This window comes from Numida meleagris, chromosome 8 (genome assembly GCF_002078875.1).
Source record: "Numida meleagris isolate 19003 breed g44 Domestic line chromosome 8, NumMel1.0, whole genome shotgun sequence".
NCBI classification, from domain to species: Eukaryota; Metazoa; Chordata; class Aves; order Galliformes; family Numididae; genus Numida; species Numida meleagris.
Genome location: NC_034416.1, coordinates 18049510 through 18121598, shown reverse-complemented (window position 1 = coordinate 18121598; position 72089 = coordinate 18049510). Strand labels below are relative to the sequence as shown.

Below are 72089 nucleotides of genomic sequence, written 5' to 3'. Positions count from 1 at the left end.
CGAGAAATAAGTGGTTATTCGACCAGCATTGCTGTATGTGCATATAAACATGTCCCCACACACTTTTATAAAACACACTTGTGTGCTGTTTGTACAGGAGTTCCCCTTGAGGGATGCTTGCTTTAAATATGCAGGATTCAAAAGTGTGTTTCCTGAAGGGCAAGGTAGCAGCGAGTCTTCCGCTCTGAGTCGCAGCTGGATGCTGCACACATGGCTCAGTGTGCTGGGGGAGAGAGTGGAGAATGTTTCAAAAATAAATAAATTGCACTTGTCCAAAAGGAGATGTGAGCATAGAGTGCAATTGCAGGAATATTATATCATTCTCTGACTTCCACACTTGAAGGAGAATCAAATTAACCATTACATTACATCACGATGTACACGCTTATGAATTGGAGTGCTTCAGAATCCGCTGTTACACAATTAGTGTAACTACTGTGGTCCCCCCTAACACTGCTGCTACCTCTGAAATACAGGCACGTGCAGGCATGTTCCAACACAGTCTGATGGTCTGCAGTGAAAGAGGACAGCTGCTGAGGAGGCAGGATGACTGTTTGGGTGGCTCGGAGATGAGTAAGTTAAAGAGGAGTCTGTGATTCAAAACATTATTCTGAGATAACAGCTGAAAGTGCAGACCTGCTGTGATGATGTATTTACTAAAGAAACTGAGCAGATAATGCCCAGTATTGTCAGGGTATGTGTATGCACATAAATGTTTCCTGCTACAGAGTCCCAACTTTTGCACGATGCTAATATGTCACAACTTTGCAATGCACTGAGCGCTCTTTAGCTGCGAGCTCGTTTTAGGTCTTCCTTGCTAGCATTTGGGAACTTAAAGGGATGGGCAATTTGTGGCAGGGTGAGGGGGACGGCTGGGCAAACTAAACAAGCTAGGTCAATCCCCTTTGATGGGCCCCCTTTTAAAAGGTTATGCAAAAGAACTGTTTTGTTTGAGTGAATTGCCTGCTACTTTGTGAAAATCATATAGAAATAAGTCCCAGATCAATACTCTCGAGGCTGCGAAAGGAAAAAAAAAAAGCAACATAAAAGATAGATCAGAAGCTATATTTTAGCAAAAATGTCTCTTAAGTGCTGTTGTCTGACACTATGAACTCCAATCAATGTGTCAGTATTTTGGAATTTGAAAGGAAATAGGGATCAGACCTGACAATCCAGAGCTGAAATTTGATGCTCTGGTCTTTTTGATAAACTGACAGGCAGTGAAAATTGCACACGTCTGCAGGGAATCTGGAGAAAAGAGAGACAGTTTTGTAGAAAGTCTGCTTGCGCTTCACAAAGGCATGCATTTTATCAAAATGGATTGCTTTTGCAGCGTGTGGCAGGTTGCCTTCCTCTTTGAATGGAAGCTTTTGCAGCTTGTAAACTGGTGGGCTACACGCACCTCTACAATACGCTATGACTGCTCTTGGCACAAAGCTCCATTGCTCTCCCATTCTTGCAAGTGAAGCAAACTTGATAAAAACAAATGATCAAAAAGGAATTAGAAACTTTAGCCCCAAAGCTCGCCCCCCCTCCCCCCCCCAGAATGTATGTTCAAATTCAACAAAATGGATTTTGAAAACTGTTCTTGCCAATAGTTTAAAACAACTGAAAAGAACCCTTCAAGCTTCATCTTCCTCAGCATCAAATCCACTGCAGTTATGTAATGCATTCTACTTGAGACGCTCAAACCATGCTGCTCCTTTTTAGTCTTGAAATACCTTGTTCCTGCAGACGAACGCTGTTAAAGCTGTGCTGCAGAGCCCGGGGCCGGGCACAGCAGGGACCCCTATCCCAGCATGGCATTCCGGGCATCACACACAGTTTACCACTTTTAAAATACTGGAACCCAGTCCTGAATCCTGCATGGCGTGCTTTGTGTGAGGGAACAAAGGAGTTGTCCTGTGGGACAGGCTTGCCCATCCACCGAGTCCCGTGTGCGCTCTGAGAGCAGCTGAGGCTTCCAAGCACTTCGCCCACTCGGTAGTGGTTTATTATGGTTAATTAATTTCTGGGATTTATCTCTGGTTTATTTTACTCCTCCAAAAACAAGGATTAAAATCCCTTTTGAAATTGGCTTTTTTTTCTTTTTTCTCCTCAAAACTTTAACTATTATAACTCGACTTTGTTTTCACACGCATAAGAGATTCTGAGGATGCAAGCAGCATGCAGTGGAAGTGCAGCCTCTGCACTGATAGAATCTGTGAGCTTTGCACACCTCTTTTCAGCGTGTTTCAAGTTTTCTAAGATTCCTATCTCTGTTGATTTTACAGCCTTTACGCAGGCCACAAAATTATAGCCTGAAAATGGTACTGTGTCATTTTAGCTTTGGTCTACAGTCATATAAGAGAGTAAACAGCATTACTTTCTTCATTACATGAGCAGTCCTAAATGCTTTTTTATGTAAGGAAAGTTCTCTGAGTTTAATCCTTTGTTTCCCTGTGCTCCTGGAGACACTGGTAATATCAAAGAGAACCGTCAGCTGAAAGCGTCCATAAAACGTAAAGAGATGGTGACACACACTAGAAAGTTTGGTTTCGTGGTTTTATTGCCTGGCTCTGTAATGAGAGTGCTGTGTCCCAGAGCTGGTTGTATGGCAGCGGGGACAGACAGCAGAGAGGCTGCAGAGGGGATCCAAGGAAAGGGTATAGAGAAACACGGAGAGCAGGGGGTCCTCGAAGGGCTCCGGGCTGTCTCATCCACCCAGACCTGGGTCAGTCTGAAGCTGAAGTCATTATGTTTGTGATTCGTGTATCTCAAAATACGAAAATCTCTTCATCACTGGGAAAATGCCTTAACCTGTCTCTGCACCTTTGGTAGAAGAGGGAAAAATAACTGCCTCCCCTTTAATGAAGTTGCTGTACTGTGTGACACTGGGGGAGAGCATCCAGTCCCATGCTGCTGCTGCTTCACCATCCATTACCCTGGCTGTTCGAAGCAGCAGCTGTAGATAAAGTGAGTCTGACCATCCCGGCTTCTAGAAATTCATGTCTACCTTAATGTCCGTGGATCCCCCACATAAATCAAGTGCGGTTGCGTCTGAAATAATTTTCTGCCAAGGCTAATACAGCTGTTTCATTCTTATGTTGTACTGGGCAGTAAGAGGGTTATGATTGCTCATGCAGCTGGGAACCTTGTGCTTGCAGGGTTCACACTGCCTCCAGCACTGCAGAGCATAATCTAAGCAGCATGTTATGTTCTATACAGACCACTTATGTGGAAGAATCAATAATGGAAAAGGAAGCATTGTGTATCAAACAGGGAGGAGTGCCATTTGGCTTCTTTGGCGCTATTGCATTGCATACTGATGTTTCATTGGAGCTAAAATACACCTACACGTATTGCAAGGAAGGGAAGATCACTACTGCTATTACTACTTAACCAGAGGAGTGAAAGTTTGTTTGGCTAAGCGTCTCTGCCTCTTAATGTACAATTTCACCTTGGGGAATGGCTGCCTGTTATCGAGTTATCTAGGTAAAAATATAACCCAGAATATATTAAACATGGTAGGCCCTATTCAAACAGGCAGCACGTGTAAATTTTTAGCTCTTTAGTGTAGGATGAAGGATTAGCCACTTTCAATTTTCTTTTTACAGACAGATGTTAAAAAGGGGAGATGCTATTATACGGCTATTGATTTTTCCAACGTGTTTGTAGTTCTACCCAACCTGCGACGGTTCTAATTGGTTTGTTTGGTTTTGTTTTAATCCTTAATGACAATGCATACACAGCTGAATATTTATTTTTAAAAAAATAACTTCCATGCCTGTTTGTTGCACCCATCTTTTGGAGAAGGTTTCACCCAGAGTATATGCGTGTTCTGATCGCCATGCTAACATGCTTTTGCTTCAGTTTTTGGCCAATTTGACAAGTGAAAAATAGATGTCTGCCATGTGACAAGCTGCTGAATATAAATTCTGTTAGCATTTGCTCCTGAGAGAGAGAGAAAGAGAAGAAGTGAGGGCTGGGGAGGGAGTGAAGGGGGAGTTCGAGGAGGCAGGAGGAGAAGAAAGAAGAAACCTGCAAGCCAAAAAGAGAGTGCCAACCACGGCAGCTGGCAGCAGGCGCTAGTTAGCCAGTCAGCACTTCCAGCTGTAGATGCCATATAACCCTGCAGACATACACTACAATTTCAAATTAATAAGTAAGTAAAAGCAGCGAAGAGGCATATTTGTGATGCCGTATTCCAATATGTAGTCACAGCCTGAGACTGGCTGCACAATCATACTGGTACTTTGCAGAAGAACATAATAAGAAATTTTAAATCTAAAATTCCCTGCTAACTTCCTGGGGACTGAGCAGTCACATCAGCACGGTCTGCAGCACGCTGTATTTTCTGCAGCAAAGGCTGCTTTGTTAGTCACGTAACTGAGAGAGGCGATGTTTATTTAATTCCTAAATCACCCACTGTTCATATTTCTGATGAGTGTTTGCCTTCTGCCATCAGTGTTTGCTGGGGAAGCAGTTAGCTGTCCTTTACACAGCATCGGGAGGGATCTCTCATTCTCTCCCTTTCTTCTGGCAGGAGATGTTTTGCATCTATGGAGAACTGATCTTGTGAGTGTTTGAGAACCTTTATCCCAAGCAGAGGAAGTCCTGGTTCTGGCTGGCAGGAGACAGAGGGCACACAGATGTACTCCAGGCCTCCACCAGCCTGAAAGCTTCCTTCTTTCAAAACTGAGCATTTTAATCTGCTATCAATGTATTTTTTCAAAATTAACCAAGGTTCCAATAAAACTGGGACTATGTAGTTAAATATATCTTTGTTAAAATACTGCACAAACATTAAAAACCATTTATTTGATAGCAGACAAACAGAAAAGATCTTTTGACTGCGTCCATCCAAAGAAGCTTGTTAAAGGTCAGTCCCCTGTCAGAATGCAACGTAACAGCACAGAGGGTGAGGATCATTTCTGAGCTGAGCTTCAACACTGTCTCTGTGATTGCCAGCATCTGTTGTGGTTTCCAGACTTGTCCAATGAGATTTGCTAATACAGTTGTGTGTTTCATGCCATGCTACTGAATGCAAATATATGGAGCATGTTACATCCAATATAGCTCACCCTCAGGGAAAGTCTTATTGCCACACTTCCCCTTATACAGCCCAAGATGTATTGTCAAGATAACAGGGACATAGATGAAGTCGAAATGAAGTTGAATCAGACCTCAGATACTGTGTTTGCATCAGTGAATATGGACCCAAACTCCAAAACAGTTGGATTTCACAAAATTCTGCTCTATTCAGGTCAGAACTGAGATTAGGACCTTAAAGTAACGGAGGGATGTTCAGCACTGATTTAGAGAGGATGTTCTCCCTGTTTATTCACTTTCTGAATTTCTGACCCTTCTTGGGTGGAAGCGTTCTGTCTACAGTGTGCTTTCAAATAGTCTGCATCCCTGAAGATCAAAAAGATCAAAACAGTGATAGGTAGCATTTGGAATAAGAAAGCAGAAGGTTAAAAAAACAGCAACAACATGGTTTTCTGGCATTGTTTCTGCTAAGGAGTGATGCAGGCAAGAAAAGTTTCTGGAGGACTACATTCTAGCTTTGTGACTCATTCCTTTTACTCTCATGGATTTGAGCTAACCTAGTTAACAGCATCATTCTCAAGATGGTGAAATGAAAATGGAAGTATTTTATTTCATTTGTAACCAGTGATGATTCCTAAGAATTCACATTCTAGATAAGAATGTGTTCCGCTGTGAATTTCTCTAAGGAAAAATCAGTCATTGAGTATCATCCTCTGACCACCCAAATTCATTTAACATCTTCTTAGATACTATTGTGATAGGTGCGATAGAAGACAGAGGGAGAAGCTCTCTCTACTCTTACATTCACTTTGGTACTGTTCTAGCTTTTTGCTATTTTCTTAATCAAGACACATTCTAATGAGCTAAAAGTAGAAATTAACAGGAACCAGATATTTGTATAAAACCAAGACCCCTCTGTGGATAAATCCTGGGTTTTACCATTATCAGAACGCCTAACCAAGGGCTATCTATAGAGATCATCATGCGTGTAGTGACCATACCATATTTTCATATCATAGTTTTGGCATAAAATATACATCTCATGTAATGTGTTAACATGTTCTGGTAGTAATTGAGGTACTGTCACATTCTCTAACAGAGCTGGACTGAGTTGTTTATGGGACAGAAATAACCTCTTACCATGCCGACATTTTCAGAAAAGCTTATGCGTGTATAAAATGTGTTACTAAGAGTAACATTTTGTCAGTTCATGATGATTCTGTAAGGACTGGACAACATACCTGCCACCAAGCTAGCTGCTGCTGCTGCTGCTTCTAGAGCACCGTGCAGCCCAGTCCTCCGTGAGCTGTGCCCCGGCCCTGAATGCAAGCAGAGCGCCTGGGACGTGACCTTCTCACCGGTGCTCTTATCCTTTGTATCCACCTCACTGGCCTCCTGTCGAAGGCTTTCTAAATAAATCTTCGCTTGAATACTTAGCAGATGACTTTCTTTGAGAGCCTTTGTGCAGCTGCCCCAGAGTGCTGGTAACCCGGGAGCTGTGGGCGCTGCAGCACGGGGACAGCCTGCTCGGCAAGGGATGGGTGAGCTGGTGAAACGAAGGCTCCTTGCCCCTTCCCTCCAGATGATTTACCGACAAAAGAGCAGAGCAAAATCCTATTTATAGTCAATAGCTGCAATTCTAACACTCCTAAATCTGAATTAAAACAGCAGGGGGTGAAAATGACTGGGCTAAATGCAGGTGAGCCAGGCCTCTGGAGAACTGTGGTGAGGGAAAGGCGAGCCAATCAATACGTGCCATGGGATAGCACAGTGCCTGAAATGGTGCAAGAATGGCAGCAGCTGAAGCTTCTATCGATGCAGCAAGAAACGCTTTTTGCTCTGCTGATGCTCGGTGTTCAATTTCAGAAAATGCAGAAAGTTATTTTTCGTTATTAAAAGTCCTCTGGAAGGTGCCTGTGTATTGGGTACACGTGTTCACAGTGTTGGAGCAGTCATTTGTGCTACAGCGGCTCGTCCATGTACACGTGCAGGAAGGGCAGGGGGCTGTTTAACAATTGTGCTTTCCTTATGAAGGAAATGGGGAAACAACGATCTAATCCGTTCGGTCTTCACAGTGAAATTTACTCTAGAACATAAAAAGCATTTTAGCCTATTTAAATAATGGCTGTGATTATAGCACTCTAATATGGTGCGTTCTCTACTCCATAACATGTTATGAATAGCACGCTGGGTGTTTTTTTAGTATATGTAAATTACATAGAAGCACAAAGGATGCATCTCTGAACTGTTTTTGTTGAGCTGATTACAGGTCTCACTGCCATAGGAGGAGGCTGAAAGAGCTCTGTGGAGAGGCATTGATTGATTAATAAAGAGTGCGGCAGCAACAGACATAACATTGCAGTTATAGATTTTCCATACTTTATCTTCAGGGCTTGTAAAGATACAGTGGTGATCAGATGATGAGGTTTTCTTTCACCTTGCAGTAGCAGGCAACAAATCACAGCGTTCTGCAATGCCACAAAGCGGCTTTCTGCAGAACACCAAGTAAAAGGAAACTCCTCCACAATCACGACTTTGCAGTCAGACATTGTCCTTTTCCTTCCAGTCTCCTTTAGTGAGGGATGCTTCCAGCAATCATTTAAAGTAATGTCCCAAATTTAGAAACAAAGTGGGAACTGTACATTCAAACACTTAGGGATTCTATTTTTATTAAATTGAAAATGTGAGTGGAAAGTCACATGTGGAGCATGCGTGCGTTTTATTCCTGCTGATAGATAGAGAAGATTTGCTGAAAAAACCTGCACTGAGATTCCAAATTAACCAGTACGGCTGCCTGGAGCTAAAATCAGTTCGTTTGGATGAGGTGACGGCTCTGCACCTGCTTAACAGAGAAGCTGCAGCAGCCCCGGCGGCGTGCGGCCGCTGTGCTGTGCGGGTGCTTCTGCGTGGAGCTCCGCTCCTGGCTGGGAGAGCGCCCTGTCCCGGCTGCAGGGCACCAACAGCTTGGGCACTGCAGGAGGGAATGCAGGTTCCTATTCATCAGCTGTTGTTCTGCTGTGCACCCATAACAAATACATAGAAACAGGGAAAGAAGTGCCCCGGCAGACCGAGCCACAGCCTGTGCCGCAGCGCTGCTCTCAGGTGCTGCTGGGGGTTCTTGGAGCTGAGAAATCTGTGCTCACCTGAGGGGGACCAAAGCGTCCTGAGATTTACTTTAATGAGAGTTTGAGATTAAGTTGTTTTGCACCTGCTGTGAAATTTGCCAGTCTTTCTGTGGTTTTACACCCATTTTTAATACCATTTTCTCTTCCACTTGGCGATGGGAAAGACCTGCACATACGGGAAGTGGAGTTTACTCAAATTCACGAAGACTTAAAACAAATGGAAGAACTGCGTACAAGATCTTATTAGTAAGAGTTGCTCGAGGTTTTTCAGGCAGCAATCTGTTGTTCAGATTGACAACAGGCCTTACATGTTTGCATTATTTTTGTTCTAATTCAAAACAACACCCTTTTTTCCCACTTGCAATACAAATCAAGAAGCAGAGCAGTGTGCATGGAGTTCTTCACTAAAGCAGTCTTTTTCGTGTTTGTAGGTACATAATTTTTAGAGATTATTTTAGGAAAAAATGAATTTTACAAAAGAAACTGCTTCTATGGCAAGAATCTCCTGGAGGATAATTCCTTTCAAGCTGCAATTTAAATTACCTGCAGTACTCCTCCGTTCCTAAAACCCCAGTGACACTTTACTCTGAAATATTTAACACTTGGAATAATTTTTTTAGTTCTAGACATGATTTTGCTTTAGTTTTGGGTGGTCTGGATGCATATGTACCTTTACTTACATCTGTGAAAGTAATGCAAACACATATACACGTGTACATGGGCTTACGTCCCTCAGCCCTTTTTTCAGGATAGATGCTGCAATAGGAAGGCACGAGGTGACATCCCCCTGCTCTGCGTTCCTCTGAGGTGTGAGCAGAGTGCTGAGGAACAGCCGCCGGAGCTTGGCACAGTGCTTACAGCAGCCTTACGTTCAGCACTGCTCCTGGTCTCTGTGACAGTTGTCACTGAGGAACGCCTCGCAGTCAGAACATCATTGCTAATGATAGTTTCCACTTTCAGCATGTGTTGCAGAAACCCCTTTTGTTCCTCTGACAGCCCACACAGTGACGCGGCACTCCATGATCCCAGTGTTGATGTGAATTTTCATTAGAACTTCTACGATCATAGAATCACCGAGGCTGGAAGAGACCTCCAACATCACCCGGTCCAACCGTCCACCTACCACCAAGATTTCCCACTAATCCATATCTCTCAGTACAACATCTAAGTGTTTCTTAGACATCTCCAGGGATGATGACTCCACCACTCCCTGGGCAGCCCGTTCCAGCTCCTGACCACTCTTTCTGAGAATATATTTTTCCTGATATCCAACCTGAACCTCCACTGGCACAACCTGAGGCCATTCCCTCTCATCCCGCTAGTCTTAAAATGGGTCCAGTTCTTCTGTTATTGCGAAGTGGGATTGCTGTGCTGAAGCAAGTGGAAATGCCACGGCTATAGCATGAGAGAATTTTAGCATGAGGGATTTTCAACGGTTGCTTGCGGTATTCATTCTGAGCCGGATACATGCCAACAAGGCCTGCCCTGCTCCGTGCGGGCAGCCAGGTGAGGGGCGGCAGCCCCAGCTCCATGCTGCTCAGATACCTGCACCAGCACGCAGGTGTGGGGCTGTTCCGTGGAGAGAAACCAGCTGGATTTAGGAGTCTCATAGGCATCAGGAGCATCAAAGTCATACGGTTATAAATAAATAAACAACGCCGTGTAATTAGCTATCTTTGTGATATAAAAAATGTAAGCACATGTAGGCACAACGCATTCCAGATTTTGCATTGAATTCGTCAGCAATGTATTTCAAATATCAGCAGAGAAAATCCTTCTCTATTGACCCAACAAGAAAACGTGTGAATTCTAAGATCCATTGCTTGCCAATACATCCTCATTCTTTTTAGACATTTAGAACTTTTTAATTGCTTTCATCTAATGATCTTAAAGAGATTTCCAAATGCCGATTAATACGTACTGCAGTGTTCCTGGGATCTGCTGGGATCACGCTCTTCCACAGACAGCAACTCTTGTGAAGTGCACGGGAGCGCTTCAAAACCAAAAATGGGAAAAGAAGAATTCTAGTGAAGAATGCAAGTGAATTTATTAACCACATTGTTACTGCCAGGAATATGGTCGGAATAAACACTGACAGCTTTCCCGTGCCGCAGCAGCGCTGTTAGTGCCATCCCGAGGCACTGCTGTAGGAGCGAGTTTGAGAGGAGGAGACCTGCACTGCATCGCAGCGCTGTGCTGGGCAGGACACGAAGACAGCTCTCCATGGCAAACACTGCACAGCACGGCTTTGCCCAGTCTCTGTGGCAATGGGCACTTAGCATGGAAAGCAAATAAAATAGGAACTGTTTTGCAAGTAGATCCCCTTGCATTGCCTATGTGCTTTGGTATATTAGCAGAGTTCCAAAGGGGATGGAGAAGAATGCTGAGCACCTGATACAGAAGACGGACCACAGACAATGATTTCCCTGTGCAAATTTTAATGAGGGTTAGCATAAAGCAACACAATTCAGCAGCCAGTGGGGATTTTGCTTTTCACTGCGTCTATACGGTTTTGAGTCCCTGTGTCTTTAATGATTTACATCTCTGAAAGACTTTTTAGAACTGCACATGCAGACATTTTTCTACTGGAGCACCACCAGAAAGTCTGTGTAAGCACAATGCTCAGGGGAAGACATGTCTTGAAAATATTATCCTGTATAAAAAAAAAAAAAAAAGGAAAAAAAAAAAAAAAAAGCACAGGGCTTCTGCCCTTTTCCAAAATCATGGAACTTTGTTAATACCAGGCTGTGCAGACTGATTTATATTTATTTATTTAGAGAGTGAGTGGGTCGGTGTAAAGGCAGCCTAGAAGCAGAGCAGAAGACTGTATGGCTAAAACCCTAGAGAACAAACAGATGATGTTTCTTCTCTCTTTCCCATTCATACCTTCTCAGTCCACTCCATGTGGTGCTTTATCGTTAGCCCTGAAACTCCTCTTTTAGATAGGGTTATTTTGTTTTGTTCCAATAACGACAAAAACATTTTGACTCAAGAAGGTTACATTATGTGTTGCCGTGAGATTTGTGCTTCTCCCCCACCCCTTCCCTGTTAGCTAAAGCTGCTTTGTAATACATTAAATGATACAACACAAAAGATCTAATAGAATCTGAAATAGCTTGAGTTCTTAGAAACATGTAAAACAGCACAGAACGAATATTGCTAAAGCTCTGCCTGATTTCCATATTCCTTCCACGTTGTATCTGTGTATAGCAGGCTTCCAGGAACGTTCATGACCTTACAGCTGTCCCTTTTGTTTACAGTCCAGTGCTCTGTCCTTGAGATATGTTGCACACAGACATGAAGACAAAATCATGGCTTTAGGCCTCCGTCTTCCTCCTCTGGAAAAAATAAATAAAGCCTATGTAGCAGACATTTGCCAGTCAGTACTGCTGCAGTTACATAGGGGCAATTAAAGCCGGGTGAAACAATCATAGATAGCAATAAAAGAAATGAAGTTCAAAAGGAAATGTAGCAACTTCCAGGACAGAGCCTCTTAACGCTATTTTTCTCATTATCTAAACCATTTATTCTTCTCGTCGAAAAAAAAATAAAAATGGGGAGATGCACTTCTGTGCAACTTGACTTGGTATTTTCAAAGGTCCTTTTGTTTTTGGCAGAGACACTGCCCTGCTCACACAAGCAGCAGGCTGCTCGCGTGGTGCCAGAGCTGCCAAACCACCCTCGTGTATTAGGACACCAATTCACAGCGTGATGGTGAGGTTAGGCTTATTTTTGCTACCAGGCAAATTTTCGTCCTCTTTGAGTAAACGTCTTTTTCTGCTGATATTCGTCTTTCTGGCAGGTGCTCAAAACTTCCTTGTTCAAATGCATTTGCAGATGGTGCAGTCATGGGTTCTGTGTGGGGTCTGAGTAGACAGTGCACAGCCTGGGACAAAATTATAATCACTAATTATTTCAGAATGAAGGGCATATGTGAAATTTCAGAATCAAACATCTCGATACCAGCCATGCTGTGCACAAGCATTACCTATGACTCTATTCATGAAGTTGTTTGGGGCTGAATTTGGCAGAGCCTGCATCCAGACAGCCACGGATTTGGCTACGAGCTCCATGCGTGGAAAGCGCACAGAGAACACATACAGTGCTGTGCAGGTAGGGAGCTGAGCAGGTATGGAGCTGTGCAGGTATGGAGCTGTGCAGGTATAGAGCTGTGCAGGCAGACTGAGTGCTGCAGTGGCTCCTTGATGTTCATTTCCAAAATTGATGTTTTCTTGGTTTTCTTTCTGTGCTGGAAAATTTATCAATTTTGTCAAGCAAATCGTATGGATGCCTGATGATTACATATTACAAAGTAATTGTGCAACTTGTAGTGTAAAACCAATTAATTTAGATCACAGTTCGAACATTCTAGAACTTCCTGACAATCTGGGCTTGCTCAGATCCGTGCTTTGCTGTGGGATTTGAACTTCACGAAAGATCTGTAACCAGAGGAGTGTGGAGGTGCTCAAGTTAATCAGTTCATCTTGGCAACACCAAGCAGCTCTTTGGCAGTGCTGCTAATAGCCCACGTCTGGGCAGTTGTTTGGTGCGTACGTACCCACGCAGCACTACTGGTAAGGACTGTTTCACAGCTCTGGTAACATTCCTGAAGTTCAACATTTACGAGGTTGTAACTGGATCTGCAGACACGCTGACTGCATGCCTCTGAACCGCCCCGACATCCCTGGGCAGGCTACAGTCACCAGCCTGCCGTGCTCCTGGCACAGCTGTCCTATCTGACACCATTATTACAGCCGGGCCTTTCACCACCCCTTCCCTTCACTTCTAGGACTGGTATTAGCCTGGCAGGGCACTTTGTGAGGTTAGATATCTCTTTTTCCTGTCCTTCAGCTGGTGGACTTGTTTCAGCTGTACAGTCACAACCATAAACAACAAAAGCAACACATTTTGCAGAGGGGTTTTAAGCACAGCCCATGTTTGGTTTAGCATGAGAAGTGGATGTGCTTACAGGTGCTCGTATGCTCAGGTGTCTGTCCTGCCATGGCAGCCAGGTCCCTCTCCTCATCTCCTCCCCAGCCCTCTCTGCCCACCATGCCATGCCCCTCCGGCCTGCTCAGCCCATGGTTTCCAGCTTCTGGAGGTTTACAGATTAAAAACTACTTTTCTCCTCTTAGGAAGCTTGGCCTTCACAGTGTTTCTTTTGATCTCTTCTCAGCTTCAGATAGAGTTCATAAACTGAATGCTATCAGATTTCCCAAATTATGTGAAACCTTCCCATTCTTTACCAGGTAGGTGTGTAAGACATGTAAATCAGGAGTAGAAGTACAGTCCTATTCCAAAACAACTTCAGTGACCTAAGAAAGCATTTGGTTACAAACCCACAAGCAAAACTGCAAGGAGGACAGAATTCAAAGGGTAAATGACTTGTAGATGAGCTGTATCATGTTATCTAATTTTTGTTACCTGAGAGTTTTTTATACTCAAAGAGAATTAAAGAATCAGCGTCTGGTGAGGTTCTTTTAGGGAGATTATTCTGTTTTATCAAATCCTTTGGTTAACAGTTTTATCTCTATTTTTAGTTATTCATTTTCCTCCTAATATAAGCAATTGGCTTGTTCTTTCTGCTTACCTCACTTGTGTAGGGGCAGAGCATTTACTTTGGTGCACCAAACTGAAAGTAATAGTAAAAAGGCACATGAAATGTAAAGGAAGGCATGAGGGCAAGTTCTGGAAATAGGCAGGCACTGGGGATGAGCGTCACAGGAGCCTGCAGAGATTTAGTGCAGCACTTCATGCGGATGGAGCGCGTTCTGGCGCTTCGTGTTCTAGCAGCTGGGACAGAGCTGCTGAAACTAAGAAAACCATTCTTGGGCAGAAGGCTAACTCTGAAGCATCCAGAGCATTCTTGCTTTCTGATGGCTCTACCGGACTGTGGTGTAAGGGACTAGAAAGATCCAAACTCATAAGTGTCAGGGAAAAGTTCTTGAGCAAGTGTTCTGCTTCTGGACAGCAAACCATGGGGTGTCTCAGAGCTGGATGCTGCTGCCCCAGCCATCAGCCAGTGCTTGATGAGAACTTTGTGCCTCTGAAAAGTACTTTGAAAAGCACCGATATATGGAAGTACACTCTGAAATATAGGAAGTTTCTGGTTTCTCTGGAGTGCTGGTTATTAGCAGTTAAGCAGTCACGCTGTAAATGAGCGTAGGTGTTCATTATGGACATCCCAAGGTACGAGGACCAATTACATCCTATTTGGTGATTCCAGTAATCTGCTACAAGAAGTGCAAAGAGATATTAGGTCCATCCTATAAATTGTTTTTGTAAAATACGTATCTATGCTCACAAGAAGTACAAAGGACAGTCCTTTTCCTGCTGGTCAGAGTGCCTTTTATTCTCATTACAAAATTATTAGTAGTGCAGGACATTCAGTCCTGCAAAAGAGCGTGCCTCTCATGAAACAGACTTCTGGTAAGTTCTTGTAGAGTTGTCATTATTTTAAGGCAGAACACTGCTCACTGTCTTCACATACAGCTAGATGACAAACGGACAATGAAAGGCACCCACAAGGGATGCTGCTCTGCAGGGCTCATATAAGTATTGTCACTTTAACTTTTTATTCCCCCAGAGTAGTTCGAATAAGCTAAAAATGTTGCTTGTCCCTGTATTCAGCACATCAGCAAGTAACTGGAAAAGCCCAGTGAATTTTAAAACTCAAATTACCCATATACCTGTGTATAATGTTGCTGTCAAATGAGAAAACAGAAACTCGGAAACAGCAGCATTTCTGTGGCCAGCATTTCAGATGCTTAGAATGCTGGAAGGGTAAGAAAAAGTAATGAAAGCCCTTGCCATAAGCTGGAAAATAGATTTAGCACTTATAACATGACAAAGGTAAACAAATAAGATCAAACAAGAGCTGAGCAGACTTGCGTGTAACCGAATGCCACATGAAGTGCCACTGCTGGAAGGGTTTTGTGAGGGGGAAATGAAAGGGAGCAGTGACACAGCCCAAGCAGAGCACTTTCTGAGGACACTGGAGATTGCACTCGTTTTGGCAGCTGGGCTGGTGTTTTCCACCACTGAAAATGAGCTGGGAGAATGCATTGTGTGCATCTCTTGCACCTTTGGTGACAGAGTCTGCAGCTTCTAGATTAAACATGTTCTCGGCAAGCAGCTGACATCCAGCCCTTCGTGCGCTGTGATGCACTGGGGTGGGAATATCTGAGAGCTGATCTGCCTGTATTTTTATGTGCAGTGTCTCCGGGTAGGCATTCTTACTTTCCAATTGCTTATTTAGTGGAATTAATTTTGCTTTTTCTCTTATTTTACATTTCTGTTTGTGTCCTGGGGTTCTTCTGTGTGACAAACTCACCATGTGATGCAATCGGCAGTAGCAGAATAGTATCATCATCCCATACTCCGTGAGAAGTAAGCATAAGGGGAGGTTACTTTACAGTCTACAGAGTACAACCACATATTGCAAAGTTGCTAACGTGCTGTAATATTACATCCTGCCTTTGCTGTATAATAACTTCCCCATGCAAAAAAGCCCTCATTCAGCTTCTTTTTATATGTAGAGACTACTTACCTGACAGGGAAAAGCAGTAAGAAGCTCTGGACATGCAAATACTTCAGAAGGAAGAGAGAGGTGCAGGAACTATCTACTTTCCACATTCATTTTTCTATAACCCACCTTTTTGCCATCCCCAAGCATACCCCCTGCCAGCCACCATGGTCACAGCGCAGCCATTCAAGCCTGGCTTTCTTGCTTGTTTGAGCCCAGGAGGCCGGTAACACTTGTGTTTTCAGAATTATCCTTAAAAGCAATATAAGATATTCTTTTACATTTTTATTCCTTTAAGTGGGAAAGTGGATGGCAGCAAAGTCTAAGGCTGACCAGGTCCACCTGCAAGACAAAACTGGGAAAATGTCAGGAAGTTCTTTGAGCTTCTCTCTGTTTTCTAACCAATAATCTAGGGAAGAACGAGTAGGATATCTATAACGTTTTCAGGATGTATCTTAATTCTCTTATAACCTACTATGTTTAGAGGTGATAAGCCAAAATACCTGCAAGATGTACTAAAAAATGAGTTGCAAGGACTGCTTTTTATCACTCTCTAAATAGCAAGGTACAGACTATCTGTGCAGGTCATCACAGTGTCTGTACATTGGTCAGTTTGTTATTGGTCATAGCTAAAAATATTTTTCCAGGCCTTATTTGTAACACTGAATTCAGGAGAAAGGGTTGTTGATCAGGTTTAAATATTATCACAGCAAAAAGCAGTCAAAACAAAACCTACTGAGAACTGCCTTCCAAGAAGCACAGTAGGTAAAACTGGTGACACAAATCCCTCCGCTGGTGCCTCTGTGCTAGATTTGCAGCTTCTTAGAATATATTCACTTGTACTCTGCTCAGCAGCACAGTCCTGTGTCCTGACAGTTGAGTAATGTTCTGCTCACGTCTTCCCTTGTAAAATGAAAAAAGTAGATAATTTAATATAGATGTGACAAGTACAAGATAGATTTCTGCCCAGCACAGTTCACTGCTTAAAGCATCAGACTGAAAACCTTCTTTACAGAGAGCTAGATCCTTAAGGTCTCCCCCCATCACCCGCCCCCTTCAAAAGTTAAACACAATGCAAAGAAAAAATTAAATTAAAATTTAATTTATTCTTTGATAATTTAAGCAGGGAATATCTTTTCTATCTATTGCTCCAGAAAATGAAACAACGTCTTTTGTTTCTGCAGAAACTCTCCCCTGAACCAAGGAAGCATTTTACTGCTACTTCTTGTGGCCGTTGTGGTTGGAGACCAAAGTAAGCTGATTGCATTTTTTGGCAAAGCACATCGATTTCTGTCAATCCAAATGATGTTTCTGGGTACGGCAGGGTATGCAGTCTGATTCCACTGTCTTCTTAAAAGAAACACTCTGAGCAACTCTCAGTCCTACCAGTGCACCAGTGGTGGGTGACATGCAGAATGCTGAGCGTTACTGCTCCACCCTGTCACCCAGACAGCTCGGAGGGAGGCACAGCTGGCAGGGGGGTCTGCGAGTCTGTGGGAGATGACCTGGTGTTGAGGTAAGCAGAGTTAAAGAAGGGACATGGTAGCACTGTGGAAGCTGCATCCTTTGTAGCGGCAACAAGAGATCGACTCTGGAGAGGGAGAGGTTAGCACAGGATTCAGCTCCTCCAAATCCCGAAGGATTTCCAAAATTTTTGATAGTATCGTGGATTTCCTGGAATTGCCAGAATTCAAAACCTTTAGGACAGTGTTTTGGAAGCATTTGAAAGCATTATTTTGAAAGCATAGCCTATATATACATATATTTTTTACTGAGTTAACAGCGGAATTTTCATTGACTGCAGTGGGTTAGCCTACTGTCAAACATTAAAAATCTCACATTTTCTATCTCTGGGCATGGAGCAGAATGTATCTTTCAACCTGAAGCTTTAAATACACAATTATCTATGTTGAAAGGAGTAACTTTTTCCGAGCAGTTGATGTAGTATATATACACTGTATACATAAACTTATATTTACCAGAATCCTCTAGGATGCTCAAATCTCCCAACACAGGGGAGGGGATACAAACAAAAAGGTTGAGTGAAACTGACCTTTCTTAATGTTTTCACCAATATCCTGCTTACAAATGACTCTCAAATGCACCAGATAAAGAGAGTCCTAATATCTTTAAATGAAAAAAGAATATTTTAATCTCAGAACACTTTAACAACGTTACTAAAAAATTCATAGCTATTGACTGTTCGCCCAAACTTGTAGTGCTGTACTATCGACTCTGTGCTCAGCCCTTCACAGATGGTAACTCCCATTCACTTTGATGGGAGATTTGCCTGGGGTAGGCCTCCAGAACTGATGCCTAGGTTGTTAATTAAATGTATAGTCAACTGGCCAAAAAGTAGACGGTTGAGTCATAAGGATAGCTCTTTCTGGCTTACCTAAGAATTCTTCGCAGTATATAATTAAACCACAAAAACTGACATCAAAGTAACGATAAGGGTCTAATGTAATTCACTTAACTGAGGAAATTCAGGCCAACATTCCTTCCTTTGATCCCCAACTGGGACAAGCTAGCACACAAGGCATGGGTCTGGATACTCCCTTTCTCAAGCACTGGTGGAGGTGAAGGAGTTAAAGCTGATGGAACTGGCTAGATTGGATGAACTGGTTGGGAGGTAATAATTTTTGTTGTACATGCCTTCAGAATCCCTCTGCAATTATAAAGTGGGAGGAGGGATCTTTAGGTAAAAGGAGGGTTTTCTAGGATGTGAAGGAGTAAGCTCAGAGATGGCATACCTCCATAACTTACTGATCTCCAGAAAATACCACTCAAAACTCCATGAATTTCTGTATCAACTCCATGTTTTTTGTGTGCATGCTCTAAGCTGGGAGGAAGTCAGAGGCAGTGACGGGATGATAACGAGTGTAAAACTACTTGGAGAGCTGTCCTCTTTGAGAGCATGAAGGCATTGGAAAAGGTATCTAGGAAAAGTCTTTGTATGCCATTTCTCTTGAAGATATAGTTCCTACCTTCAGAGGTGCTGAAGGTAGGAACTTACTTTACATAACATTGTCTTAAATAAACTGGAAAAACAGGATCTAGAAAAAGCTGCTACGGAGTGTTAGCAAAATAAGTTGGAAAACCTAACCGAAAGAACAGTTACCAGTGGTTTACTGTAAATATGGAAGGATATACCAAACATGGTTCCACAAGGATCTGTCCTGAACCTGATACTTTAACAGTATTTCCATTAGCGATTTCAATGACAGAATAAATAGTGTGTTCATTAAATTTGAAAGCTTTGGAGGCTCCAGCTATGGAGGAGAACATGATTAGAATTCCAAGGAATCTTGACGAATTAGAGAAAGAGTATGAAAAAAAAACCAGGAAGTAATTAAAGACAAGTCCAGTTTCTGCACTTAGACAAGAAGAATCATTTATAGCATAAAATATGTGAGAAACACCTGACTAATTTACAGTCATGTGGAAAAGGAACCCAGGGTTGTAGTTGATTACAGTTTGAACATGAATGGGCGATGCTGTGCTGTGGTAAAAAAGGGGGAAATGTCATGCTGAGATGTACAGACAGGAGCATAGCCTGCAAAATGCATGAAGCGTGCTTCATTTTTACAGCACTGGAATTGCCTCAGCTAAGTTCATTTTTGAGTCTCCACTTCACAAAAGACCAGAACAGAGCAGTATACTGACATATAAGAAAAGATTACAAGGTTCGGGGTTGTTTAGACTAGAATACAAAAAAACTGAAAAGAAACATGATAGCTGTCTTCCAATACATAAAAATCTGATGCAAATCCCCAGGGCGTAATCTTGTGGACAGGACAGACCATAAATGATTAAAGTGCAGCAAAAAAGTTTGAGTAGACTTTAGGCACGAGCCTTCTTGGACAATACAGACAGCCACAGATTACTGCAGAACCTTTCCATTTTCCCTTTAAGTTGAGGTTAGAAAAATGCCCATCAGGAATTAGAAGGGTCTCGTCACCATGTCTGGGGATGTAGGGATGAGACTTCTTGAAGTTCCTTCCTGTCATGTTTTGTAATATTCTCTGATCTGTTAATAGAGAAATTGAGAGGCTTTGGGAATCTCGCCAGTAGCCTCATTCCCCTTCTCATCCTGGGGCTGACTTTGACTATTAGCTTCCAGTCATGCATTCAGAGTTTCCCAAGGCCCCAACCATCTCCTTGAGATGTAGGAACCTCCACTCTTCATTTGTTGAATTGTCTGGGTTATCTAGGAGCACGGTGACTTCTTTCCTGGATGTCATATTACACAACTACACTGATTACCTCCTTTGCACCTTGCCTAGGGATTACACGAGTATCTTAGCAGTTGGCTGTGTTTTGCTTCCCTGACTAGTTCCTTCTGTGGGCATCCCAGATAATAATTTCCTGGGGTCCTGGGAAGCTGCATGGTCAAGGAGAGGTAGTCCCAAGGTGACATTTTAGTCCTCTCATTCTAATAAAAACAAATACAAATATATACATACACACACAGCATATATAGACAAGGTAGAATTTTTTCTTAATCTAATCTTACTTAAATGTTCTTCCAAGACTATGGGTTTCCGAGGTCTAAAATCTGTCATTTTATAGAAAGGACTATTGAAAGCAACATGGAAATACAGATTTTTCTTACCAGTATGTGAACAAGAGGGGACTTAGCATGGCTAGTATCTGAAAGCCAGGTAAACCGTCTGAAACTAGAAACCAATTGTAAATTAATTGTAATCTTCCATTGTCTTGCATTGTTTTAAGTGGTAGCCCTACAGCCTTTGCATGCCTCTGTATGCGCTGACAAATCTTTTGCATCTTACGAAGATTTTTTTCTTGTACCAGCCTGATGTCATCTGGGCTGCACAGAAGGCTGCTGGATTCCCCGACACGCAAGCAGCAGACGCATGTTTTCGGGTATGATGACCTTCATTCTAGATTGCAGGGAACGTCTAAACAAAACCGAGTATGTTTGTCCTCAACACTGGTCTTCAGCAAATCAAGTAGAAACGACTTCCTTGTCCCAGACATCCTTAAAGCTTTAAAGGCACAGCACTGATTTAAGTTATGGGTTAGGCATAAGTTACATAAGGCCATAAAAAAATACAAAGAGTAAACACTAGAAGAACGAAACGAATGCTACTTATCTTTGGACAATATAGCAAATATATCAAACATGGGACACTTTAGCTTGTTGCAGCCACATAATTTTTTTGCTCTTGGCTTTCTCATTTTAAAATAACACTACAGTTTGGTTTCAGACAGTAGGAGGCAGTGAGAAGTGCTTCTGTGTACAATCTGCCCTTTGTTCCTAGGTAAAGACTTTCTTCTCTAGAACGGATGATTTTCCTCCTGAGAGTGTTTCCTGTGCTAATAAGAAAAACAAGGGGAAACAGATTGTAAGAGCTTAATAGGCTTTTTTTTTTTTATATGTTCCATGCCAAATTTTGTCCTCACATGAATTCTTGAAACCTTTCTGATTTCACAGGAACCTCTTAGCTGTAAAAAAAAAAAAAAAGAGAGAGAGAGAGAGAGAGATTTTTTTTTTTGTTCATAAGGTCTATAAAGCTTCCTTCTGTATAAAGTGCTTTACACATGGAATGGCTACTGAAGCAAATTGACTAGAATGGTAGTCAATTTTACACTGCTGCCTTCCCACCCGAAAAGCAGTTCTGGTGCCCTACAGAGACATGAGATGAAAAAGGAGGGGTAGAAATATGAGCATGCACGCACATAAAGGAGAAGGCTTTAAAAAAGGAGAGAAAATGAAATAGTACTCTGCACTGTCTGCCCTACATATTTGTCTTGCTGGGTGGGGAGAGGTGTTTCTACAGGATGGAACGTATCCAGTGAATGCACATTGAGTTAAATTCAGTTCTTATCTGCACTAGGACATTAGCTTCAAATAGCTTTGCTTAAGGGCCAGAGAATTCCCACGTTACATCTAGAGAAAATGAAGATTCCAAGTTCAAATCAGTTTTTGAAAGATACGTACCTACTTAGTGTGCTGCTATACTGTAGTTTTCGGGGAGAGATTTTGTGCTAATGTTAATCTAGCATCTCTCTGCTGAATATGTTATAGCCATACCAGTTTACATCAGCTATATTTCTAGCTCTGTATCGTCAAACCAATCTACAGGCTTTAATAAATATTGACCAGATGTCTTCAGTACAAATAAAAATTATGTCCTCAGGAAGGAAGGTGCCTGACAGCTCTGGCCCACAGTATTCATGAAGATTTGCCTGTGAAAGTCTGTTCTAGAACATAATCTTCAGCATACTTGGTAAAACAGAAGTGCTGTTAATGCAGCAGTTACCATTAGCAGTGTGAGAATGGATGCAATAGGAAGACACTCCAGGAAATTATGTTGATTATGCAAGGTCTCTGTCTTTTGCAATAAGGGTAGTGTAGTGATATGACATAAAATTGAACAGCTGTTTCTCTGAGCATTCGAAAGCTAGTGGAATATAAGCTAAGAATATCTTCTGTGTCCAAAAGGCAGGCTACTTAGTGTTGTTCTTGAATATTCTGCTTTTATTTTCAGGGATGTAACATAAAGGTTACATACAATACAATACGACAACTCCAAATGTTACTGTCTAGAGGCAGGCTGGTATGCTCCCTTTGATTCATATTTATTTTTCTACTTTCCATTCTGCCTCTTCTACTTAGAAATGAAGGTACTATAAGAAAGGTACAGCAATAGAGATAATATTTTGGTTTCAGAGCTCTTGTGTTCAATAGAGCATCTTGTTTGCCATACCAGGCGAACTGGGATCATAGAAATTTTGTAAACAAATTTTTCCCATTCTGATTTTGCAATTTGACCATTGCTGAATGCAAAAGTTATCGCTTGTACCAGTGGGAATAAAATAACCCAAATCTCCGCCCCCAAATTCAAACAGAGTTCAAGAAGGCTTGCAAAACGCTAGACTCATGCATTCTTTTTGTTTTTGTTTTAACCATATCATCATATCCGTGGTACTGCAGGTCTTCAGGAACATCAGAGACTCTGTGGAATCTCCTTCTCTGGAGATACTCAAAACCAACCTGGATGCTTTCCTGTGCAACCTGCGGCAGAGAGCCTGCTGCAGCTGGGGGTTGGACTGGGGATCTCCAGAGGTCCCTTCCAGCACCTACGGTTCTGTGATGTAAGCAAGCAACATCCTTCACTCAGATCTCTGCTGAGGCTGCAGTGTTGGAAGAGCTGCATCACAGCCGTACTTTCCATCATCACAGAGGACACCAAAAAAGGGAACACTTTGTAATACTCCTTGTATAAAAAGCCGTACGAAATATTGACAGTCTTGTAATAAAGACTGTTTTCAAGGATTTTTTTTCTGATTTCAGAGCTGAAGAAAAGCTTTAACACCTTTCTCAGAACAGTACATCATCATTAGGTTCATATAAACATTATTATTTTACATACACCGAGGCTTTCTGTGTACCAGTTTTGGTGACAGTCTGTGCAGTGTTGTCATTTGCTTTCTTTTTTCATCTGAAAACGATTTTGTTTGATAGTGGTTTGAAGGAAGTATTCCTCTTTAGGGATGTTGTTTCTGTGTTTCTCATTGGTTGGAGATAAGAACACTCTCAGATACTGTAAGTTGTCATAGGTCCATCAACTCATATGCTGTTTTAGATGATCTGACTTACTAATTGTAATCATTTACATTTTTTTCCAATCAGTAATGATCTTACATTCTAATAATGTGAGATTTCCATCATCAAAGCATTCAAGTTATACATTATCTTTGGAAGAACACTAGTTTTTATGTTTATTTTCATTCATAACAGAAATGTATAATCAATTCTTTCTACCTAGTTCATTTTAATTAGGTAAATGCCTGGATCTCTATTAATTATGACTAAATCTTTAACTTTATTAGACAGATATGATCTAAACACAGCAGGATCTTGTTCATTGGAACACTCTCTAATGGAACTTCTTTTTTATCCAAAAATTGGACTGCATCCCAAACTGCAATGTTTGTATTGAACATTCATTATTTATGAGTAGCATATTCCCCCCCACTTGATCAGTTTAACAGGAACTTTAAATATTTTACACTAAATACTCAATTCTCTCTGAACTCCATATTCCTTAGCTTCTAGTTGATAACAATATTATCTAGGATCTGTCATAGTTTTTTATTTTTCAGTTGATCTCTCTTTTACTCCGCAACTCTTGAAACACAACCTTACCATAAGTCAGTAGCAGAATCTTGCCTGTGCTTTGCAAAGTTAATATTTTACTAAAACAATTGGAAAATTAGACAGGGAATTTTAAGAATACATCTATTTGCATCAGTTTCAACTGTTCGCTTATGAGATTCATTTTCTGTTCATGTGAATTATGCCAAAGAAACTCAGGCACGGGACAGGGGTCGCGTCATACTCTGGAGCTCACTATTTCTCTTTTGTATTCTTTATACCCTTGGTCAACAACTTTGAAGAAAGTGATACGTGTGTGATTTAAGATGTTACATGGCTCATTAACTGCACTATAGCTGACAATCGGATTTCAAAGACTTGTTTCTTAAGTTAGCAGTTTTTTAGCACAGCCTCAGATACTTCAGACCCCAGATGTGCGAAGGAATAAAAGAATGAGGGCACTCTTTTCTGCTCCTCTTCCCGGCCTCCCCGAGGAGCAGCAGTTATCCTTGAAAGCTTCTCTGCTAATGCAACTGTAAGTGCAAGGAGGAGCCTCCTCAGCTGCCCCTCGGCATAGCAGGATGGAGGAGGGCTGTCAGGAATGTAGGGAGATAGGGCAAAGGAAAGATGCTGGCAGTGATTTTATCTTCAGTTCCAGAGTTCGTGCACTCACAAGTGCTAAAACCTGAGTGGATGTTGTATGTACCTGATGTACACAGCACAGTCTATGTCAACAAAAGCAGTGAGTTGGCATAACTCTAGCAAGGACTCACTGGAGCCAGAAGATGATGCCACATTAAAAAGCAAATGAATAGAAGTGGGCTTGTGCCTGCAGGAGGGGAGCCAATGTGCAGCTGCACTAACCGGGAAAATGCGGCTTACTCGTTACGACAAAGACTGCAGAGCTGGGAGAAAATGGTTGGTGTGGCTGCTCCAGCAAGGAAGCCTGAGCTATGGTCTATTCTGTGAGCAGCTCTGAGGCAGAGTCATGTATATTAGGCGATAAAGGGAACCCAAAATGAAGAAACTCAGCACTGTGACCAACAGTGATGTGTCTGACTATAAATAGCATGCTTCAGTCCATTTTAATCTGCGGAGAGAGCTTTTATCTCCTGACAGCCCCTTCTCTTCTTTTGACTCCTTCTGTAAACTGTGTCCTCAAAGATCAGTTCAAACAGACATACAAAAATATTAGCTTATTAAGTAATAATTACGGTAATATAAACCATGTAATAAATGACAGAACATGTTGAGAAATAAATACATACTCATAAAAATGCTGAGATTTGTAATAACCTGCTCCGACTGCACTTTTATTGCAGTCATTCAGTGCAGTCTCACCTGTTTTACCTGCTGCCTTTTTATTTTCATAAAATGATAAACTACAATTATGCTTCACTTTTCAGCTATCCCGTATTACAACACAGCATACATTTGAAGGCATAGCATGTAAGAAGAGTTCAGTCCACCCAAATATTTACAGGTCTAACTTTAAACATGGAAGTTTCCCTACTTTAAGCACTGTGCTGACTTGTAGTCTGCTTTCTCAGAAGCTATCCTAACCTCTGTTTGACTGATCTCTGAGTGCATGAAATGTGTGCATCCCAGTAAGGAAAGGAGCTGAAGGCTTGGGCTGCATTCACATATCCATCACACAAATATTGCCTGTGCCTGTGAAGCAGCTTGTGCTATTGAATGTCTTGCTTGATGTGTGTGTCCTCCTAGGTGCTATCTGAGAAGCAACTTTGAAAGTGTAAGTAGAGATATCAAGACCAAAAATACATAAATTGGATGTCTTGTCAGCTAATACTTCTTGCTTTAACGACAATAATGCCTGCTGACACAGTTGGTCCTGGCAAGAAGGCTTTCTGCGGTGTGAATGGAGCAGCTGCTGCTTATCAGGGAGGGAAATCAATGACTCAGCACTCATCAGAAGCATCCTGCTGGTCACCACTGCCAAGTGCCGAGTCATCGATTTTCCTCCCCGCCAGGCGTAGACTGCTCTATTTTCTTTACAGCAAGCTTTAAAGTGTTTCCAGTGCCTTGTATGCAGCTGTCAGCTCCCGTTGGTAGGTCTCAGTAGGAGCACCCCAACACACGAATTGTGTTGGGGGATAAATCTCAAATTCACCCTGCGTAGCTTTTTCAAAGTGCCTGAAAGTCGGCACGTCTGAATCTACAAATCACCCCATGTGCCCCAATCAGCCTAAACGAGTTGTTCTGCTGCCCATAAGCTCACTAAATATTTTTTTCTTGTGAAGTAGCAAATGGAACACAATATGCATGGCTCAGAGATTCACAGTCACTGAAACAAATCCAACAGCATGCAGTTGTCATCAAGAAATATGTCTACCTCTATAGCCATGCAGTTTCAGCACAGCATGCTAGTACCAACCAGTTATTCAATATTCAGACAAAGGGATTGCCATATATACTGCACATTAGAAGTGCTGCCCTTTGATTTCTCCTTTTGAAAGAAATCATCCTTACAGCTGTTCTCTATTGTCCCTCAGTGCTAAATATCTTCTTTATCTAAAGAGACCCTGGGAATCAAAAATAGAATCAGAAAGGGGTCTTTGTCTGCCAGCGTTAAAATCTTGTGAGTCATGTTTTCCCAAATCCTTCACAAGATTCTGTCACAGCTTGAACTTCAGGAATACTATGAAGGTGACTACAATTATACTCATTTACAATTTGAAAAGCTCATTTAGGCTGAAACATGTGATATGTTCACATATATCTCTTTCCTGTTTCATTTACAAAGAGCAACAGAATTACAGAGTTGAACAATAAAGCTTGAAAGCCTTCAGTTTCCTTCCATTTTCAAGATGCAAACGAAGTGAGTTCTAGAATCTGCAAACTGGCTTCTACCTACTGATTGTAATCTAAGAAATAGCATATTTAACTGAATATATAGCTAAGGAGAATATTTTCTTAAAAAGAGTGTCTCCCTGTATTATATTTTCAAAGATTTTCAGACCTGTAAAATTGTCATTCTCTCCAGAAACAAGGAAATATGCAAATAAGTTGTTATTTATAATAGCTGCAGCTTGCTATGTTTGTAAAATAATTGTATTTGCCAGTTAATTGACCTTGTGTGCACAATAGGGACAGAAACAAAGAAATGATGCATGAAAATTCAGGGTAATACTGGATTGGTTTGGAAATGTACATTAAATGTTAATTTTCAAAAATAGTAAGCAATTAATTGCTGCTGTAAAGAACATTTCTATTTCACTCTGGCAGCCATCCTGTGTTAACATGATACATTGAGAGTCCAGGCAGACCACGGCTGCAGTGTTTGCACCAGAGTAAGTGCGTTTTTGGTTTAATTTTAAATTTTCATCACAAATGTTCTCCCAGAAATGCAGATGTTGTCGTATTTGTCGGTCTTGTTAAAATCTTTGTCATGTGGGTGCCAGCAAATGTAGTAACACCTAATAAATTATGTAGAGTATTGCAGTATGCTGTACTTGTACGGCCATTTCAATACAGTGTAATTGTTTTCCAACACTTCCCCCACAGGTTAGTCTGGCTTCCAACAGAGGGAGAAGTGAATAACAAGCCAATCAACATGCAAAACACTGAGCAGAGCAGCTCAGCACACAGCCACCAGCCAAAAGCGAGATTAACACGTGGCTGCAGTCAGGACAGTGACTCCCTGCTCTTGGCTTTCTCAGCTTTGCACGTCTGCTCCCTGTACCTTCAGAATTTGTCTTTCTGTTGTTTACTGGTCAAAATAAGTTGTTACCCTTGTCAACACTGGATGACAAATAGAGTAGGACTAGCCGATGCTTGCTGCAAGTTCCCAGCTAAGGATGTGGTTTTGCCTCTGTTGGCGCTCAGGAGCTGCATCCAGAGGAACCATCCCAGTCCTGGGGCTGGGCCGTGGCTGCTGTAACGCAGGGATGTGGCTGGCCGTGCCAACTGGGTGCAGCGAGGCACAGGCAATCCTCTTCCAATATCTAGATGCGCTTGGCTGGCCTTGCTGGGGAAGTTGGATTGCGTTATACGGCATGTCACCCTGCCTCTCCTGTGCTCAAGTGGGATCTTCTTAACTTCAGCAGATGCGACTCCTGCAGGCCGTTTTCCAGAGACATTTATTTTGGGACTGGAAATGCATCTGCAGAAGGAAGCTCTCCTTTGTCTGGTGGAAAGAGCTGGCACCAGCAGCTGAGCTGAGACCGCTGGCTGCTGTCAGATAGAGCACACTGCAGATTTAGAAGGCAGCAAACTTCACTCACTACCTGCCTGTTGCGGATTTAACCAGCAGTTCAAAAACGAAAATCTCAGTATTGTATTACAAATCCCCTAAGGCATCCAGCAGGTTTTTTGTGTTATAGGTATTTTGGTGTATATTTTTTTTTTATATAACTTTTCCAGAATTTCCATTAGCTACTGTAAGACTGGATGGATAACTGCCCATGGTTTGGCTCAGTTCTCCAACAGTCAAGTGTCTACAAGTTGGGAAGCATTGGCTTTCGCCTGTGTCAGTTGGTGCCTTGCTGTGAAACATGCAAAATGCTTTTGCTGTATGTTTTCCAAAATGGAACATTTTACAGCCCTGCTCTACTGCCAGGACACCCTTACGAAAGGAGCTAATCTGCGCTAATGATTGTGTAAGAATAAAATGAAAGAAAGAACACTGTAACTTCTCTGAATTTATGGCATTACAGTCCTTCCCATGGCAACACAGAGAGTCAGATGGTTCGGTAGCAAAGTACAAGCTGGAAGAAAAGGAAAACAATGACAAAGAAAAAAAAACAACAGAGGAAACAATGTCATTTTCTCTAAAAATATAAGAACCAAGTAATAAAAGAAAATCCCTGTAAATGGTAGTCTGCTTGTAAAGAATATCCTTCAATGTATGTTCATTTCTTTCTATTAAACTAGCTTGTCTAAAACTTTACAGAAAGCCCTTTTATATTCCATTATACTGAATAGTAAAGCATTCAGGTCTAATACTATTACTGATAAAGAAACCAAAAGCATATTTACAGAGACTGAATGTCTATAAAGAGCAGGCCAAGCAAGCCTCTTGAGAAACGAAACTCCCATATCAGATTATTGCGTGAAAAAAAAAATAGCCTGCTCTTCTCAATTACAGCACCGATCGGGGTTATTTAGAAAGGAAGTCATTCTGATTTTCTATCGTAAAAACACTTTTCTTAAGCCTGTAAACATCCAATAAATTAATTTTTTAGGGAAGGTCTGTTTTGCAGAAAGATATTTATGAAAAGCTTCAGTTAATGATTAGAGAGGATTTAATAACGTAATAACTGACTAATGCTAGCACACAATAAGTACAGCCAATTAGATCCCTGAACAGAGCTGGTGTTTTACCTCATGTCCTTTGACAGTTCCGTACATAAGCCAAGTTGCTTGGGTCCATCCTTCCTACAGTAGTGAAAGCTGTAGCAGAAAACTTCTCTTTAGGTCATAAGCAAAAAGTATTTAATAGTGATCGTCAGGGTAACAATCTGACAGAGCTGAATACAAAATCATGCTGATGATTTATGCATATGAAACACACAAGGAAGTTGGGTTATTTAGTGTAAACACAGGCCAATTTAATATTGCCAATGATACTGAATATAAACTTTTCCCTTACAAAATACATTCATATTATGGCTCAGTACTCTGCTGAGCACTATAGGTGCACTACCAAAGCTAATAAGAGTCTTTTTATTACAAAGCACTTTGAGCCAGACCCTGGAATTAACATCATTCCTGGCTGTGCAATTTACCTCTGAACAAAAATGAAAGAAATGTTACCCCAAGTCTGGCAAGAGGGAAAAAGAGGTTGTGGGCCAAAATCGGGAATACTAACAGTGCACAACTGTATCCCGTAAAACTAAAACTGCCACTTTACTACTTGAATCTTTCCTAGTGAGATTTAATTTAATTTTTAAGGACTTCAGGGCAGGTTAATGAGGGTCTACTTCTGCGGTAGACAGAAAGTATTTAAAATGGGTCAAGAGCAGACCCTAGACAGACCACTGCAATACTTCAGGGCTTTAAAATCCTGAACCAAACTTCATCTGTTTGCAACATTTGGATATTCTGGCTCTTAGAACTGATGCTGCCAGCGCTCACAGCCGCATGGTGCGGTGTTGTCATAGCCTGCAACTGGGGCAGTGTAGTTGGGTTGTGTTGGAAGAGGCCATACTCCGGTGGGTTAACACACCTGGTATGTAGACAGGTTACATTTCTGTCTGTATAGTGGAATGTGAAACACAACAGAAGTGCTTAAGAAAAAGTAGAAGAGGGAAAATCATAGAATCATAGAATCATGGAAACATAGAATGGCCTGGGTTGAAAAGGACCTCAAAGATCATCGAGTTTCAACCCCCCTGCTGAGTGCAGGGCTGCCAACCACCACACCAGGCTGCCCAGAGCCACGTCCAGCCTGGCCTTGAACACCTCGAGGGACGGGGCATCCACAACCTCCTTGGGCAACCTGTTCCAGTGCGTCACCACCCTCTGAGTGAAAAACTTCCTGCTAATATCCAACCTAAACCTCCTCTGACTTAGTTTAAAACCATTCCCCCTTGTCCTATCACTATCCACCCATGTAAACAGTTGTACCCCCTCCTGTTTATACGCTCCCTTCAAGTATTGGAAACTACAAATAAATGCAAGCAGAACCGTCTCTGAAATAAGTTATATATGAAAATTAAGGTTCAGATCCTTTGTATTGAAACCATCTGTAAGAAAGCGAAGGGAAGAATTAAAAACTGCCAGACTGATAGTGAGACCCCTTCCACAGGCAGTTCTCAGGTGCTGCTAGTAAGTTTCTGTTGGAGCTAGCTCCCATACAGCCACGGAGCAACAGTTCCCACCAGCTGCAGCTGGAGAGGTGGTGTGTGCCCACCTGGAAGGCACAGAGCCAGGCGGCCCTGCTGGGCACGGGTAACAACCAGAAGTGAACTTTAATTGATGTATGTGCCTGACAAAAAGTTAGCACTTAAATACCTATATAATTGCATGCATTTGTATTTGTGGAAGTGTCTTACTGCCACTGCGTCACTATAAAAATGCAAAACAAGTGCAAGCATGTTGTGTTTATTAAACCACGAAAAAAATGTTCAGACAGCCTTATGACTTAGGTTTCAAAAGCATGGAAACAGGCAGAGAAAAGAAAGGGGAAGAATCAGAAACCAAATTCTCAGTTTTCTCTTTTCTTGCCTAGTTACCGAAGCAGGTAGGGTGGAGTACACAGCCCTTTGGGATGTCTGCGGTAATGATCTTGCCTTTTAGAATAAATGATATCAAAGAGTGTTGCAAATTTAACAGTTTTATATCAGACTTAAGTGCAAGATAACTGCACCTATATCTGAGATGTGCTAGGAAAATGGTCACAGAAAGGGAAGAATACTTTCCCTACCCCAAGAAACTGCCAAGGAATCATAGGTGTGCAGAATGTAATTATGTAGACTGAAATTAGGCCAGTTCACTATGGCTAATTCCTTGTCTTTTACAACAAGTGCCACAGGATCTTTAATGCCACAGATGATTAGGTTGTCAGCTTTATGTATCGTCTGCAAGTTGGCAGCTCTAGTAGCTTACCCAATGTCACGTCCAGTTCTCAGAGCACAGGGATAAATACTGGCTGGCATGGTGACATGCAGCATTTCTCCTCAGTTCTCCCTGACCCCATGTTCCCCACCAGCGGAGCTGTGGATCTAGTGCCTTCCCCATTCAAGCTTTCAGCTTCAGGTTTCCATTTATTAAATCAGCCATTCCATCATCATCGTTTATGTCCTATTCATACATCATTTCTAGCTATTGTAATACTTCTTCTCAGGATTTAAATAACTTTGACATCAAATAGCTTGTGCAATCTGAACAAAGAGACCTAAGCCATCAGAATAGCTTTATCTGAAATATACTCACAAATAAATGAAAGGAAAATGTTGTTTGTGTTCTTTTTGTGTTTTGTGAATAAGAGTTATGCAGGAAGAGAGCTATTCAGCACGGAGTGTTTTGTGGCAGCAGCCAGATGCAGCCCCAGCAGTTGGGGCATGTTGCTGTGACTTCACAATGAACACTGCTCCGAACCGTCCAGTTAATATCATACCTCCAAATTTTGGATGGTAACTACGATACTGGCTACCTGAGAACAATACAGTTTGCTTTTAGAACTCTCCTCTAAATCCAAGTGTTAATTTTGTTCTGTTTCTCACCCACCTTTCTGTGTAATGCACTTGCCTGTTCCTCAGCTGCTTCCTTTGCAAACTTTTAGTCAGTCAGATGTTGACAGTCTAGTGTCATGATCGTACCTAGGTTTTGATGTGAAAAACTGAATTGCTGCCACTTCTTTGCATTAGAATTGTTAGATGTTGTGCAGCATCCAAAAGCGGCTGCTGTGTATCATGAGATACAGGTAAGCCATTGGGAATCCAGCACACACTTAAGCCTCCAACCAAAGATAATTCTCACACTCCAAAGATGCTTTTTTCAGAGGTGCTTTTTGAGAAAACGTGTGAAAATTATGTTTTCAAACTAAAGCTAGGCTCATACTTGGAAATTCTTCTTCAAAAAGTGAAACTCTGCTACATCACTGGCATTGTGCTAGAAAAGAATGGTGTCGGCTGAGCAGGAGTGATGTCCAAGAGGAACTCCCGTTGTGTCACTTCCAGTTTCCAGCTTTCTCCTTCAATTCACACTGCTCCTCAGCAGCACGAGGAGAGCTGAAAGCACGAGGAGAGCATTGCGGGTGGTGGCAGAGGAGACTTTTGCTTGTGTTTTCTGAGACTCCTGTGCAGCTGAGGTGTATCTCCCTCTCCTTATGCGCATCTTGAAGTAGAATGCTGCTGAAAAAGGCAAAATGAGAAATACTGACGTCTATATCTTTTAATGTGCAATAGCCCATCTCTGTTTTGTAAGCTATGGAAAATCCTTACAATAGGTGTGGGAAAAGGGAATGAGGAGCAACCAGAATTCAGGTACATTTTCGAATGACATTAAATTTGTGTTTTGTTTCAATTTCTAAGTGCATATTGCACGTCAGCTTTGGATGAATATAAATTCAAAGACAGGAACATTTCATTCATACTGTTAGAATTTTAGGTACAAATTTCAAATGGGTCATTGGAAACGACTTTCCCAAACCTGTCAGTTTGCTGGCTCCTGGCAATGAGAGTCTCACTCCATTTGAACCTGTTGTTTCTTTTCACTGTGCTCCATTTTGCTGCGTGTTTCCTTGTGTTCTGTGATGTATCAGTTACAAAACTGTACATTTTTACCTTGATATCCTGCCTGAAGGTGGTTCATAGCATGTAGCAAGTCTGGCTCTGTGCAGAAGGGAGAACCTATTTCTGGTGGGCAGGACCCAAACGTTTTTAATGCCTGCCAATTACTCTCGCTTAGGAAAGGTGGTAACAGTGGCTAAACTCAGTGGAGCTGGCACTTTGCCTCCCAATTTTGAAACAACACTGGATATATAAGGATATACATGTGTTTAAAAAGTATATAGAAGAACAGACCTCATTTCTGATATTTACCACCTGCGTTTCTCTGTCTTTCGAAAGGGCAAAGATTGTTTTTTTACCGATAAGAAGTTGTATGATAATGGCTTGGTCCAGACGGCACACACGCTCCTTTTCTAGGTGGTCTGGTCACAGAAAGATGTTTTCAGGTTTGTAGGAAAGGCTGCCCAGAATGGAGACTTGTAGTGCCATTCTCCTTTTCCTGGAGGAGTTTCCCTGTCTGTGATTTGGTTTTGTGTGACAATTTAAGCGTGGATGTAGAAACAGTTCTTCACTGGAGCTCTGGAAGTAGGCTAGCAGCATTCAGTCGCTGTTACATGAGGATGAAGCCAGGCTAAGCGTGCTGAAGGCACCCTTCCCCCACCTCTCTCTGCAGACACACGCAGACAGGCACACACACAGTATTATCTCTGTTTGCCTTACTAATGTCATTGTGCAATATTCCATTTTCCTCTCTCTTCTTGTCCCCAGGGTCCGTAACAAACCCCTGCTGGACCTTTTATCCACCCACTAAGTCCAGATTAATTTATTATACTCCATCTAGTTTTTGAACTGTTCCTTCTAAATGTGTGATGGGGCTTAGGGCTGTGCAAAGGGGATTCAAGGATAAGGGGAGAAAACATCCTCAGGCTCTCGCTTACAGTGAGAGGCTGCATTACAGTGCGAACACCTCTACTATTATTATGCATAGCCATGGAAGATGATGCAGGCAGAATAGCTGATTAGAGCTCATATTTAGCTAAATTAACATCTCAAGTCCGTTTTTTTCTTATAAATCTGAGTTCATCATAATCTAAAAGCAAATATTTGCCTTTAATATCACTGATTTATGCATAGAATACAGTGTACTGTTCATTTCCTTCTTAATTATTATTATTTTTTTAAACAGCTTCCAGGCAGAAAGTCAAAGCCTGCTGTGTTTTATATTATACTCTGCAACTCATTTTCCTGTTGTTTTTTTTTTTTTAATAAAACATCTAATTAATCCATGCAATCTGAATACTTTCTCCTTAAACTCAAAGTGCTCATGAAAAAAAATGGAATGAAAATGTCGCTAATTTGTTGTACCTATGAATGTAATGGGTAGGCAAAAATGTAAGGAGGTGAATACTTCCTCACTTTATGTCTAGCATGTGAATGGTGACTGAAAACTGTTGATAAGGGTAACTACAAGTGGAAAATGTCTGAAAAAAGTTTTTAAATGCTGCAGAAATGATACTCCTAATTTTTGCCATCTCATTATTGTGCATTGTATTGCATAAGATGAACCTGACGGTCTCGCATTCATAGCAATAAACCTGCTATTTCTTTTCCATTTGTGGGAGGCCTCAGCATGGCCCTTTTTATAGAATCCTGATGTAAAGGAAACTTGAAGTACTGTTGCAGCTCAGGCCTGTTTCTCTTGTGCTGAGCGCTACGAAGGACTGGTTATGCTAGAAGTTTATCTCTGTCTGACTCAGCACCTTCTCCCAGGGAGAATGCAGAGGGGCACAGGGGTTAGCTGTGCCCCTAGAAATTAGGAGCGTAACTTCAGGTGGCAAAGTCTGAAATAAAGAAAAGGAACTAGAGAAGCGTGCCCTCTGATGAATTATCACCAGCACAATTTTTAATTGAATGTTTGTCAGGCTTTTTCATGAAATACCAGCAGCTCTTTAACATCTTTAAATTATTACCTAGGCAATTTCCAGTAACAAGGAAGTTGAAAATCAATGTAGAAAATATTACCGTAGTAAAAGTAAAAAGATGTTTCCAAATGGTAATGTAGAAAACCTCACAAGGGAAAGCTTACTTGTCTGTGAAGCTTTCCCAGTAGAAATATTATAAATCATACATAAGTCAGGGTATGAATGAGAAAGAGAAAAATATTTATCACGATACAGTTTAGAATTGCTCACAGTGTTCATGGCCTGGCACAGACAAGTTCCAACACCACATGTTAAGCATGGTCAGCAGGGACATGGCATGTCTCAGGGTCTGGGTGGAAGTCCAGAAGGCCTCTCTCTTTTTTTTTTTTTTAAATAGTATGAGGTGTATTTACTTGCCCTCTTGTGCATCTGCATCAAAAGTGGTCACAGCTGTGTGTGAAACAATCAGATCCACAGCTCACCTTCAAGGCAGTGTCACCTCTGCAGCATGCTCTTGCTTTTACTTATTTTTGCACCAACAAAAAATCAGACATGGCTTCCCCTCTTGCACAGGGTTGGTCTCATTAAAAATAACAGCACTGCACTTCTAAAATAAGTAGGCTGCTCCAAAAGTAATGCCTCCTATTTCTTTCCATGGAAACTACAACAGACACAAAGTGCACAATAACACTGTCTGGTAGAGCAAATTCTCAGCAACAAAACGCTATTTTTCAACATAGTCACCACGATTACCTGTGCATTTTCACCAGCGATGAACAAGAGCCTGTATTCCATGATTGTAAAAATCTGTACCAGAGGAGGTGACTGCTGTTGCCACTGCTGAAATGCACCACCCAGCCCTCACTGTGCTCACATCCACTGTTCAGTCTCCATCAACGTTCAGCAAGCATCGATTAATGTCAGTGTGTGCCATTTCTTCCACGTGGAGGAATTCAGTTCCACCATTTGCTTCATATGCACTTCCACATCAGACGCCATTCTGTCAGAGTGCCCCTCTGCTGCCATCTGTCACACGGCATCAAAATGTAATGGGGTATTGGTGGGAAGGTTCAGCCTCTACTGCCACACCACCAACATCTGCCTCTGACATCATGGGCCAACATCATCACATAGGAGACATTTCTTTTGGAGCAGCCCTCACACATTTTTGTCTATTTCCGTGGAAAAGAAAACTAAGTGTAAAAAAAGCACACTATGGAATGGTTTACAACAGCAATGTCATCTTGCAGCAACGTGTTTACATGTGGATTTGCATCAAGCGTGCAAATTAGCTGAGTTTATGAGCACATGGCCCTATCACATTTTGAAACTTTCCAAGCATTCCATCTTCTATTTTATTTTTTTAATTAAGCTTTTCCCTCACCTTATAGATTGCAGCAGATTTTAACTCCTATGCAGTAATATTGTATTATCTTAGCATCAGCAATGGCGTAGAGCATTAAGAGATGAACTAAATCCTGCTACACTTCTGAAGTGTAGCATGTGAACTTGTAGGGTTGGTTGGTGTAGACAGTTCATTTATGTCCCTCTGGCCAAAGGCAGGTGTCACTTTCTTAGGGAGCTATGAGGAGGAGGGAAGATGTAAAATTACAGAATAGAAGTTGATCTAAAATAGGGAGTTGGTAAGATTTCAGTCACCTGCCAAGGTAACTCCACATGGAGCCTCCAGAAGAGATTGCAGATGACACTGGAATTGTTCAAAAGGTCCATGTTTTAATTTACACAAGGACGGAGGGGTGAATGCTGGGCTATTTACGAATTCAGCTGTGCCCTATTTCAGTCTGAGACAAAGTCACATTGCATAAAGAGAATGCTGTATGCCTGATTCAGGTAATTTCTGACAGTTACCATTCCTCTCTTCTCAGCTTGCTTAGATTGAAAGCAAATGACTTACCAGTGGTTTGGCTAGTGTGTTCTCTAAGCTTACTGCTTGAGCAAGTACAACAAAAGCTGGTAAATTTCCAACTCTTGAAGCATGTCTGCTTTTTATTTGATGAGTGGGATAGCAGGGTTTTGTGATCTTTAGCACCCTGGAAGAGCAACTGGCCAAGGCTTCAAACTGGCCCAGCCGCTGGCAAGTCCCTCGGGTCCTGGTCCCATCTGCAGGTCAGATGGGCTGCTGCCTGGGAGGGCGGGCGGCCTGTGTTGCAGGGAGAGGAACGCTCCGTGGATAGGGATTTCTGGGCTCTTCTGTAGCAGAGTATTGCTGTCTAACCTGCAGAAGAAAGGTAGTGCTGGCAGCTGTCCTGTTCTTGCACTGAAAATAGCAGCTTGTTCTAGAGGTTTTTACACCAGAATGCTTGTAGCTGACACCTTGCATGATGAACTTAAGTGTGACGCTGCCTGCTACTGACGTGCAAGGCAAAGATGTTCCTGTTATTGATGCTAACCTGACATTATTCCACCTTTGGGTAGCACACGGCTCATACCGGTCTGGGGTCACTTTGTAATTCCTCATCTGCAAAGCTCTGAGTCCTGCTGCTTTCTGCTATCTTTGCTGTATAGTAGGGCATAAGAAATCTCTGGAAGCCTTCTGCTGCAAAAAAAGAGACAACCGTTACAGAGGTTCACCAACACACACCTATAGCCCTGCACGTGGTACTGCAGATCTTCCCGTGTTAGTGGCGTGTCTCTTTCCTGAAGAGAAAAGTAATAAGGGAAATCCTAAAGCACACCAAACTTCCTTGATTTCAGTTAGAAGTGCGCGTGTGAGAGCCATTATTCAGTCTGGAGAAGAGGAGGCTCAGAGGTGACCTCATTGCTCTCTATAACTACCTGAAGGGAGGTTGCAGTGAGCTGGGGGTCGGCCTCTTCTCTCTTGTAACTAGTGACAGGACGAGGGGGAATGGCCTCAATTGCGCCAGGGAAGATTTAGGCTGATCATTAGGAAATAGTGCTTTTCTGAAAGAGTGGTCAGGCGCTGGAATGGGCTGCCCAGGGAGGTGGTTGCGTCACCGTCCCTGGAGGTGTCCAAGAAACATTTAGATGTTGTGTTGAGAGACATGGTTTAGTGGGGTTATATTGGTGGTAGGTGGATGGTTGGACTGGATGATCCTGTAGGTCTTTTCCAACCTAGCTAATTCTATGATTCTGTGATTCTATGATTATACAACGAGACTCAGCCTAATTCTGGAAAACAATATAGTTTATCTTTCTGATTCCACTAGAAAAAAAAAGAAGTGCAGTTGCCTTTTAACTCACTGTATTATCTTTACTTAGACATTTAACTTTACTTGACATTGATTTGGGTCTGGGTCTTCTACCTGCACTTGCTGGTTCTTTTCCTCCCCATTCATGCAGATGAGTTCATGAGGTGAAACTTAACTTTGGGGATTTGAACTCAAATAATTCTATTTCTCTGGGTTGGAAAGCACCAACTGTTCCTTGTAAGGACTGAGGCTTAGTTTTTGGTCAGAACTATGAAATTACTTCTGACTCTGACCTGCCTTCAGCTCCAGCTCATTAAGCCTACCTGATGGTTGCATAAAGACTATTTTTTTGTTTTAGCTAACAGACTAGCTTTGAGTAGAGCAAATGTTGTTTTGCTCATTCTTACATGAAACCTACCTCCACAAGTGGAGATTTTTCAGAGTTTTCACCCAGGACTGACTGCACAGATGCCTTTGGGGAGCCTTTGTTTGTCGGTGTGATGCTAGGGACAAACACAGTTCCAGCAGCCAGCTCTGACTTCACAGCACATAGCCAGAGCCAGAGCAGCACCATGCTTTGGTCTTCTGCAATGTGTCACCTTTGCTGAGGATAAATGTGAGTCAGCTATTGAATGTCATTGCTGAAATTACTTTTGTTTCATTAAAACAGAAATGCAAGCTTGTGTAAAATGTTAAAGTATGTACAAGCACACAGTGTTTTAACATGTTTGAAAATATTTTTGAAGTATACCTAATGCAAAGTGTTGCAAAATAATCCTGTAAAGCAAAGTTGTTTATTAACAATAGATATTCTAAGGAAAGCTGTTTGAATTGCTGCTTCACAGTCATCTGTTGAATTGAAAAATCCTATACAAACAATGTTTATACATTTCAAGGTAACAGTAAAATCAGCTAGACTCAGTATCCCACACTCAAAATTCTACTTCGCACTGGTACAGGGAATACTTATTTTAAGCACATCCATAAAATACATATTTTAAATGATATTTTGCAGTTCAGTAGTTTCTTTAACCTGAAGATCCCAAAGTGCTTCTCAGATGGAGGTGAAGTTAGCTTAAGAGTAGTCCTATGAGCACAATTATTTTCATTTTACATACAGAGAAAATGAGCGGTGAAAGCTGATGGTTTGTTCAAGGTTGCACACAGGTGCTGGCATAAAGAACAGACCCTGCACTTCTTGCCTCCCACTTCTGTGCCTTAACCAGAGGGCCCCCAGCAGGCTTCCCACATCATCCTGTGACTGAGCAACTTTCATTAGATCAGTAGAGATTCAGAAACCCAGAGCTAATTAATGCTCTGGCACTTCTCAAAGCCTCCATTGGTCTTTACCTCTGTTGGCTCCATAGGGCTTGATGATTCGCAGTGAAGTTTCTGAAGAGATGACAGAAAGGCAAGTAAAGCTTGGAGTCTCGCTTACATTGTCTGACAAAAGTAGGGGCCGTACTTAGAAACATGTGCTAAGGTTTTACAGGCTTCCTGTTCTTAAACATTGGACGTGAAAGCTTCACAGAAGGACGCCATCATGTTAATAGAGCCTTGAAATCTGATAAATTAAAAGATGTTCCTTATTACAGTCCCCTGCATCATTACTCTTACGCTGCTCAAAGTAAATTTCCTTGATTCCCTTTTAAAACTAAGCATTTTCAAATTAAAAAAAAAACACAACAGGATTCCTGTGTAAGTCACAAGGAATTGGGTATTACAAACACTGCCAGCTGTGCTTCTAAATAATTAGGGAGGGACATAAGCTGCTGCTGTTAGATCAGGATCGATGCCTCCCAGAAGTTTGGGCTACGATATTTCAGTTCAAGTTTGTAAAACCTCCAATTACATCTCATTGTGTTGAGAGGTTTTAACTCTTTCAACTTTTCTGCTAGTAAGAAGATTAATTATGAAGACAATAAAGAGGCTAAGCTATTAACAGTGACGGATTTTGGAGCAGGGTTGGGTTTTTTCAGTCCAATTAACAGTACATGGCTTGTCAGTAATGTTTGGACATCAAGAAGCGGTATGTTTCAAAGAGCCAGGAGAACGCTCATCATTAAATTGTAATGTCATCTAAATTCTCACTATTATTCTGTCTCTCTCCCCACATGGCAAAGGCTTGTTTTGTTTTGTCTGCATTTTACTTGGGTATTTTGATATGATCCAACAAACCCAAAATGGGTCATCATTAATGAATATGGATATTCCCAATAGGGGTACTTTACCTTATCAGAATATATGTACAAAAAAACGAGTTTTATCTGAAACTACCTTGTATTTTCCATCAACTTCTATGAAAGATAGGCAGGCAATTCTTACATATACAATGTTTTGTGATCTTACGCAGTTATATGGCTGTAATACTTTACTTTATATATATATAAGTAACAGCAGAAATGCAATTGTGGGGGGGGGGGGAAGGGAGGAAAAAAAGTAAATAGAATTTGCTCTTTAAAAATTTGTGTAAATTAGTGTGGGGAACAAAGAGATGAAGGTGATTTACAGTGTTAATAGGGCTTAATATATAAAGTCTTAAGCACCTCTGCAGCACTCAGAGCAGCACAGCTAATGCTTTAACTTGTTTGACATTGGAGCCTTTTTACCACTTACATCCCAGCATATTTACAAATTGAGAAGAGGCTTGTTGAATCTTGTTCCGTGACAGACTTCTGAAGTATTCGGGCTGGTAGCTTGCAATTACTTCATCCTGGCTGAGAGTCAAAGCAGGCCAGCACAGGGGAGGGAGGCGTTTGGCTGGACCAGCCGAGGCAGAGGAGGGTAGCATGCTTTTAAAGGGGAAGAGCCCGAACACCGGGCTCTTCTTGACATACATCATTAACTATTAATAGAGATTCATTATTTTTGTGGATTTGTCACAATTGGCTCTTAGGACAGAGTGCCTACATGCTTTACTAATTATCCCTAACCTGCTTGGAGGCACATTTGTGAATGCCAATCATTTATTGCCAATTTACATACTTGAGGGAGGAGATGAGGGGGAGATATTCAGAAACATAAAAACACGTTAGAGTTAATGTATTAACATTTTCCCTCAAGCTCATCCCGTTCCATGACTTGATGAGTCCATCTCCGTCCTGAATAATCCTCACCTCTTGCATCCTTTGCAAGCGACAGGAAAACCAAACAATTTCCTTGAGATTTCTTGAATTCCTTGGAATAATGTCAATAACTGTGTTGAATTTTTGGTTGTTTTTTTAACGAATGAAATGATATATTCATGATAACGTCTTGATTTGCTTATTTGATATGAAATCTCAATGTTTTCTTTTTGCATAACCCACTTTGCAGTGTGTCAGGAAGCATTTTCCTAACAATCCATAAGGGAACAGAAACTCTTACTTTGAATATATATGAGTTTATTATGCTCTCTGCCTTGAGGTTTGAAGTGACTTGTTTTCGCATGGTAAGAGAGAGTGGGCAAAGCTCAGTGTGGGTGTCGTGGTAGTACCATTAGCCAGGCATACCTGATCTGAGATGTCATGCCTGACTGTACTGCACCATCAGGGCTGAGGTGTTCCTGCTTTGTCATCATTAAGTGGGTGGCTGCTGTGGCAAGATGCTTCTGCTCAGTGAATCAATCATAAAATAAATGTTAGACTTCTGCAGGGGAAATATCGTGCCTCCTTCTTGACTTCCCACTTCCAACATTTTTCTTCCTCTGCTACCCTGACATGCTGCAACAACTTTATGAAAATCAAAGGCTTTAATTGTAAAACTACCACTTCATTGAAGATATGCAGGATTTATTCAGTGCTCAGCTCCTGGAGATCACTTTATTTGGCATTCCTCTTTTTTTTTTCCCCTCACTCCATCTTACCAAGCAAAGTTTAATATTTAAACACACACCACATTGTTAAGGAGGCAAATGCCAGCCTCTTAGTGAGCTTGACATGAGTTGCTTGAAAACGTCACGCTGTGTCAGGGTTTCTTTCCTATAGGGCCGGGTACCCTGACAGCTCTGGCAGAGCAGCCCTTCTGGTTGGGGCAGCACGGGGCAAGGAAGGGCTCTGCGGCCTCAAGGATGGTGCAGCTCCAAAATATCAACCACAGAGTTCCTTACAGTCCCTTTTCTAAAAGGCACCGCAGCTTAGATGTGTTGGAGAAAACTTTCTGTTATCACACTGAGGGCGAAGTGCCCACAGAGCACCCTGTGCAGACTTACATTAACAGGGCTGCTGCTTGTACAGGGAAGTCTCAAGTATGCCTTCAGCTGATAAAGTGAATGCGTTATTTTCTCACTGCAATTCCCATGTTAACCCCCCCAGAGCATGGCACAGAGCTGCCCCAGCTGAGGGAGCTGCAGCAGGCCTCACCTGCTGGGCCTGCACGGCTGTGTCCCACTCTCAGGCCTGTGGCAGCTTCCTACTACTACTACTATGGTAGTAAATGCATGCTGAGTATGCATGACAGTATAGGTCTCCAAGGTTTAGTGGATCTGGAATTACACTATTTGTTTTACACTAATTGAAGCGTGTGTCTACAAGTGCACAGTGAAAAATATAGGATTAACAGAGATCATAAAATAAGGGTACTGCGTAACCTACCTCATTATTGGACAGGCAGTCATTGCGCAGCACCTGAAAATGTATGTTTTGTAAAAAAAAAAAGCTGCTCTTTTCTCTGCATATGTGTGCATGTATTAGGCTAATAGGATTTATTTCTTCTAAGCCAGTCTGAGACAACACATAGTCTTTTACAGCCTTTCAGAATCTTCCCCCTACATCCCTTGCACTTGCGAAAGATAGCGTGCACTCTTCTGTGCTTCTTAAACTGAGTCCAATGTAACAAGTGTTAGATTTAAAGCTGCTTCTGTATGGGAACAAAACGTCTCAAAGAATGAGTGTTGTGTCTTGAGTATGATTAAGCTTAATTCGCTCCTACATTGGACTCTCTAGAACAAGGTTTATGTACTGTGCAGTTTCAAGCAACAGCTGCTGAGATGAGGCTGAACTTGGTCACAGCTCAAAACAACCTGACTGGTACTGGGAAGAAAGGGCATGCACCTGTATCTGCAGAGATTCTGTAAGTAGGTTAGTGTCATGTGGCCATTTGGTAGTAAAGGTAGTGAAATGACAATTTGCACTTAGTGTACATGATCCTTCACTGTGAATGTTTTCATGAAAGGGAGTTAATGCATCTTTGTTATTTGAAATTTATTTTCATCACACAAGGAAAATGGATCTGGGCTACTGACTTTGAGATTAGACCTTTACACAACACTTCTCTCAGTTTCAGATTCAAAACTCTTTTTAATAACTCTTTTATTTCTATCACTGTGTCTACAGTATGGTTGAGATGTATTGAGCTGTGCAAGTGGGTGGGAAAGCAGTGAGAAACCTGGTTGTATTCTGGAGATATCAAACCATTAAGAGAGAAAACACATTTGCTGTGTGTCTGATCTCTGCAAACCACTGAGGCATCCACTTTCAGTAAGAAACAAACAAAACCCAGCAATAGCAGAAACCCTCCCTATCTGTATGCTTCAGTGCATAACAAGTAGTGTATGCTTCTTAGGCATGATTCACAAGAGAGATTCATGTGCAAGTGACTCTGGGTACAGCAGTGGAGGTGGATGTGGATCGTGTAAGGCCAGTGCAGAATGGATGCAGAATGTAGGAAAACTTTCTTTGTTTATCAGAATGGAGGGGAAGTTAAAATAAAAGGTCTACACTGCAGTTTTATTGCTAACTGAGGAAAAGGCCTGGGTCAAACTAAAAGTCCGTTTAGTCCCATATATACACGTGATATTTAGGGGAAGCATGTGAGAACAAGGACAGAGAGGCTGACCTGCAGGCACCAGGTCAGAGCTGCGTGAGCAGAGCAGCACCTGAGCTGCTGTGAGCAGAGCTGCTGTGGCTTTACCAGTCTGTGAGAGTGCATCTCTGCAACTTTTTTGTATATTGGATGAGAAGGTACTTCCTTCTGTTGTTTTAAACTTCCTAGCAAACTGAAGGACACACTATCCCAGGGGTGTGAGGAAAAAATTATTCACCAACCACTTCTCTGTTTTGTAGCCTTCCAGCTTATCCACTCATTGTTATCACTTCTGCAGCCTGGAAACTCCTAAATTCGCTTGGTATAAGAAGGTTATTCTATACCTCTAAGCAGCCTTGTTGCCATTCCCTCTACCTTTGCTGAACTTGAAAACAAACAAAAACCATAAAAATCAAAGGAACTGTTCAGAAGAAAAGTTCATCAGAAAAGTCAGATGAAATAAGAAGTTAGCCCAGCTCCCCTCCTGAAAGATAACAAACGTAAGCATGAGGTGATAGGGACCTTAAGGTGCTTGCTTTCAAATCCTAAGGGATTGGTTGCAAGCATTAGAGATAATTCAGTTTTATCTTGGCTAATAAGAAATAAAAGCCCAAACAGTTGTGGAAACTCAGACCGGAAATTACCATCAATTTGCTATGTTATCTTTTTGTTTGTTTCACACTCATGCATCTATATGTATTTCAAATGAGTTGATTATAGCAGGTGATGAATGATCTGTTGTCAGTTGTAGTCCATTCTGCTTGCCATCAGTGTAACTTCGTTGTAGCTGGTGATGAAATGTCACCTGCTGTGTGAGAGAAAATAAAATGCACAGTTGTGCTAGTAATTAGGGCTGAAAATCAATAGTAAAAGATGTAAAAATGTGAGACAGTGAAAGAGAAAACTGTGGAAAATGGAATTAGCTAGGGACAGATAACAAAAGTGAATGCAAGAGAGTATCAGAGGAGATGGAACATTAATCCAAGGTGGAACAACTACGACCATTTTCTGCAAGAGGTTTCATTTTGAGTACAAGTAAAAATGTCTTCTCTAGTCAAAACTTCTCTTCCTGTGGTAGAATGTGCATATCTGTGAACAGAGGCTGGAGCTGCTAATGGTGCCTTGAAGAGCTGTGCATTTTCTGCTTCAGTACCTTGGTAGCCGCCATCCTGGAAAATGAAGGACTTAGATGAAAGTCGCTTTAGAATTCATGAGGGATGTCCCTGAATTGGTGAGAGCAGCCTGTCACAGTACAGTTCATAGTCAAGAATGCTGCACCTATTTTTTTTTCCATTTTTCTTAAATCCATTCATTTTGTAGCCTTTGAGACAAAGCATCTAGGGGTTTGGATGTGGCCAGATGGCTGAGCACTGAGTAGCCCTCTTCTAAGTCATTCCTAAAAAGTACCTGTACTAAAAGGGTGGAAAATTGAAAAGACTTGTTGGCTCTGCAGGGGATGGTTTGTGTTTGGTTCTGATGGAGTGAAATATCGTTGACTATTGCTCATTACGAAAGGGCTTATTACTGGCTAGGGAGTAGAAGAAGCAAAGCACTTCATTCTCTGCTTTTCTTAGCTTTCACCTCTAGAGCATCGGCTTAGGAAATAGTGTGTCAGAATGTCAAAGAAATGCTCAGGCAGTTTGTTCTCTTTGTTTAATCTTTCCCTAAATATCAAAAACCTTGGTCGTAGAAAAAGACAGTCTTTCTCTTTAATAAGACTGTTTCTAGTACAAAGCTAGTACAATATGACAGGCAAATACAATAACCTAATTAAAGCATCTTCTGTACAACACACGAATGTGTGAAATATTTTCTCCCAAATAAATAGCCTTCAGCAAGGTATGTGTATTTTGCTTAGTTATTAGACTGCATTCTCATATCACTTTGAAACATCTGCTCTATCTTAAATAGTAACCAACAAAAGTATGACCAGATGGCAGAGCAGTTTAGTATCATGCCCTTTATCTGTCCAGAGAGCAAGAAGAAAAAATAAAGCAAATGGCTAGTAAAAGAAGGGTGGTGTGTGTTATTCTATCAGTGCAGGCAATTCTGCTCTTGCTCAGAGTTATCAGCATTGTAATGCAGAGATAAAAGTGAATCCTTGCACGCTGAATTGGATATTTCCTGGAAGCTCTTGTTAGAAATTGTTTCTGATATTGTTAGTTAAGGGAGATTTACTTTATGCTTAAGTTATCAAACATCAGTTTCCTAATGCACAAATCCACAAGAAGGTAACCTCTCGGGTATTCGCAAATGCTTTTTGAAGGGACAATAAATCTACTGAACAGCTGACTTTGCACTGCTTTGGTGTATGTCATGTTAAGCAAGAGGTATCCAACAAACAAATATTTTCTGGTTTTGTAGAAATACACAAAGACTAAATGACGTCTTATACTGTGTGTACTCGTAAGGGGTGCATGAGCACAAAAAAGGATGTGGGCAGCTGCTTAGAGCCCCAGCCAGCAAACGCTACTCGCAAAGAACAGTGTTGTTTTACCTGTGGGCATAGAGGCTCCTTAAGCTGGAGCAGTCTATGGGCCTACTCTTAGAAATAAGTCCCATCCAGTAATACTACACAGCACTAAGAAGATGTGATGAGAGCATTATTACAACTTAACTCATACTTGTATCAGTTTATGGAAAGTTTGTGGCTGAGAGAGTTGGGGCTCTTCAGCCTGGAGAAGAGAAGGCTCTGATAGACCTTACAGTGGCCTTCCAGGACCTGAAGGGGGCCTACAGGAAAGCTGGGGAGGGACATTTTATAAGGGCATGTATCATCAGGATGAGGGGAAATGGCTTTAAACTGGCAGAGGGTAGGTTTAGACTAGATATTAGGAAGAAATTCTTTACTGTGAGGGTGATGAGACACTGGAACAGGTTGCCCAGTGAGGTTGTGGACACCCTCTCTCTGGAAGCATTCAAGGCCAGGCTGTGAGCAACCTGCTCTAGAGGGAGCTATCCCTACCTATAGCAGGCGGGTTGGAACTAGATGATCTTGAAGGTCTCTTTGAACCCAAACCATTCTATGATTCTTTGATTTTCTGGTCTATCTAAAATACCCTCTTGTAGTTACAGAATAGAAAAAACTTCAAACCCAAAGCTCCTGCTGACTTCAGTGGGACTGTGGGTTTGGGTACTGCTGAAGCTGGGGGCTCTCTTGTGCGTCTGTGCGCACCTCTTGCTGCCAGCAAGACTAAACCGAATTCTCACACCATGTTCAGCAGCCTACACCAGTGCTTAAACGCCAATCTGAGCTTACCTGCAAGTACCAACTTGTTCATAAGCAGTGTTGTTTATGCACAAGCTATGCAAAAGTGTGGATTTTTGCAGAGCTCCAGAATGCACTCAAGGGCAGCAGCTCCCTGGCAGAGAGCAGATCTCAATTGTGCTCACGAGGGTCAGGAACAGCAGAACCCATGTGAGCTGCCTTCAGCCCCATCCAGCAGCGGGCATCCTGCCCTCGGGTGTCCTGAACAGCAGGGAAGCTGGGCTCTAGAAAGGCTGCTAGCCAGCAGCGTGGGTGGAAAATTTGTGCAGCACAAGTTGCGTCATGCTTAACTCTTACCTTTTCACCTTTTAGTGGAGATATGGCTGATGACAACTTAGCCGTAATGCTGCACTTCTGCAACACTGAAGCTCCGAGCTTCCCCCCACGCCCCAGGTTCCTCAGTCCGGTCCTCAGCTTATCCTCAGCACACTGTTTTCGAAGGAAGCGCTGGCAATAAATGGAAAAGTCATTTGCAGGACAAAACTCCCACGTGGTATGAATTGGAAAGTGACTTAATGTTTCAAATGGTAATGGTATCCTTTTACTCTGAATGATAGAATAAATGGCTTTCCTATATAGATAGGTAAAAACATTAACATTTTTTTTTTTAAATATCAGCTTGTAAAACCCAATGGGAGGATGAGAAGAGGGGAAGAAGGATTGGCACTGTATTGTTTACTTAGCATGTGGAACACGTGCCCTCTGAAACCCTGATAGCAGTCTAATCTGCTAGTTATATACACAAAATTAATTGCTCCTACTCATCAAATTGCAAGCTGGCTTAAAAATCATGAGAATTTTCAAGATAAAGTTATTCAATTTTCTATTCTTCTGTCTTTTGAGTATTTGAACATGTTTTCTGTTTTATTTTCAGTCTTCTATCTGTCACTAAAAGCTTTAGAATCTTATCAGATTTTTAAAGCAAACAACATGAAAATAGTATACTACAACACTGTGAGACTAGGGTTACATTTTTTAAGAGGTGCCAATAGTACTTTGTAATTAAATCAACACTTAATTATCGAAGAGACGGAAATTTTTTCTTAGGAAAAAAATTGAAGTGAAGAAAAGATGATAAGTAAATCTAAGAAAAAAAGCATAATTTTCAAAAAGTCACGTTCCTCAACTGGTGTATGCTGCTGCAGATTAGCAAAGCTTTCTTTAGCAGAAGTCCAATGAAGTTCTGGCCCTGCTGATCCAACACAGTTTGAACTGTGTTTCTGTTCTGCAGAAGAATTCCTAGAAATACTGCAATGCCTTATCATGGCCATCATGAAGACTTTGATCTCCCGAGCATGCTGGACACGCCAATAATAACTGTGTGTTGTGTGAAGGGAGGCTGGTCTCACTGCAGCTGCTGCGTTCGGTCCCTCCGTGGGCACAGGTGTCCAGCACTGCATCTCCTGGCCATGGCTGCAGGCTCTGTTTTTATCCAAATAGACGCTATCAGGAAACATATTTTCAATTTTCTATGAGCCATAAAGCTCCTAGCAATGAGCTTTGATGACCAGATCATGAAGCATCTCCCTGCAGACATGCAGAAATCCCCTCAAGTTACAGTACTGGGTACGTAGACTGCAGAGTTTCGTTCTGAGCCGGTTCAAATGAAAAATTATCAGGTAAAACTGGGGAGAAGAGGGAGTTCTCAAGTAACCAAGCTCTCAGTTGACAGAAGTGAACATAAACCTGTAAACTTCCTACGGACTTAAGCGACTTATACTAGTTAAGAACCTAAATCACAATTTAAATACCTCATTTCACACACACACACACACACACACACACACTAGCAGTATCTTGGAAAACATTCTTTTAAGAAACATATTTTTAGGCTTAAATTGCTCTAGGAAAATAAGCTCCAAACCCCAGTGGCATCCACAAAAGCAGACTCTGTAGCAAGTATTTCTAGGCAGTTGTGCTCCTGACTTCAGCCACACTGGTGTCTCCAGCATAAGGTCCTGGTGGACGATCATCCACATCACAAAAAGCACAGGTTCCTTGCCTCAACTGAGCAAAGTGTCATTTTCTGCCTAAAAGAAGCGGGGGCTATGCTAAGGCAGAAAATAAATCCTCTGTGACTCATAAAGAGAGCGCTTTTTTAGGTCAGGTCAAGAACAAAGACATTGGCAGCGCAGTGCTGAGAGGCTTAGAGTGGTATCTCCCTAAGGACAATTCCCGACACCGATAGGAATTTTTTTCTTCATGTTATGGTGAATAGTTTTTGAATGGATTTGTAAATGCCCTTAAAATAATCAGTTTATTCAATTTGCAAATTCTCCTTTAGATATGGCAGGATTTCTTTATTTATTTTAACCAAATATGCCATTTAGTCTCTGTAGCAAGGGGAAAAAAGAGGTGGCTCAGAGCAGGGACAGAGGAAATGCTGCTGAGAGCATTGCCATTGCCCTCCTCTCCCCACACACAGACGCGCATGCTCTGGTAGCACACGGCAGCCGCAGTTTCTTTAGTATTTAATATGGGGCAGCACAGCCTTCCTCCTTTCAGTCAAGGTATTTGCTGGTGTTAGCAGAATTCAATTATAATTTTTGCTTCCAAATCCCAGTTTTCTTGTCAGGCTTGTTATTACTCTGAATTTTTGTTTACAGAAAAGATCCAGAATTAAACAGATGTTTTTCTAGTTTCTCCCACATTACATTCTCCGTTTTTCTTATTTTTTTCCAAAACAGGTTGGCTTGGGTTTTCCTATCAGATCCCATGGTGCTCAGTGACAGGAACCATCTCATCACACATTTGCAGTGGATCTGCATATGAAAGGCTAATCACCTCTCTTCTGCATTAGGTTACTATCCAATCCTTCCCAGAAAGAGAAATAGGAAATAGTGTAAGGAAGCACAGCATGCTTCCTTGTTTTAGTTCATCTCAAAGCTTTTTTGGCCTCATGTTTTAGATTCAGGTTCACTTCACCCTGAAGTTATAATTATTCTTTAGAAAATAGTTTGAGAGAACAGTCTCAGGATACTTGCTGTCTTAACAGTGGTTTTTTTTTTTACTGTATGTACTATATAGTGCCTCTGCATAGTAACAGTTGTATGTATGTAAACCTTATTATTCCACTTGTGAATGTTTAGAGCCGGCCTGTTCCAGAATCAGTGTTCTTCCCTTCCTGCCCATGCTGCTCTTTCCACATGAGCTATGTCTATGTCCCTACAGCTGCAGGAAGCTGCCAAAGGCATCCTCTAAGTGGGTCACTAGGGGTAAAATTCACTTCTGCCCCACACTTTCTGAGCTCCAGAAAAGTGTCACGAACTCCACGGGCTGCAAAAGGCCAGTACTGTCATGACTGGCTGGTTTCTAATTGTGGAAATAAACTTATGGCCCTGTGGCCTTCCCTAAAACAAGAAGAGTGAGAAATCAGCATGAGTAGGAACAGAAACCCCAACTGCCTTGTTAATAATACCGAGACTTTTTCTTTCTTTTTACTTACTTTCTCTCAGAAGCAGACTAAGAGGTCGATGTTGGCCTCCCAGCCATGCTCTGTCTGGCGATGGGTGCCGGCCTAGTGCCACCGCCAGGGCCACCTCTTGTGGGATGGGGGCAAGCTGTGGGGGCTGATGCTGGCCCTCCTCTTCGGGGGTCACCAGAGCCCCCCAGGAGAGCAATCCCTTCCCTGAGCAGAGGAGCCCACTGCCACCATCTGCCCTGGCTCCTCTTCTGATGGCACAGTGGTGGTGGTGCCCAGGACCCCACGAGGGATGCCAGGGAGTTCACCAGCGCTGGGCCAGCAAGTCAGGGTGGTAGGGCCGGAGGTGGCCATGGGGCTGTGCTCCTGCCCTCCTGCAACATGAACATCCTGGTGGTCCTGTTGCCACCAGCAGAGCTCTGGGCTGTACAGGGTGATGAACCTCCCCACAAAGTGCACTGTAAAGTTTCTGAGACACGGCAGCAGCTTTCACAGCAACACTGCCTCGTCCAGCCCGTGCACACACAGGAAGCTAAGGACAAGGCTCTGTGTCACATGCACGTTCCATCAACTGTTGCCAAAAATCCTCCTGATCTCTTGTTGGAGCCACCGGAGCAGGGGTCTCAGGTCTCCTAGATGCTCTTGGAAAAAGGCAGCCCAGATCTCATGTGAGATCTGCTCCAGAGCCAGGATCACCGGCTCTACGGGGCCATGGTCACCCTCTGCTGCAGGGACAAGCAGCAGTGATACCCTGGTCCCTCAGCACAAAACCCCCAGCCCTGCTCCCCACCAAAGTCTGCGGGGCCCCAGCTGCCTAAGCCAGGCAGGGCTGGGAAAATGCTGGTGATGCTGTGGGATGGGCACCAAGAACTACTGCATGCAACTCAACCAAGGCCTCATTCGGTGCTCACAGCTATGCTCAGCTGAGTCCAGGCATGAAAGCACATTGGGCTCTGCTGGTGCTTGAATTTATGCAGTGAGGGTCAGTGAGGTCATTGTCATCTCTTGCTGATGTCACTGCGTGTTTCTGAGCACCAGCCTGCACCTCCATCACTCCATCATTCAGTGATTTTTCTTTGTAATGATGATATATTTGGGAAAATAAAAATTGCATGTTTACTATCTCCAGAATATTCCATCTTCTATAAACTGTTTACAGTTCATGAAATTTATAGGGACACTTTTTGTCTGTTCTGACTTGGATGAAATACAACTTGGTGGCAATTTCTACGTCAGGCTTGCATTTTGTACCATGTGCTCATCTCACAGAAGGGTGTTTGCTCACACTTTCCTGGGCATCCTACTGCAGGGAACCTGCTTTAGCAGGGGGTTGGACTAGACAATCTCCAGAGGTTCCTTCTAACCTCTATGATTTCGTGATTCTGTGAAACCTGACTCTGCCTTACGCACTATGGGAGACAAATGTGGATGAAGGGACGGTTCTGCAAGGAAACATCCCACTTCCTCTACGGTAGAAGGGACCCCTGAGAGGTCCAGCACCTACTCTGCTCATTCATAAATCCCCTCCCGTGCTCCTGGAGCATCATGTAGTAAATGGACAAAATAAACCCCATGAAAATGAGAGATCTCACAGATATAGAGAGCCCTCAGAAGTTAGGGACTAGAGAAAAGATCAGCAGGAAGTGTTGTGTCACTTGGGAAACTGCAGATCTCTGAAGGCTCTGCCTTGCTACCAGTGCAGTTTCCCACTGGGACTGGGGCAAGTGATCTGGTGTGCACATATCTCAGTCTAAACTTGGCACTGAGGAAACAAAGAATTTTTGAGGATCTGAGATAAACTTCTGGAAAGTTTTCTACACAGAAAGTAAAAGCAAAAATACATTGTGAGGGAAAGAAAGCTTTCCCCAGTTTACAGCCTACGTTAGACAAAGGATTTACTGGAAATCTAACATTAGGTCCTTTTCAGTGGTAATTCTAACCTAGCTTTTTAGCTAAAGAGCTTTTGAATTCTAATGAATCCTAAAGAATTCTTGTGAATCTTTGAAGCTTTACCCATCATTAATCAGTCTGTCCATGAAAAAATACTCCAGACATATTCACCATATGTACATGCTTGTGCTTCTGTAACTATTAATAAAACAGCGATATTGTCACCTCAGAATGATTATAATCCACACCTTATGGAACTGCCTTCCATGTTTGAAGTTTAAGAAATTATGTCCCCATCTCCATTGTATAAACACTTGAAAAACATCACCTACTTGCAAAGTATTCCCCAAATATATACTTTTCTTTGAAGGTATTCCTACTAATGATGTTCTACTAGTGTGAAGGGCCGAATTATCTACTCATGTAATTGGTTCAGCTCCGCTGTGCCACAGAATGTGACATTAGCATTTCTTAGGGTCTAACATAATTCTTACAAAAGATCAATTTGTTATATTTATCATGTTAGAATACAGTGCCCTTAATAATAGGACACTGTACGCAGCATTAGCTTTCCAGCATTTTTAGTGCAGAGAATTTTTTTTCCCTTAGTATTAATTTAGGCAGTCCTTATTCAAGTGTTTTTGCTCCTCTGCTTTTATAAATTAGTTAATTTAATTGTATTGTAAATATTTATCTTCCATAAATTAATGTGGAATCAAAATTAATTAGGTTGAAAAATATGAATTACCATTCAATATCACATTCAAGCCTATAACAAATTAACAAGCCGTTTTTTTCTGTTTTACTGTCTGCACGGGAAAGCTAGCCATTGTAAACCTCAAGATACGGTTTCCTTGTTCTCAGTTGTCATTAAGCACAAGCCTCTTTTGACAAGTTTTTGACACATTGCTCTTCCATCAGGTTCCTTACTTTCGATTGTGGAATGACAAGTCTATTTTGTGGCGGTGTGAAATGAACCATGTACTGCTACCGCTGTCTCATGTCTCATAATGGAAGGTTCACAGCATGGACAATTGGGAATTTCTCCAGGCAGGGGAAAAGCACTTATTTTCAACCCCTAGCTTTAATCAATCAAGGAGAAACTGGAAATCTCTGTAAAGTAATGAATGTCGATTTATGTACATGCTATTGATTTTAGAAATTTAATGCTCTGTTTCCCTATTTTATGTTGACCTTATGAAGTTTAGAGATGAACACAAAAGGTGAATATTTGTGGGACAGAAGTGTTCTTCCCTTGGATATCTGAACAAAAGATTTTGTACCTTCTGTGTATGGGGGAGAAAAAAAAAGAGGCATCTGGAATTTAAGTCAAAGGGCTGTACCAAGTCAAGTGGTTGGAGAAAACAGGGGCACATTATTGAATCAGTTCATTGCAAAACGGACAAGACCATTCTGGCAAGTCTCGTCCCACTTCTTGTCTTCATGGCATACTGAAGGCGTGGGGTTACTAAAATTCACCCTTTGGATAAATGCACTTTTTATTTAACGTGTGTTATTTTTCTATAAAATGTGAAGGTGTTGTTTTGAATAATTCACTGTTCATCTACCTTGTAGTCTGCATGCTTTGTGCTCCTTCATAGCACTCTGACAGAGAGTGAGAGAGAGATTAGTAAACATGACCCCAGAAGACCTCTGTAAGTGCCTGTCTAGCATAACTTATTGGCTTCACTTTCTCTGCTCTGAGGATCGTTAGCTGCACTGGATATATTACACACGAGTTTTGCTGTTGCTTATCTTCACAAAGTTTACATCTCTCTGGTTTTTATTCCTAGATAGGAAACTCAGCCGCAGTCAGTTGAAGCATACTCCCAGAAACTTGCTCTATCCCCTGAAGAGGAAGAAAACAATGACTTCAGAGATTATATAATTTGAACTTGCATTGAAAAGCCCCATTATCATAAATGTTGTTTCTGTAGTTCCTCATAAGCATAAAAAACAATTCCAGTAAGAAGCTGAATGGTGTGCTGGAGTTTTAATCAGCGATAACGTTCTGCTGCTACAGAAAAAGTAAGAAAACACATTCAGAATGTTTTGTTCACTTGGAGGATTTCTTGTTGATCTCCACTGTATATTTGTACAAAAGATCTCAGGGGATTTCTCATGTTACTTCCCTGAATGCACAGTAACAGGATTGCACAGGGAAAGTGCTGGTAATAACAGTATGCTCTCAAACAGCATATTCATCTACTCTGACTAGAGCAAAAATTGAAGCCAGCTTTGAAAGACAGGGTGAGTTTTTTTTCCTCTTTGCAATAGTTTTACAAATGAAATCACAATACTCCCTGAAATTACCAGTGCACTTGACTCCACAATCAATTTACTCCATTTTCAATATAGACTTTGACAAGAATGATTTGTTTATGCTGTCACATGAATCAGTCTCAGTAAATTAGACCTGTCAAAGTTACTTTTTCTGCACAATGCAGTTTGCTTTATTTTTGACACCTGTGCAGTTAGAAGAGCTATTGTAAATAGTGTGAAAACTTGAGAGTCATAAGGTAAGCTATCTTCCTTTAGATCCTATTCCCCATGTCAAAAATACATCTCAGAGGCCCACAGAAGTATTTCATTTTTGTCTCATTTGGAATTTGATAAATAATAATAATAATAATGTTATTTGACATTTGGATTTTGAACATACTACCTGTGCGTACCAATAGGCATCTGGAAGAAGGGTAACTGTAATGATAATATCTTGTGATAATAGAACACTATTTCAGCTATTTTTGGAAATTAGAGCTAGCCTGTGGTATTGAAGTTACTATTAAGCAAAAAGAAAAAGATATTCAAAAGTGGGCTGGCTGTTCTATGCTGAAGGAACAACAAAAGTTTTATGTGCATGACAAGTTGTGTCAGCTTAACTTGTGTTTTTTGGTGCCTTTTGCATTGCTAGGGAAACTTTCATTAAACTGACAAATGAGTTAAACCTCAATGAACCCACTTTAAACCATAACAGAAGTACTGCCATTTTCAGTGAGGTAGCTCAATTGTTTTACATAACAGGCTTTGCTTAATCTGGAGCAGTCCTCTTACGTAGGCAGGGCCTTAGTGCTCATTAAAGCAATGGAGTCATGTCTGCTTATACAAAGTCTGAATTTTGCCCTCAAAGAAATCTTCCAAATCACAGGAAAAAAATATGAAATTATTGAGGTAAACTTAAATTAATAGCAGCTAAAGAAAAAGAAGACACGTCACTGATGATTGGAGTGATCTGCTGCTAATTGTTAACTTTGGCTCAGTGTTCCCTAGCTCTGATTCAACCCACCTAATGGCTTTCCAATTTGAATGTTCTGCTAGAAAGTAAAACACTCAGTGCTTAACAGACCTTCATGATGGAGTTCATTGGATCAAGGCAGGCCCAATTTATAGCCTCTTCTCCCTAGAGTCTATTTACTTTGCTAGGATTATGATTTGCTGTTGTAATATTGGGATGTCAACAAAAGAAGCCAAAGACAAATGTTGTTGATTGATGGTACCCTCCGTTTCTCCAAGAGGAGTGCTTTATCAACATCATAAAGGACCTTATCCTGTCCAAAAGCAGGGGGATTTTTGCGGCCATGACCAACAGGGAGGGTTTTTTCTTCATTAACATTGTAAGCAGTTTTGTAATCAGACGTATTTCTTCTGCGTCTGAGCAAATCCTGGTGCTTAATTTAAGTGTCTCATTATTTCAACTTGAGCTCTAAAACCAGAAAGTGAAGAGCGAGTATAGGATTTTAAGAAAGAAAGTAATTTTTACATCAACAGAGATTCAAGAATGGGGAATGCTCTTGCAGTTTTCCCTTTCTCCCTCCAATCTGCAGTTTTGAATAGTCAGGGATTTTATTGTTACTATTATTGTAATCTCGGAAATAAATATTTTAATTGAATTGTCCTTTGTATTTTATAGGCTTTAGCGGTAGAAATCTGTCTACGTAATTGGTAAAGTGTCTTGCAAACCATAGCTTTTATAAGTTGTTTTTACATTTATGAATAATCTCATTTACCTCCTTGGGGCAGGAATACTTAAGTAGTCTTCAAGAATATTTAAAAGACTTGGCTTTTACTGGCGGTGGTTTTTAACTCATACCACTCTGCTTCCCTTTCTGTCATTTAATTAAAAACTGCATGGATCTGACCTCAGCACCGTGAGAGGCCAGACCTGGCCGGCTCCTGCCAGTGTGACCCGCGTGCACCGGAGCAGTTCCAGCCGTTAGGAATGAGAGTCACTTGCGTCAGTTAAGCTTTGCAAGATTAAGCCCTTCTCTCAGCATTAGGACACAGAGTGCTGTCGGCGTTGCTGCCTCAGAAAACGCCGTGTCTTTGAGGACATTGGACAGGCAGGGCCCCTGAAGCTCCTGCCCAGCCCAACCTGGGCCACAGGCACTGGCTGTGCTCCTGAGTTGCCCTTTGGATCTCCTCAGTGGCCCACAGACCCCACACATTACTTTCCTGCGCCTGGCGGCCTGTCGCAGGAGCGGTGCTACGCTGCCTGGCTCAGCCAGCCCTGCTCAGAAGATACTTTTTGCGCAGATTGTGCTGCAGTTCTGAGCTTGAGAGCATCGCTCAGACACACATCCTGCGGAGCCTGAGGTTTCCCAGCACACCTGGCCTCAAACTGTGGATGTGCTACTGGAGGCTCCATGTTATCAATGCCAGGATTGGCCTTTCTCCCTTCACTCCACGCTGGTCGCTTCCTCTTCCCTTGCAATTCCCATCCCACAACATTTCCTTTACCTCCTGAAGACATCCCTTCCCTATCTCTGTCAGTTCTTGCCTACCTCAGCACATCCCAGGAACCCCACTTCTCTTCTACCAGACAGTTCTCTTCCTTCCAGAAATCCCTTGGTTCTCTTTCTGGGACCCCAGCAGCTATGCAGCGGTGAGGGGCGAGAGGAGGTGCTTCCCTGTCATGCAAGCCCCTCTATCCACATTGTATGTGCTCTCTCCCAGCTCTCCACACATGATTGTTACTTGTCAGCCACAGGCAACCCAAATAAATTGACCTGTTGCCTGTGTTCAACCCCAGGCAACGTGATGAGTGGGTCTAGGCTATATGTGCACTATGGATCTGATTCTTCTGTTAGTTTTTGACTACCTGCTTTCCTACAGTTGCATTTGATTTATAAGGTGCAAGAACATGGGGCGGGAGTATTTTTCCTGCAGATACATCCTCGAACACGACTAGGAAGGCCTTGTATAGAACAGGCTTTGAGATACTGTAGCTGTGAACTTACTGGTGAAGAAGTGATCCGTGCTTGTGGGGCTTTCCTCAGTTTCAAACAGGAAAGACCACCAGCACCCGGTGCTCTTGCACATGGGCAGTGGGGCTGGCACGGCCACCAGGGTACCAGGCACCTGCCATAGGAGCAAACTCTCCTCTTGGTTATTGCACCGCCCAGGTCTGGGGATTTGTTGTGTGCTAGCAGATGGCAGAGGGCACTTTGAGGGCAGTCAAGCTCCAAATCTCTAGCTGAGAGTCCACTCAGCTGCTAGCAGTCAGCTTACACCCCACGAAAGATGCAGAATCAAAAGCTGGGAGGGCTTTTCTGTGATGACCAAGTGTGAAAGCATTGATCAGCCAGTTTGTGCAGAAACTGCATCTTACAGACTTCTGACTTCTTTTACGTTCTTTGCTGATTCCTGCTGTCATTTGCTGAGGGAGTTCACTGGTAGATCCAAGTTCATTTCCTAACCCAGTTAGAAGATACACCTGTATTAAGAAAGATAAAGACCACTAAGTGGTCTTGTTGGCTGTTCTTTCAGCATTTCCATGCCAAGAGAGTGAGAAATGTTCCTTCCTTGCCAGCTGAGTGAGGTGCTTAGCCCTTCTTGTGAGGCTGTTAGCATCTTCCGTGAAGGCTGTGACAGCTGGGTATCTGGCAGGATTCAATTCAGAGTTAAACTTGGAGCACAAGTTTTGGAAGCTGCAGGTTTGTGCACGGCTGCAGCTGCCATTGGGTGGCCCATGGAGAGAAGGGACAAGGTTTGGTTGGATTGGGGTAGTACAGAGAGGAATGAACACGCACGCTGGGATGGGATTTAAAGCTTCAAACCAATTAGATTTTTAATTGTTTCTTTTTTTTTCTCCTGTTTGTTAGCAGTTGTGATTAACTACCCTAGGCCAGTTGATAGTTAAGACACATCCCCATGTAGGGACACTGTATCCCTGCTGGCTTTGGAAATCTGTTATGAAAATGAGTCCTGAATTATTTCTGATATACCTTCAATGCACAAAGATTGTAGAAACCAGGAAAAAGAAGCAAGTTTGTTTACTACCACAAATTTTAGGGCAAATTGAGAATGTTTATTTTCTAAACACATTCCACTGTAATCTTGGAACGATGGCTTTTTTCCTTTACAAATAGCACTCTCAATATCCTTTGCCTCACAAGTGTTTGATCTCACCACAGTTGATGTTTAGCCATGGTAACACTGCGGATCTTTTTTTCACGCCTGTTGCTTTTCTGCCCCCCACCCCCCGAGACTGATTGATTTGGAAACTCTCCAAGCTCTCTCAGCAGTGGTATCAAATTCACTCTGTTCTCTCCACACCTGACCCATTCTGGATTTCTTTAAGTGCTAAAACTAGCAAGGGCCCAGCCGTGGGGAAGAAAAGCCAGGAATCTCATTGCACGTTGTTCCCATGCAGTAAAGGTAGCTAATGGGGACCGGTGTTTAAATGGATATATAACAGATTCTGTTAAAAAGGAAATTGCCAGTCAGGTTTCTTTTTGTATCAGATCATGTTTAAGAAAGAGAAAAAAATACATGTAGGCATTTCTAGAGCAGCTGTAGCTACTTAGACACTACACTTACACACTACAACCACTCTGTGCTCACATCCATCCATTTCTACCCCTTTACTCATGCAGTAATAAAAGCAGGCCTTCCCCATATTCTCTAAAACTTTCAAGCACGCAGTGCAGTTCAGTCTGATATCTCATGTAATAATCAAACCAATCCCCACGCTAATAGCTGCACACATCTGTGCATCTGCTCTTCGCATACCTGACCTCAGGGAAATGGGCCCTGGGCTGGAGCGGGAGGTGCTCAGGCTGAGCATACAATGAGTTTAAATGGAATAAGCTAATTTGTCACTGTTTTGTTATGATTGAATATATGTGTTTAGAATGAAATTTAATTTAAATCCAATTTGTAACATCTCTGTGGGTGGGACAAAGGAAAAAAACCCAGAGGATGTATTAACTGGATACTGTACTGTGAATGTAATGGGACTTCTGAGTTTAATGTTCAATTAAAAAGCCCTGCATGTTCTTATTACTGTTTACAGGGGTGGGTTTGGAGGAGATTTATGTTACAAAAATCTACGCAACCCTTTTTTGTCACTGACTCGTGCGCAGTCTTTACCTGGAGCAGTTAAGCCATCTGTTACTCTTGAAGGTAAATTCAGTCTCCGAGGTTTCAAGAGATAAAAAGAGCATTTTTATCTAGACGGTTGCCTGAGTGTCATGTGTGGTAGTTTTTTTTCCTTCAGAAAATGAAGATGAATTAGTGCAAGTGGCTGTTGTGAATCAGAGGAGCAAACCTACAGGAGTTGCCAGCGCTGGTGTGCCCAGCCCCAGCCCCTCTGGAACGTGGAGAGCAGCAGCAGGAGAAGCAGCTTTTCTCCCCCTGCGTGCTGAGGTCTGTTGCTGGACACCCGGCTGCTGGGCTCCGACCTTCTAGTTAGGGGCCCCGCTGGTAGGAGGCACGATTGCTCTGTGGGCCCTTTTCTGTAATTACTGTTCTTGGAGAGGTGTATAAATATGTACCTATAATAGGCCCCGCAAAGACAGATGTATTTATTATAGACCCTTCAACTACATGCAAATAATTACTTTGTTGCTTATGCAATATGTTCTTTCATTTGCATGTTATTTAACTAATATTAAGTAAGGACTTATTACAAGCTCTCAAAACAGATACATCCCTTATTGGGTAATTAATACTAATCTTGCAAACGCATTAACAACACAGAGACAGTAACAGCTACCTTAGGAGCTGTTACAGTCCATCTTGTAAATCCTTTCTTAGTGCATGGATTAGTTCACACTCCTTTGGAGATGCAAGAAGCTATGGTGTTGATTCCACTGCCAAGCCCAGGGCCGAGTCTGCAGGGATCCCTTCCCCTCCAGCACTGGGAGGTTTCTGAATACAGCTCTGACAGTACACTGGAAGAATGAGAGACACAAAAACCTCACCTGCAACTTCGAACTACTTCAGTGCTCTCCATAGCATTTAGCTGGCATCAGGAATAAGGAAACCAAGCCTTTCAATTTCACTTTAAAAAGTGAATTAAAAAAAAAAAATCAGGAGCCCTTTTGAAAACTTCATTTACTAAAGAAAACAAGAAATGTTGTTCAAGATGGTTTGCTTTTTGGAAAAAAAATAAAATCTCTAAGCCCTGCAAGCATGGCGTTTTCATGGAGATATAAGTGCACTTACAGACTGTAACCTCCAGAAGTGTCTTCCATATCAGCCGTGCTAACCAAAACAACTGTAAACATGATTTTACTGTAATAACTTGTAGGGTTGAGATAATCTCATATGTATTTACTTAAATGGCTTTTAAAATTACTTTTATGCCTAGATACCAGGACCCAACTTCTTTACCTTCCTTCTAAATATGTATCCGGGGCCATCCCCGAGAACTACGATAGCCTTCCCCAGAGTAGGAATGAGCAGTGTCTCCTACCAGCATTGCCCGTGCTGGTGCCAGCACCCCTCACCGAGCTGCTGCCCGCTGTATATGCCTGCATTACATTACCAAAGAAATCACGAACAATTCTGGGTGCAAAGAATGTTTTGGGTACAGACCATACTTGACAGTTCTAAGTCCCAGTTAATTTAAAAAAAAAAACAACAGACTCTAATCACAAAAATAAAAGGTAAAGTAGAAGAGTATTTTAATGAATTGAAATTAAATGGACTTTTAAACGATCTCAAAGGTAACCTAGGCCCACGTGCAAAGATATGTAGAAGCCTAAGCCACAATAAACCCAGAACCACCTTCTGAGATCTGGAAATACAAGGTGCGTCTAAGTACTGTAATAAATATATTTTCAGTCCTGTTTGGTTGGAAACTTGGCTTACCACATACTTGCCTGGACAAGAAACAGAATCATACATCGATTGACTACATACAACATCTTCTAACATAGTCTGTCTAGAAAATTAGCATTCCTTCAGTTTTCATACTCCATCCTCTTTATTTGCACTGTCAAATTAGTGTTTGTAGTGGAACAAAAGGAGATGTGCTATGGATAGTCCAACTTTCATTATATTGGCACCCAGTGATGCAGGGGTGGATTTCAGTTCATCGTGGGAGAGTTACTGTAATTGTCTCAGAGTTTCATTAGCTGTCAGTCCTCCCCTCTGTCTGACATGTCAAAACCCAGAGACAGGCTGCTAATTTCTTGTTTAAAGCAGTCGCAGTCTCTAGAGATTGAAAAGATACACAAGTGCCTTCCTTTCTTGCTAACACACCTGACAAGTGCCGAGCACTCTCCCATCCCAGAGAAATCTGACATCAATAGGTGTTGTGGGTGTGCAGGGCTCTTGCGTGCCCCCGTTAAGGACAAGGCCGCAGTGCTTCAGCTGGGCTGGGTTTTGGGCGTCTCGGTGCCATCTCTGACTCTGCCACCTACATCCTATCCGACCTCGAGCAAATCACTTACTCTGCCCGTTCCTCTGCTTCTTGATCTCAAAATGGAACCTGAAGATTATTGTACCTAACGGGTCTGTGGTGAAGATTAGCCCATGAATATTGGTGATGTATTCAGGTGTTACAATGATGGCTATTTTATGGAATAGTGATGAACAATATTTGGATCTTTACACTGTTCATATTGAATTGTTCACCCTGCATCTATCCTAACTCCACATAAGGAAGAAATGCAGGTCCGACATGGCCCATTTCTTGCTTCCATGAGGCACAGTCCTGATGTGCAGTGTGTGGGGGCACATATGCCCTGCTCTGGATCTCCACAACGTGCGACACAGTTTGTCCTCTCCTGAAATCGGTTTTTCTCAAGTAGATTGGAGGCACCTTCAAAGCTTCGTAATTTCAGGCCTTGGTGGGTCTAGAGCAGACCTTGGGGTGACTCTGTGAAGGCTGTGTGGTTTTGCCTACACAGCTGCTTCTGACAGCAACACGATAAGCAGCAGGCTGTGGCATCGTCGCACCCTCCCACGCTGAGGATGACTAGAATGCACAGTTGTCTTCCTTGTTTCCTAAACTAGTAGAGAATTTCGTAGCCCTTGGATCCTGCACAGATCGCAGACAAGCATACAGATCTCTCACAGTGCTAACGGGAGGAAATCCTGAGACATGCTACGTGTCTTCAACTTGTCCAGAGTTGCAAGTGAACCTCAGCTCTCAGGATCACGTCGGCTCTTTCATTAAAATACGATGTATGTGGCCATTTTGCTTTTAAAGAAGGATTCTGATTTTTTGGTATGGATGGCACTGGCCAAAAATATTGTCTGAGCACGCAGATGTTTATCTAGTCTTGACTGTGATTGCCTTTTGCAATTTTGGATCTGTTATTTTTAGCTCTCCCTTTCTACAGCGGGACCTTTTGGCATCTTTGTGGAACAGAAGCAGAGTCCTGATTTAGCACAGCTCCATGACACTGACATTGTATAACTGAAGGAAGGAAATAGCTCCTTTGGTATGTACTTTCCCTGTAAGCAGCATGGGGATGTTTGTTGCAGTTCATTGAGGAGCAGATGCTATAAGAAGTTGCAAAGTATGGTAGCTTTCCAACAGAGGACAAAGGTACAGAGGCTCCAAGGGAAACAGGCAACCTTTTTAATTCTCGTAATGCTTACTCTTCTTTGCTTCCAAGATGAGCAAAGCAGTAAATATCAAGCAAAGGATGTTGATTTGTATGCACAGCAATTGTCGGAATAAAAATCAGTTCAGACCCCAGTGACTCTTGCCAGCCCTTGTTATGGCTGTGGAGACGTGAATGCAGAGAAAGTAAATAATACTTGCAATCCAACTTCAAATTCAGGCTACCCATCAGACTGTAAATCCAGGCAGACATTCTCCTTTCCAGAAGGCACTCTGGAGGATGGGAAGTTTCCACGGGAGGGACGAGGCAGCAGGGGGGCAGGACCTGCTCATGGGGGGAGCTGTACCAGCAGCCCCAAGATCTGCTGGCATCCTGTTTGTTCTGAAGTAACAAAAACCTATTGCAGAGCACAACAAAACGAGAACCGTGTGTCAGGGCGTAGATACCAGTCTGGCCATTAATAAAACAATAAATGAAATTAATAATTTATCAGTGGATGTTTTTACTTTTTTGGGTTTTGTTTTTTTTTACAACACTGGTAGAAGGATATTTCCACTCAAACTGAACTGGAGTGAAATTACTTCTACCGCAGATAAAACATATTCAGACGAGTGGCATACTTTCCCCACAAAGCTAACTGCAATCCCAATTAACACTTCTCAAAACTGAATTTATTTTTTTCCCCTTACTTCCTAATGAGGTTTTTTCCTCCCTGCTGTCTTGATACAAAGCTTTATGCCGTATGAGTGTGTTCATATGGTGCTTGAGTGCGTTATCTGACCTTGATTGGTGTTTTGGGAGCCAGTTAAATAGATTACATAGAGGTTACCTTGACAACTGTCTTTGCTGATTTAGCAATGCAGTTCATTCTTGGGCACAAGACTCTCAGCAACTGTGGAATTCCACTGACTTCATATTAATCATTAACACAATGTTCTGGGGAGGCTCTGTCGAGCTAGCAATAAGGACTGTATTGAAATTATTTTTTTTACTGGGTAAATGTTATAGACCAGGATATGTTTACAGTATGAAATGTTGTTCACAGTCATAAAATGAAAATATATGTTCCTGTTTATTTTTTCTCTCTCTTCTAGTTTCAACAATAATATTGGAATAATAAATCTCCTATCATGTCTGATGGGAAAAGATGGTCTTTTAAATGAAACTCTTTCCTTAACGCTGATCTTACACCGTACCTTCTTTCAGGTCTGTGCTGTAACCTCGCAGGCATGACAGATAGTTAAATTCAGTGTGCAAAAGTGTAGGAGCTCAGAATGTGATCTCTATTAACTTCGCGGAATTGCTTCTGATTTACATTAGCACTACAGATCGATCAGAATCTGGCCCTTCTCAGATTATGTTTGAAGCAAAAGACACCCATTTGCTTTTTCAAATCTGCTGTTTAAAATTTTAAACTTGTTTACAATGTACTTGAACATTAAAGACATTATGTAGTCAGGGCTTTGGGCTTTGTCTTTAAGAGTAGCTTTTTACTTCTAAGTGCCAAGCTCAACCAGAATTTTGTAGGAGAACATCAGGATTCTGGAGCTGCATTTTGCAAGAGGCCGGAAAACCTTGTGGAAATTAAAAGTTTTTTATGAATTAAATATGAAAATGAATAATGTAGTCAGACAGAGGGCACCATGTTATTTCTTCTGATAGGAAATTCAGTGCATCTCCTAAGATCTTGTGCGTGTTCCCCGTTTTCCATCTGCTGCGTTGGACTGCAAACCCAACTGGTTTGAGGGTTGAAAATGTCAATGTGTCACACAAAACATCGTGTGCTTGGTCAGTGAAGAACACGGCTGGGGTTTATTTCACATGGGGATGATGACTATATGGAGTTTATGAGAAGACATACTAGCTAAATATTTTTGGTAATGCTAATGCCATCATTAAGCTTAAGAGTCAGTTCATTATGAACAGGACAATCCCAGAGCAGCTGTTTGACGTTTCCAAACTCAGAGAGAATTAATCACGGTGTCTTCAACTCCTGTTCTTGAAATTAGCATTTGCCCAGTAGCCCAGTACGAGAAATACTTTCTTTTGGCTGAAATTATACCAGAGATTAATTTTGCACAGATCCATTCTTTCCGCAGTTCTCTCAGTCTCTCACAGCTGGATGCCAGCACCGTGGGCAGGAGCTGTATGTGCTGCCACACCGCCGTGCTGGGCACGGCTCCGGGTGACCATGCAGTTGTGTCCACCACAGTGACTGAGGACTGTTACAAACAACTGGAGCTCCTCTTTCGAGCAGCGTCTGCAAATGGGCACAGTCAGGGCATTCTCACAGGCTGTCTGGTGGGGGGGGATCTTTCACTCACTTCAAAACAGAGGATTCCTCTTCTCTACGTGAAGAGGCATCTCTATCTAACCCGACTGCGGCTTTCTTGGAGGCAGGTAGCCACTATCATTCTGCAAATGCCTCAGTGAGACATTACAGTTACCGCTGTTGTACTCCTGATGCAGTGTCCCTACTGCCTTGGCATGCTGATAACATTCAAGACCAACAGTGAATACACGGGTGGAAGAACCAATTGAAATTGTTGCGTAGCTGAGTTTCTGTACCTCAGTACCAGTCTTCCTCGTTCCCTCCAGCGGAGCTCTTTTGCATGCCAAGCTAAGGAGTTCGGAGCATAAAAATATCCAGGTCTGGGGCTGGAGCCTAATTTTGGATAAGCACCAAAGTATCTCTGAGGCAGTATAGCTGCATTTATTTTTTGCTGGTACAAGCAAGATCAGCCTGAGTCTGAAGTAGGCTGGTGGGGTTTGCAGGAAGATTTTCAGAATACTCAAATTCTTCACTGCAATTGCGAATGGAATTGCTTAAGGATTGCTTAAGGAAAGGAGGAAAACTTTGTTACTGGAGATTTTAATCTGCCACTTTAAAATGTTTCCAGTATGTGCTCTAGGGTGTTTCACAATTGGCAGAGCTGATTTGTTTTGGAGGCCGGTTACCTTGCAAGAATTCAGAAGTAACACACTTGGGGCCTCTGATCTTAAGTTGCAGGGTACTTTCAATGGAGATTTCCTTGACACCACTTCTCTTTTTCACTTCTAATATCTGTGTTTGAGCACACGGGTGACCAGCTGCCAGCCACCAGCTTATGCAGCATTGCAATATCGTTTCTCCTGGAGAATGACATGGATGAGGCAAAGTGTAAACTGAGAGAGGGTGTTTTGTTAATTGCAAGTGGGACAAAACACAGGTTTTATCAGAAGAACCTAGAAGCATCAAGTGTATCATTTCCACATTTTGTAGAAATAGAGGTTCCAACTGTCTCTGACTCCTTCGAAAACCCCGGACTCAACAAGTCTTCTTTTAGAACAAGATGCAATGCAAACTGGTTTTAGCGCCTTTTTTTTTTTTTTTTTTTTTTTTTTTGCACCCATTTGCTGATTTCTGCAAGCTGTGACCTCATGTAACCATCAGGATCAACCCCTTCGCTCTCATCTGTAGTTTATTTTTTTCCTACAGAAAAGTAACTCCTCACCTCTGTGGCTCTGCAGGGAAAGTAGAGAGGTGTTTTCGTCTTTCATAAGGAGTCATAAGGACAGGTCTCCTGCACTTGCTTGTGTGTGAATATTGTGTGTAGACATGATAGCCTCATGTATTGATAATTACCACATTTCAGCTTTTATACGAAAAAAGGCTTTTCATGAATATCAGATTTCACTGGTACCAATTTTAATAAAATGCCAGGTGTCTCTGCCTGTCAAAGCACAACATCAGCTCAAGACAAACACTGGTAGGAACATCTGGGCTACATCAATCCTTTAGCCACGTAACATACTTAGCAGTTTCAAAGGGCACAAGAAAACTTTTCCGAGATCTCTGGATGCTGTTTGAAGTCTAGAGACCACCTCCGGAGATTAATGGATGCTTATGGCTTTTACATTTCTGCCAAGGAAAATAAAAAAGCAGAAACTTTCACAGACTTGCATATCATAAGAGGCACTCATTGATAATTGGGAAGAAATTTTAACTAAACATTATAGCAGCATGGTTAAATTACAAAGAACTGAGCGGTGCAGCAGGTTCTCACATCCTCACCAGTGGCCAAAATACCAATACTGAAGTTATGCAAGGAGTTAAACAAGGCATTCTCCAGGCTGATGAAGCAAGTGGCTCTTGAGCCTGTTGATTCTTTTCCCAGCCAATCCTGTGGTACAGGGGCATGGTTCCTAATGGACTTTGGACAGGAACAAAAGCCATGTTCAGATGCGGCTGCTGAAGGCTGCGCTAACTTATGTTTGGGGACTGCCGAGCAGTGAGCTTGGGATCAGGGGATTTCAGAAGTCACCTTTGCACCTTCTGCTTTGAGCTGCACTGTGCGTTTTGTCATCATATCCCAGACCATCTCGGGGCAGATGACTGCAGCAGTAGTTCACTGCACTGCTTTTCCCTACTTGCCAGTGAATAGAAACCACCTTGTATCTTTTAGAGATTTGTTCTTTTGAAATAATTCCAGAATTTAGGATTTGTACAATGTTTGGGAGGAGACCCTTTGCAAGCTGCTGCTGTTGTATATGTTTTCCCAAAGTCCCTTGATGTAAAAAGATAATTCCACCTGTATCTCATCATTCAGTGTAAGGGTAAAGTTGTCAACAGACAGTGCAGGAGATGAGCACTCTGGCTAATTCTTACTGAAGTGAGATATATGTGTGTCTAATTCCTTACATGTCACCTGGACGGTTTCCCCTGTGTATTACCAAGTCACACAATTAACACTGCTGCATTCCCCAATACAGTCTGCACTTCTGTATTCTAACCATTCAAAGGCCACCATTTCAAACCCAGACTGCCCTCAGTGTTGACAGCCAAGTACAGGAAACAAGAAAACTCGGATATGAGTCTGTATGGCAAAGGTTTTGCTGAAGCAAGATAAAGTACCAGCTTAGAATAAAGAATAATTCTTCTGTCTTTTCTTTTTTGAAAAAAAAAATTTTTTCTTTTTAACTTGGGGGCTGTGGATAAAGTAGGAAGAATTGTACTCTTAGGTCAAGGTTGAAGACTTTATAATGCAGAACAACAAAGCTTGACTGTGATCATCTACGGAGCACCTGCCCTGAGGATAAACAAACAGTACACTTTTTAGTGCTTTCAAGTATGCTGTGTTGACTTTTATGAACAAAACACTCTTTTGAACCTTATAGAAAAGAAAAAATGGAAACCTTAAGAACAAACAGAATTATATTTTATATCCTGTGATGGATTTTCTGTTTAACAGAAGCTGCAGCAGGCATATCAAATGGATCAGAATCAAGCATGTCATTGACCACATGGCTGGATCCAAGACAAAGCTGCTTTCCCAGTTTCTTCCCACCTCACTCTTGCACTTTATTTTGCCTTCCATGCAATCCTGGGCCTGCTCTGCACTTTGCTCACCACAGGAAACACACCTGAGATTAAGCCCTCGTAGCCCTTGTCTCCCCACTTTAAGGACTCCATGTTTTAACCCATCCATTAGGTCTCTGCTGGCCTTTTTGCTCAGGATATATCTGTTACTGCAGAAAATTCATTCACTGATCCCTTGGGCACTGACAACATTTACAAACCGTGCCTGTAGTTTGGCTTTATTTTTTCTGAGTTGACTAAAAAAGAGTTGTGTTAGCAATCTGAATCTCTCATACTAGATTTCCCTGTAAGCAAGGTGATTTTCACAAAAGCTTTGCAAATCACTACTCCGTAATATCCTTTCCATGTACTCCAGAACTTCCCAGCAGCTCCTGTTCTTCACAGCCTAAACGATCCCATCTTTGTACTCTGCTCTTCTATCACCTTCTCCGAGCTGTTCAAACCTTCCTAACGAACACATGACACACATCTCCCAAGCTGCATGCTGATCATCCCACTGACACGCATGCAGGTTTTTTGTCCCCGCTTTTGGATTCAGTCTGTTGTTGCAACGTTGTGCTGGTGAGACTCCAGGAGAAGTCCCACACTATCTGTGCTTTGTGCATGATATGCTCTCCAGCCTCTGAAAAATGTTCCTGGGAATAGTCCTTCAAGGAAAGAGTTTCCCTTTTTAGTCTGCAACTTTGGTCTCTTTGCACAAACACTGAGCAAATGTGCTTCTGGTAACCATTTTATTTCAGATGATGTTCTGATAGCTATCAAAATTCAGAGAAACTGAGAGGAGAGAACGCATTGTCAGACTGCGCGGAGGACAATTAACCAAGTTCATATAAAGTTAAGTACAGAAACTAAGCCACGCATTGTCAAAATATGGGCAAAATGAAAGGGAATGTAAATCTTACGAGTTCCCATCAGGCTGTACAGTGACAGCTGAGTCCAGCAAGCACGTCCTGTGGGTTCTTACCAGCTATAGCCAGGTTCTGTCTTTGTACCCCCAGAAATCCCTTAAAAAACAATGGTTTATTTACGTTGCCGCACAGATTGGATTCAAGACTTATTTTAGAATGCTCATTGAAACATCTATATGCAAAGAAAATGTGTGTTTATGATTCTCCTCTGGGTTCTGTTTTCTCTACAATCAAAGCCCCAGTTCCCACTTCGTGATGAATCCAAGTCTTCAGTTCAGCTTTGCTTCTGTTAGCACCGCAGAGAAATCTCAGACAAGACAGATGCCTGCAGCCAAAAGAAGCCTTAAATTGAACACCTAAAAATAGAAACCTACTGAATTTATAAATATTTTTGCAAATCAACCTTTTATAACTACCCTCCTTTTGTAGCTGTGGTAGTTAGCATTGAAATCCAAGTATATTTCAGCAAAAGAGAAAGCTGACCAAGCAGCCCAAGAAATTCTGCAGAGTTCTGCAAATTGCAGGAGGCCCAGAGAAGGAAATCACTGCATGCCAATTTCTTCCCACTGATTTCTATTGTCTCTACTCATCATACGTTGTATTAGCAATTCGTTGTGGAGCACTGTATCTCCCCCTCAATTCTTACCTAGCTAATAGCCTGATTATATTTTATGACTTTGTATTCTCATTCAACATAATTTACTCTCGAGTTAGAAAATATGACTGTCCCCAGTGAAACATCCAGCCCTTTGTTCTCTTTGTTCACAAATTAGTTTGAAGAAGGATTAACTAGAAGTGTAGAAAGCCTCTATTTGATCTGCTAAGGTCTCTTCCCATTCAGATTTGATTTCTATTCCTGGAGGCTACTCTTGATATTTATGTGGAATATTGTTCATCCCCTTAACAAAGAGATAGTTTGTTTCATTCACTACTTCCACGAACCTCAGACAGGGTTTACACAGCACATATTCAAAACATGCCAGCTCTTTCTTACCATCGTGTAGTCTTTCTGGCCATGGGTTGGGCTCCTGCTTTATCAGAGTAGTTCTGTTTACCCGGCATCTCTTTCATATCTTTCCCTGTGCAGCTGTTTCCCAAATTGCCTAATTAAATATGATTGTGAAGAGGAAGAAGTGGAGGAAGAGGAAGAGCTGAAGTTCCCCTGCAATAATTTCCCTCAGCTCTTCTTCCAAAGTTGTGCTCCTCTCTCCCTTTCTCATACCTCATGTTTGGACAACCCCATGTAGCTCGTCCCAAAATACAGTGCTCTCTTCTCTGCTTTCTTGATGCCAGCATGTGGACATCACTGCAAAGGCCACGACCAAGTCACTGTGGATGATTTCCATTTATATCTGATGGCAGAGAAAACTTGGGGAGTTCTCTCTTGCATATCGACTAATCCATTTCTTCTGGTTTCACACCACTATGAGAGTATTCTGGCACAGATAGCTGGGGATTCTTTCAAGCAGAAAGTTGCTCCCTGCATAGTAGTTCTACTTCCATGGGAGGTCTTTGCTGTCGAATCTGTCTCCTAAGGTTGGTGTGTGCTGCCAAGGAGCTCTGCTAGGGAGCTCAAACCAGCAGTCATCTTGAGAAGGATGAAGATTTTCTATCACTATCATGGTCTGATAGAACTAGGACAAGGGGGAACTGTTTTAAACCAAAGCAGGAAAGATTTAGGTTAGATGCTAGCAAAATTTTTTTTTTACTCAGGGTGGTAAGCCTCTGGCACAGGCTGCCTAGAGAGTTGTGGATGCCCCATCTCTGGAGGTATTCAGTGCTGAGCTGGATGGGATCCTGGGCAGCCTGATCTAGTGGGTGGCAATCCTGCCCATTGATGGGGTTGGAACTGGATGATCTTTGAGGTCCCTCCAACATAAGCCATTCTATGATTCTGTGACTCTATGAAGTTCTGTGTCTAAAAACTACTCTATTGCCTATATTGACAATAAGGCTTCTCTAATTACATAAGCCATCCTGCAAAGGATTCATTTTGCTGCTAGAATTTGTGGCAGCCCAGGAAATACGCTTTCTAAGCTATTTTGGCAAAATGCTGCCTATGTAATTATTTGTAGGCTAAAGAGATCACTACTGGTGTATTTTTTTGAGACAGGTGAATTCTTTCTATTGGCCCACTATGAATTTTAATGGAAATTTAACTTGGGTCGTAGAAAAGAGAGGAGGAAGGCAAGAGGCATCACTACTGTACTTAAATCCTAATCAGGGCAGAAAAAAAAAGCCCTAGCAGATCTCAGTGGGCATCTAGGTGGCTCAGATAAACATATCAGCCATTGCCAGGGAGTGTGAACATTGATAGTATGTAACTCCATACTGCCATACATTAAAATCATCACGGACAAGACATATTAGCTATTTTCTTATGTTTTTACATTCCCTTGAAAATGTAGAAGCAGATGCACAGCTGGTTTAGATTAATGCCAGTGCACCTATCTATACCAGCTGACAGCATAGTCTGCAGTCCACCAAGAGCTATTTATTAATATTTTATTTTATTTTATTTTATCATTGCCATAGAAATGACATTAGTACACAGGTCAATTCAATCGT

The 72089-nt window shown here is 42.0% G+C and overlaps 1 long non-coding RNA gene across 1 annotated transcript; it reads right to left on the bottom strand.

Annotated features, from left to right (window-relative positions):
• Positions 28458-31830, bottom strand: LOC110403121. Its single transcript, XR_002441519.1, has 3 exons — positions 31703-31830; positions 29150-29218; positions 28458-28533 (listed from the first exon to the last, which is right to left on the bottom strand). It is a non-coding gene; the product is annotated as an uncharacterized LOC110403121 (long non-coding RNA).